The 72,089-nt window shown below is 44.6% G+C and overlaps 2 long non-coding RNA genes across 2 annotated transcripts in view; both read right to left on the reverse strand.

Moving 5' to 3' along the window:
- Positions 1–12,306: 12,306 nt before the first annotated feature.
- Positions 12,307–52,224, reverse strand: LOC119086192. The gene is made up of 4 exons (XR_005089418.1): positions 51,966–52,224; positions 17,411–17,515; positions 12,756–12,972; positions 12,307–12,393 (listed from the first exon to the last, which is right to left on the reverse strand). It is a non-coding gene; the product is annotated as an uncharacterized LOC119086192 (long non-coding RNA).
- Positions 52,225–71,693: 19,469 nt separating this feature from the next.
- The window catches only part of LOC114693332, a 671-nt gene continuing 275 nt past the window's right edge, over positions 71,694–72,089 (reverse strand). The window contains exon 2 of the long non-coding RNA XR_003734534.2: positions 71,694–72,056. This is a non-coding gene — a long non-coding RNA (uncharacterized LOC114693332). The remainder of the gene's footprint in view (positions 72,057–72,089) is intronic.

The raw sequence follows: 72,089 nt of genomic DNA on the forward strand, positions 1-72,089 counted from the left end.
CTCTGTGGAAACTAGAAGACAAGGATCCGGCCTTCTGGCAGAGGACCATCTGGTTAGAGAAATGAGACTTAGTGTATGCGATTGTGAAGAAACAATTCGAGACACTCTCAATAAAATCCAGAATGACCCCAAAGACCTAGATTCCTATTATGGCTCTGCACCACTTACTAATTGAGATAACCGTAGCTCTCGAAGCTCTTCTTCCATCCTCTGTGAAGTGGGGGCATTATTCAATAGTGACCATTCACGTCAGGCTGGTGCCTTCAGCATGGGGTGTGTCTCCTAAGGATCAGCCGTCCCCCACCAATCCCAGCCTCCTCTCAATCTGGGAGAAGAGTGGATTAAACTGAGATGGGGAGAAGAAGGACAGACGTGGAGAGACGGGGAGAGGGCATGCTGGGCAAGGGGCACAGCCTGAGGAAGAGCTTGGTGTCAGGAGGGAGCCTAGCTGTGGAGGAAACTGCAAAGGAGACACACTCAGGATACAGGAAAGATTCCAGGCATTGAATGCATGGAAGAAAAAAAATGAGTTTGTATTTATGAGGTAGACACGGACTCTGCTGGAGGTTTTAAGTTTTTCACTCTGTATCATGACTTTCAAATACAGAAGAATTTCAAGTGTACGGGCCAGCTGAACAAAAGGAGTGAAGCTTCCAGACCAATGAGTAGGGATCTGTCTATTCCTGACCTCGGTGTGTATGTGTGTCCATGAGCACGTGGTATGTATGTTATGGACGGATGTGAGCATGTGTATGTTGAGGCCAGAAGTCAATGTTAAATGTCCCCGCTTTATGTTTTGAGACGGGATCTCCCACTAAACGTGGAGTCCCTCAATTCAGTTAAGCTGACTGACAAATGAGATTCAGGGATCACCCCCACCCCCACCCCCACCCCCACTCCGTCTCCATCCCCCAACGTTGGGCTTACAACACCATGGCATGGTACGTGTGTTCTCATGCTTTCAAAGAAAGTCCTTTGAGAACGGCTCCATCTCCTCGGTCCTCCATCACTGACGTCTTCAAGAAGTCCAAAGAAACGCAGATGCTATGGGGGGTCTTGCTATTTTTTTTTTTAAGATTTGTTTTTATTTTCACCCCATGTTTAAACGTGTGAGTGTGTGTTTGTGCGCGCGTGCTCATGCACACACGCACGCACGCACGCACGCAAGAAAGAATGTGTGTGCGCATGAGTGCAGGTGCCCTTGGAAGCCAGAGGAACATCGGAAGGTACAAGGAGGTTGGGAGCTGACTGACAAGGGCTCTGGGAACTGAACTCGGGTCCTCTGTGGAGGAGGAAATGCCCGTAACCAAGAAACCTTCCCTTTGCTCCCCACCCCCACCCTGTCTAGCGGAAATGTTTTGATTTTTTTTTTAACTCCAACGTCATCTAGTTGATTGCCAATTTCATTAAGTGTATTTAAGTCCCCACTTGAGTTAAAGTCGCATAAATGGATAAATAAATGCACATGTAGGAAGACACTAAGTCCTTCTATTTTACAAAGTCCCCGCAGTTTCATCATAAAAAGAACCCAAAACATCTTAAGATGGCCAGGCGGCCCTTGCTGGAGATGGTGTTAAAGTTGCTTCTCCACCGTTCTCGTTTCTGCCGCTCGTTAGGAAAAGTGCTTTGGCACCCGGCAGAAAAAGAATAATTAGCCAGTCAATTAATTAAGGTCCTATCAACACGTCTTGCCATCCTGGGTCACGTCTTTGTTATAAATAAGCTTCCTTGCCTCCATTCAAGTCATTAGCTCCCCATATGTAAATAATAACGCCCTTGGATTTCAGCTGATTAAATGCCAGGGAACAAGTTTCAGCCCACTCTGATCTAGCCAGGATATTAGCGAATGCTGTCCTAACCAAGTATGTTCAGCACAACCGGACGTAGCTTCAGAACTCATTCATTTCCAGACTCACCTTCCCCTCCTGAGGACAGTGGGCAAACATCTATTTTAGTTATAACACACACACAAGGAAATACTATAGTAATTAAAGAAACCACCCATTTCCTTCCCCTTGCGTTCCAGGAAGCCATGTTATTTCTGTAGACCAATTTCTATTTGCTGACAGTTCGCCTGAGCTTTAAAAGCCAAATAAAAGGTCCTAGACGCTGTCCTCCCAGTGACAGCCACAGAACACATCTCCAAGTCTAGTCCCTCCGCAGGAAAATACGCGCTTATGTGTATCTAAGACACAGGCATTTAGGATCTCACTAGGTTCTGAAAGACGTAAAGCCCCACAGGCTGCTAAAAGGAAGCATCTGAAGGAACTGTCTCTAAAGTTAGCTGGGTCCCTTGCCAAAGTCACCTCTTATTCTGTCTCCTGTGATTACGCTCTCTCTTAAGTTACTGCTGTTTATTCTTGTGCCTCTTACCATCATCCTCAAGCCACACCCTTTACAGCGAATTTTAAAACAAATTGCTTACATTCACATGCATCGGCTCTTCGTTTTAGCTCACACACACACACACACACACACACACACACACACACACAGTCCTTTTGTCTTTTTTTTTTTTTTCTGAGTTTGTTTTTGTTTTTGTTTTCTTCTCCAATCTAAGGAAGAAAGAACAAGCCGGGCGGTGGTGGCGCTCGCCTTTAATCCCAGCACTCGGGAGGCAGAGCCATGTGGATCTCTGTGAGTTTGAGGCCAGCCTGGGCTACAGAGTGAGTTCCAGGAAAGGCACCAAAGCTACACAGACAGACCCTGTCCCGAAAAACCAAAAACAACAAACAAACAAAACGATGGTCCGGCAGAAATGAAGAACATCTAAATCATTGTTTCTCAATCTGTGGGTTGCGGCCCCTTTGGGGGTCACATATCAGACAATTCCATTACGGTTCATAACGGTAACCAAATTACAGTTAAGAAGTGGCAATGAAAATAATTTTATGGCTGGGGGTCAGCACACCATGAGGGACTGTATTAAGGGGTCACAGCGTTACGAAGGTTCAAGAACCACGGCTCTAAAGACACGGTGTCTCTTGATCCATCCACAGACCTTTGAAATAATGGACCCTAAAGAAATGAGAATTTTCCTAGGAATCTCGAGCTGGAAGAAGGAAAAAGCACCAGTCAGAGGGGAACTTGCCTCCCAGGAAGAGATTCCATACAGTTCTAACAGTCCTTCAGCCCACGTTACAGGGTGAGTGTGAAGCCCAGAAGCTGGACCAGGGGCGGGCGGGACCACACCTTGACCAGAACTGCTTAGATATGCACATCCTTGGCCCTCTTCTTAAACCTTGACCTTACTTCAGGCCCCTGAACATGGACTTGGGGGTTCACTGGATCGTTTTTGTCCCTCTTCCCAATGGCACCTCATTGAATAAATGTCTACTTTCTGTTTTCCACTTTTAATCGGCTTATTGAGGATGGGTAGCTGGACCTACCTTGGGGCATGAGGTATAACCCTCAAGTTTAAGTAGCATGGTCAATATCATCAACAACTTCTTAACTATTTACCACTCCTCAACCTTTGGCCCAGTTAAAACATGGTTGATCTCAGCCAGCAGTCAGATAAAGATCGTGAGAGGCCCAGGAAGGAGGGGCAGGGCGAGATGTATTTTCTTCTAATTTAGAAGTATCTTACATCACTGAAAAGAGGCCCCAGGGCAAGCAGAGCTTCATGGCAATTCCCACACCTCAATCTCTGGTCTCTCCATTCCTAACCCTAGAAAATACTTTCCAACCGGCAAACCAGTTTAATAAAGCTACAGGCAGGATGGGAGGCATAGTAACAGACACTCCTCCTGACTCCCTTCCTTCTCCTGAAGGATGCCTGTCACTTCCTGTCCAGGTCAGATCTGTAGCGAGGCCAGTCCAGGCTTCTGGTTCCTGCTGCCCTCTCCAGCACCCCTCATCTGTGGCCTTGACGCCCAGTTTTCCACCATTGCTCCTTGACCACTTCAAACATCACCTAATTTATGAAACCACCTTAGACACAGACGCACACAGGAGGTGGGGCCCGTTTGGACTCTCTATCATCTGGTTTGATTTGCGTAATGGAGACATACCCACCACGTGCTATGGGGTACAACACCTTCTAAAGGCCTGGAACCTTCCATCTAATTTGATATATTTTATATTTAAATGTATGCTGCTTGTCAGCCTCACATCATGCCTTTGTTTTTTTGTTTGTTTGTTTTAGGATGTCTTGGGTTTTTCATACTGAGCAAGACTGTACAAATGCCAGCTGTCCGTTCTGACCAGTAAGTCAAATCCGATTTCCCTTTCTCATAATACTCAGAACCTACTGTGTTTGTGGCTAATGTATCATTTGTCTAATTATTAATTCAGACAATAGTCTTTCCCTCCCCAGCCTATAAACTTTCAAAGAGTAGCTTCCCTTCAAGCTCTCCTCTCTTCACCCTTCGTCACTGCTCTGTCACCAGCACAAAAATAAATAAATAAATAATTTTTTAAAAGGTGCCTGGTGTGTACTAGTTGAACAATAAATATGTACCAAGATAGATGCATCTTAGAATTTTTTAATTAGAAAAATAAGTAAATATGGAATGAATGAACCCTTTCTTCACATCCCTCCCTCTTTTAGTGCCATACCTAATATTCACCCCTCAGCCATGGTGGCAATTGACCCTGGTGGGATCAGAGAAGCACATGTCCTGCCGCGCCCCCCAATGGGCTGTGTGACCAGCATCTTTGGATCCTTCCTGGAACAGAGCCTGAGGGCACAGTGACAGGGCCAGGCTTCCTCTGCAACAGTGTATCTTTCTGTAATATTTCCCATTTAAAAACTATCTCCCTTTATAAATGCTCCTGACATTTGCACATCATAAAACCTGGCATCTCTGGGCCCGCGGTGATGGATTTTTAACACACAGACAGGAAATTCTTCAAACGTGAATGGAAGTCGGCAGAAGAGCGCTTGGCTCTACCCACTTCGCAAAAGCCGCTAATACAAAGTGGGCCGCACAATATAAATTATTCAGATCATAAATCTGAAAACATTAGTTCACCGTGATCAATAACCTCTAAGTGAGCCAGTGTGGGGGGGATCACTTTGGGTAATATAATTAGTTTTGAAATATTCAAATTAAAGGAGACTAAAGCTTCACAAGGAGCAGAGTCTGCTGATCTGAAAGGAAAAGAACACTGCATTCTGGTCTTTATCACAATAAATCCAAATTATCCTCTTTGCCACTTAGATAAAATTTCCTGTAATTTTTTTAATCAAATCTTCCTCTACTGGTAATACTTAAAGCCTTGATTGTTGAAAAACGTTCAGTGAAATATGGGAAATCAGCTGAGGCATTTCCTGATGGACTAAACTGTGTCATTGTGTGAAAAAAAAATAATTAAATCCTAAGTGTCAGCATTGAAAACTGTCCCCTCACACTACAAAGAAGTGAATGAAAACTAACGAATGTTCTAATTAAAAACTCCAGATTGTCATTCTTACTGTGTGTCCAACATAAGCTTTGTCATTTTCTAAAATTTATGTTTTGTGTCCTATTCTTGAAAAGGTAATGTATTGTCTTATTTTCAAATTAATTGCCCAGAAAAGTGATTTTTTTTTAAAATCTGGATCATTAAAAACATAATAGATTAATCCTTGTTTTTATACAATTATTCAACATCCATACTGGTGATATTTGGAACAGCTGGTTCTTTGGGGTGGGGGCTGTTCTGGGCCTTTTCTCTGTTCTCTAGACCCCAATAACCCATCCCCAGTTTCCTTCCATCGGGGATGAGGGAAGGAATACAATTGATCCAATTAAGAACCACTATAGTTGTATTTTCATGTTTATTTTATTTTATTATTACGTGCATTAGTGTTTTGCCTGCACGTATACCTGGGTGAGGGTGTCAGATCCCCCTGGAACTGGAGTTACAGACAGCTGTGAGCTGCCATGTGGGTGCTGGGAATTGAACCCAGGACCTCTGGAAGAGCAGCCAGTGCGCTTAACCACTGAGCAATCTCTCCAGCCCCTGCACGTTTATTTTAATAGGAGCTCACAAAGTGGCCCAGGCTGGCTTTGAACTCATGGTGCTTTGGCACCCTCGGCCTCTGGAATTACAGGTTTGTGTTAGCAGGCCCAGGAGAGAACCATTGTTTTAATCTATGGTTTCCTAGCACATAAAATGGCATTATTACATCATTTTCTTCTTTTATCCATACTCCTGGAAACCACAAAACACACACTACATGTGAATGAAGCATTTCTCTCTTAGTAAGGATCTTCTTTAATCCTTACCTAAAAGCTGAGGGGAGTAACATTTTATCCTCATTTTACAGAAGAGGAAACTGAGGATTGAAAAGGTCAATCATCTGTAGATATAGAATGGAAAGGCAACCCCCAGCTCCAGTGGATACGAGAGCCATTCCACAGCTCAGATTTACAGTCAGGACTCTCTAGTGCAGGTCCCGACAACACTGATTGCATCTTGGGAAGATCATATGACTTTTCTGAGCCATAATTTCCTCGTGTCTAAAGTGATAACCATTGTAATTTATATCTCACAAGGTTAGGAATATTCAATTAAATAGGATGTAAATGTGTGAAGCTAAGCAACTACATAGTACTGTTATTATTATGAGAACAAAAGAATTTTAATGTTATTATATACAGCTCTAAGGAATTATTTTAAATTATGTGTCTATATGTCTACGTGTGGACATATGCACATGTAGGTGCGGATGCCAGTAGAGATGAAAAGAGTGCCGGATCCTCTTGAACTGGAGTTACAGGTGGTTGTGAACTGGCCGGCAAGGGTGCTGGGAATCCAACTTGGGTCCTCTGCAAGAGCAGCATTTGCTCTGAACTGCTCCGACATCCCTTCTGCCCCTGATATGGTTTATATCAGCAATGTAGCTAGGATAGGAATACAGATCACATCATATTCACAGAGGTATCAAACGTTGTCATGTCCACTTAATAAGACCTCCACTTCTTGCTACGCAAGAGTGACAGATCCTAGAAAATCTCTTTATTCGGTCTACAGAGCATTGTACGATAATACTCACTCCCGCTCCCACCTCTTCGAATTTCTCCACTTAGGAAACAGACTCGGCTTATGTGGGCCCCTGCAGCATCGATTGCTGACCACTCATGGCGATCCGTCGTTAGCTCCACAGTGACCAGCAATGGTTTCGCTCGCTCCTGTCAGGTTCCAGAACCAGTGTAGGACACCAAATGTGCATTCTCAAACCAGCTTGCGTTTCACATCAGCCACAAGAGAGCTGTGATGGTTGTCATCCTCCCATAAAGTAGAAGGTAACAGGAGTTCCTGCTTACAGAGTCACCACAAACACCCCTTCAAAGGCTGCAACTAACATGTCACCACTGCCCAGCAAGCTCACACCTAGGCTTTCTCTGATTCTGTCATTTATCCCTCAGGTCCCAACCTGGTAGAAGAGGTCTCTGAGATGAGATGAATGAGATGGCCAATAGCGTTAATGAAACTGAAAAATGGAAAATGTCGATAGCACCTAAGACATCCTCTCTAGAAAGACTTGCTGTGAATATGTGTTGCTCTGATTGGTTGATAAATAAAGCTGCATTGGCCTATGGCAAGGCAGCTTAGAGGCAGGCGGGAAATCCAAGCAGACATAGGGAGAGAAGAAAAGAGGAGGGGGACACCAGCCACCACAGAAGGAGCAGCGGATGCCAGCAGACCAGTAACGCCACGGCCACATGGCAACTTATAGATTAATAGAAATGAGTTATAAGAGCCAGCTAGCAAGAAGCCTGCCATAGGCCATACAATTGGTAATTAATATTAAACCTCTGAATGATTATTTATAAGCAACTGAGGGACAACAGGAGCCAGCCTGGACCAGAGAAACCTGCTGGCTACAAAGACTTTTAAAGACTTTGTTAGTACTAGGATGTCGGAACATAGCCCAAGAATGGAGTTGTGTGAGGGGAATTCTCAGTGCCTGTGAGAAAACTCCAAGGAAACAAGAGTCTTGTAACCTTGATTTCTTCAAAAACACAGAATTGTGCTTGGACTAATGCATTCACGCCCTTCCCAGGTGTAGCAGCTAGGACTGAGTTTATTTCAGAGGATTCATTACAACTGGCTATTGTTGTTTATAGGCCTCTGTGAAAAAATATGTTTTTGCCACATGCAGTAGTCCTTGTGGTTGGACACTTCATTCATGTGATTCTTCTTATCCCTTAGAGTATAAATGGTGATGCTTTGAATAAAGTTGGCTCTAGCGTGAGACTTTAGTCTGTCTCATTTGCAGGCTCTGTTCTCCCAGGTTCCACTGGCTCTAGAGTGGTAAACACTAAGGTGTTCTGATTTCAGAAGGCCCCACCCATATCTCTAGAAAATCTACCACCGTGCACCGATAGCCACGTGAGGTAAATGCGATCTACCTCCACTAGGTGAGGTGTGGTTAACAAATGAAAAGGGTATACATTCTTTAACATTCTATTAAAAACTACTTATTTCAATTTTCAGTACTTCTTCTCTTAGAGCCAATTATTTCTAATCTTTCAACGTTCTTCTAGACTTGACAAAACTCAGACACTGGCAGATAAAACTTGGATTGCTCTGGGTCTTTATCCCCTCTCCCGACATGTGTTTGCAGAAAGCCTCAACCCTCAATCTTTGCCTTTATTAGTTGGCCTTACATTTCCCCAGGTGGTCACCTAGAGCAGGACTCTTTAATTCTTCCAAACTTAGATAACTGAAAATGACTTGTTCAGGCCTTCACCGTTTGGAGCGTTGTAGGGATCCCACTGACTAAATGATGTTACAACATACTGTTATTTGGATCAGTATCTGCCACATCCATCCCATGTACGTCTAGCAATGAAAAGATGGCTGAGACAAGCTCCGTGGTCGGTGGTTGTCAATCTTCCTAATGCCACAACCATTTAATACAGTTCCTCATGTTGTGGTGATCCCCAACCATAAAATTATTTTTGTTGCTATTTCATAACTGTAATTTTGCTACTGTTATGAATCGTAATATAAATATCTGTTTTCCAACGGTCTTAGGTGACCATCCCCAAAAATGAGTCATGACCCACTGGCTAAGAACCACTGTTCATGATGCTCCCCTCTGTATCTCTAGACTTTCTTACCCATTCGTGATCTTGGTTATCAATAAATACTTGGGAATGTCGACCACAGACCCAATGAGGCTGCTCTGTCACACAGCTGTGAGATCACATGAGGAACGACATGAGAGGGTTCTTCTGATTCACAGTTACTGTGACCCAGACAGCTGGCACGTGATGGGAGTGAACAACTTATCATACAGCAGGTGACGTATGGCTTGCAAATGAAACATATCAGTGGCTTTATCTAGCATGCTCGGCTTGGCATTGATAGGGCAATTTGGACAGTCTCCCTTCTCAGTATAAACACCCGCTACAGACGCTAGCATCCAGTCTACCTGTTTCATTCAGGCTAGATACTCCCTCTGGAGTATTGATGTATCCTGTATTGATGGCACCCTATGTGGTCACCTATAATTTCTCACTAGAGGAGGGGGAGGGTTCTGTATTAACCCCCCACATGCCCTGCTCCCAAATTAGTCATCTCAAAATCCATTTTAGTCAAGTTTCTTCAGGAAGCTGATGATACAAAATGAGACGATTATTTACACTCTCCAACCCCAAGCCCCCATCATTACACCCTACTGACACCCCTAATCCCACAACTCAGTGCGTGCCCAGCTTAATCTCTTGGTTTCACCGTTCCCTCATATGGCCTACATTCTTGGTAACAAGATCCTTAGAGGTGTTCTCTTTGTCTCCTTACAGTCTTCCCCTCTGTGGGTGGTTTTGAGGCCAGGGCTTAAACACAAGCTGACCAGAGTCTGTTCAAGGTCTGCCATGGACACTCAGCCTAAAACATACTTTCACTTTGATCTTAGCCATTGACAACTATAATCAGCTAGATGTAGCAAGTCTAGCATTATTTTGTATTTCCTCACCTGTCCATGGGTAGCAGGTCCGTCTGCATCTCCAAATTCTAATTGGTAACTTTGATTAATAGTAACTTGCTGTTGGTTGGGGGTTTTTTTTTGTTTTTGTTTTTGTTTTTTTGTCTCTTTACTCTTTTTAGGGAGGCTCGCCACCCAGCTCCCAGATAAATCGTACATGGAGGCTTATTCTTACTGATAAATGCCTGGCCTTAGCTTGACTTGTTTCTTGCCAGCTTTCCTTAACTTTAAATTATCCCATCTACCTTTTGCCTTTGGACTTTTACCATTCACTTACTTCTGTAAATCTTACTCCATGGCTTGCTGTATAGCTGGGTGGCTGATCCCTGGAGTCCTTTTCCTTCTCTGGCTCCTCGATCCTTCTTCGATTTCTCCTCCTATATATTCTCTCTGCCTGCCAGCCCTACCTACCCTTTCTCCTGCCTCGCCATTGGCCATTCAGCTCTTTATTAGACCATCAGGTGTTTTAGACAGGCACAGTAACACAGCTTCACAGAGTTCAACAAATGCAACATGAACAAAAGTAACGCAGCTCACAATATTCTACAACAATAACTGATCACAGTGAAGACATGTGGGGATCACTGGTCCTCATCTGTTGTCATCATACTACCAAATCCTTGGTTTTGTGACACCCAAAGAGTAGATGTTTTTGTCCTGACACCAAACATGAGTTGTCTTTTCCAACAGTTCGATTCTACCGACTGCTAGAATTAACCTCAGACTGAACAGGTTAAAGATTCATTCCCCTAGACTGTCCCCCACTTCAGAGATCAGTCTCATACAGAGTGCCTACAAACTGAGGGGTTCACAGTCCCCTCCTCTTTGGCCGAATGACTTACTACAACAACCGATAAAATTCAGGAGAGGACTTTACTCACAGTAGCTGCTTTTTATCTAAAAGGCTACCATTCAGGAGCGGCCAGACGGGGGTAGGGAGGGTTCCCATGCCCCCTCCGCACATGCCCCTCTCCCAGCGCCATCCAGCACCTCTCCAAGCATGTAAGTGTGTCCACCAACCCCCAAACGGATTCATGCCTGTGGTGTTTTCACCACTTGGGTGTGATCGTGACCACTGGTGATTCACTCAGCCTCCAGCTCTCTTCCCTCCTTAGAGATTAGGGAACAGATCTGAAAGCACCAAGCTTCTAATGGAGACACGGTTGGTCGGTCTGGCTACCAGCCCCATCCTGAAGCTATTTATGGCCCTGTCAAGAGTCACCTCATTAAAACAAAGATGTTCCCACCACCTTTATTGCTCAGCAGATATTTTAAGGGTTTTAGGAACCCTGTACCAGGAACCAGGAATAAGAGTTAAGTAATGTCATTGTTATCATCATCATCATCATTGTCATCATCAAACAATCCCTTAATAAATGATTATATCTCTCGTGGACACATTTAGATGCAAATCAGAGCATTCCCAATACTGGCTTTAAAGAAAAGTTTGTTTCTTGTTTTGTTTTCCCCAAGCAGGAAGTTGGCACTGGGTTTTTGCTGATGTTGATTCTAAAGTTAAACCAAAGCAGAGCTCTGCTGCAGGGCTTTATTCTCCTAGACTCATTCTTCCTCACATGGTAAGAGTCGCAGCAACTCAAATACCAGGTCCTCGCCCAGCCAGAAAACAAGCTGCAGATGAGAACTGGTAGATTCACTTTCTTCCTCGTACAGAAGGAAGATGCTCCCAGAAGCCCTACCATCCTTTCATTAATTAGTTGATTCTAACAAATAGGTTAACTACAAAGATGTGCTAAAAATTGGCGAGTGCTATGCCAAAGAGAGAGAGAGAAAAAAAAAAAAAAAAAAACAGGCAAATGAGACCATGGTAGTTAAGCCAGGCGGTGGTGGCTCATGTCTTTAATCCCAGCACTTGGGAGGCAGAGGCAGGTGGATCTCTAGGAGTTCGAGACCAACCTGGTCTACAGAGTGATTTCCAGAACAGCCAGAGCTGTTACACAGAGAAACCCTGTCTTGAAAAACACAGAGAGAGAGAAAGAGAGAGAAGGAGGAGGAGGAGGAGGAGGAGGAGGAGGAGGAGGAGGAGGAGGAGGAGGGAGGGAGGGAGGGAGGGAGGGAGGGAGGGAGAAAGGAGAAACAGCAGGATGTAAACTTAATACGGGCACCAGGGAAGTTGCAAGAAGGGAATTCTCGAGCCAAGTCTTAAGAGAAAAGGGGAGTTATTCGAGAGAACTCATTCCAGACACAATAGCCCCACTAAAGGGAACAGCTCCCAGATGTTCCAAGTCTAGCTGGAAGCCAGAAAAGCTGAAAAGGGGACATAGGCAGGTGGTAGAAATCGGCTCTGAGGAGCTCTGGAGGAAACTCAGACAGAAATGAAAGGTACCTCATCTTCGAGGGTCACATAGACAAGGACTTGCCTTTCATCTCCCAGATAGAGCCCATGAGCCATGTGCTTAGCATCCTTGGGAGCAGGGGATCACCTCTTGATGGCTGCACACAAGCTGGACCTGTTAACAAAGAAGAGGGTGAAGCTGAAGGAAGAGAGGTGAGGGAAAAATCACAAGACAGTAACAGAGAGGCTGACTTCAAAACAGAACAAGTGGACAAAACTCTTCCAACATCACCAAGAGAAGTGACTTCGGGGATATCATGGTCATTGAAGCCTCTTTTCAAAACAACATCTTGCCCTCTTTGGTTGAATTTTAATTAGCATAGAAAAGAATGGGTTTCATTACCAGATTGTCATACTTATAGCAAAACAACATTTAAAACTTCGACAATCCAGGTAGCAACCACTAAAATAAATGCAGACCTTGATTTTTCTTCCCTTTTCCTGATTATCTGGTATCTGAATATTTTTGCCTCTTACCTTAATCCCTAAATGCCCCGGTTCATCAGTGGAGATGTGAAATTTGCTGGTACCACAACACACACTTCTGTAAATTGGCCAATCACCTTAAGTCATGTATAGCAATATTCTGTGCTCGAATCCAGCTGCCTGTGTGTGTGCATCCTGGTTTAACAATCCCATGCCTCCATTTCTTCATTTGGGCAGATACCAACAGTAACAGCAGCGGTACCTAATTCTAGAAGGTGGTTGTAGTGATTAAAACATCAAAACCACTGGAGACAACAGTTCCCCCATCATGTATCCTCATTTATTAATCAGCTATATTGAAGTGGTTTGCCATGTTATCTAAATATCCATCATGTTGCCTTGTCTTCCGCAGCCAAAACGTTCATCAACATGTACCAAAGCCTCAGCTCCCTGAACCCCGACTTGTGGGGAATTGTTGGGCCCCGCCTTCCAGCAGCAATCTACAGATGAATTACTCTGCAGCTCTCATAACTCTGGGGACATGCTCGCTGCATTTTTTTTAAGATGATGGGAATTGATTTTTATCTTTAATTTTTGCTTACAAATAATTCATCTGTTGTGAGGAAAAATAACAAGCTCCGAAGGGAAAATGCAGACATCGGTCTCTTCCAGCTCTGCCTTGAGTCAAAGGATAAGAATTATCTGGCACCAGCAAACTTAATGAGAAACAACCTGGGGGTCATAATTTCAAGTTAGACTCTTTCTTATTAAACCGCATTAATTGTCCCTATTCGTGGGGTGGTTCTGCTATTTCCATACATGTATACAGTGTGCACTGATCAAATCCCACCTATTCTCAGCCCTCTCTGCCATGTACATATGTTTCCAATCACTAATAATCACACTCTTCAGGTCAACTGTGTTTGAGCTTTGGGGGGGGGGGGGAACACGTCGTGCTTGTCTTTCTGTGTCCGGTTTGTTATGCTTAATGTGATGTCCTCTCCAGTCCTTTCCATTTTGCTACAAATGGAAGGATTTCTTTTTTTTTTTCTTTTTTTATTATGTGACTAAATAAAACTCCATTGTGTATATCTCCCACATTGTCTATATTTGTTCATCTGTCGATAATCAGATAGACACCTGTGTTGATTCCTGACCTTCACTGTTACGAATAGTGTCATAATAAAGATGGGCATGAAGTCTATCTTTGGAGTTCTGACTTCAGCTCATGTGGATATATACTTAGAAGTGGTGTTGCTGGGGCAATGATTAAACTTCTATTGTCAACTTGACTGGATTTAAGAATCACCTAGAAGACACATGCGGTGATATGTTGTGTACCCTAATGAAATTTGCCTGAAGATCAGAGGACAGAATAAGCCACTAGATTAAACATAGAAGCCAGGCAGTGGTGGCACACACCTTTAATCCTAGCACTAAGGAGGCAGAAACCTGTCTGGATCTCTGTGAGTTCAAGGCCACACTGGACAACATGACTCATTGACTCAGTTTAGAAGAGAAAACAGAGCCCAGGCAGTGGTGGCACACACCTTTAATGCCAGTACTTGGGAATCACACACCTTTAATCCCAGCACTAAGAAGGGAGTGATGGCTGGGTGGAGAAAGCTATCTAAAGTGTGAGAAGACAAGATCTGAGGCTTTTTCAGGCTGAGGAGTCCTAGAGGTAAGACGTGGTAGTGGCTTGTTCCTTTGTCTCTCTGATCTTCAGGCAAATTTTATTAGGGTACATAGTATATCACCACAGACACAGCTCTCTGTGTGTCTCTGTGATGGCATTTCCAGAGGATTGAACTGAGGGAAGGTCATCTTTGAGTGGATAGAATCAGCCCGTGGGCTGGTACCCAAAGGACTGAAAGAAAAGGAAATGGGAAGAAAGCGTCATTTCCAGCATGCCTGTCTCTCCCTCCTGAATGTGGGTGCAATGTGTCCAGCCTTCTCCTGCTCCCGGTGCCACATCTTCCCACCACAATGAACCCTCAAGTCATGAGCCACAATAAGTCCTTGTTCCTTAAGCTGTCTTTGTTCACAGCAATGAGAAAAGTAGATAATATAGCTGGATCATGCGGTGACTCCATTTTCACTTCTTTAAATAGCCTCCCATATTGATCTCCATAATGGCTGTACTAATTTATGCTCACAGCAACAGCACATAAGAGTTCTCTCTTCCTCTATAACCTTTCCACCATTTGAAGGGAAGTATGAGACAGGGGGTTAGCTCTATGCATGCAGTGGGGTGATTCTTCTGTACATTATGAGTATGTATTACTCTCATTTGCTAATACAATGGCGATTGGCCAGTATCTAGACAGGAAGTTAGGCAGGACAGTCAATTGAGGGCTGGGATGAAGAAGGGTAGAGTCAGGGAGTTGCCAGCCAAATGCAGAGGAAGCAAGATGAGAATGCTGTACTGAAAAAAGGTAACAAGCCACCTGGCTAGACATAGATAAGATTGGGTTAGTTTAAGTGTATGAGTTAGCTAGTAACAAGTCTGAGCAAATGACCAAACATTTATAATTAATATAAGCCTCTGTGTGGTGATTTGGGAAGCGGCTGCCGGGTATTTGGGAGTTGCTGGCAGGACAGAAAGTTCCGTTTACATATGCAGCCCAAGTTTGCCTAGAACCAAATCCTGGCAGTCAATTTGCAATGCCTCAGCCCCCCTTCCAATGCCAAGGTTATAGGTGTGTACACTATTCCAACCTTTTTTTTTTTTTTTGTACTTTAGATAATAGCCATTCCAATTGGCATGAGATGGTATCTCTCTCATTTTGATTTTGATTTCTCTAGCTAGAATATGCTCAATATCATTGGCCATCAGCCTGGGGCTGCTCACTGTGGTGTTCATCTTCAGGTCCAAGGTAAGAAAAGTTTCCTACTGTAGCCATTTTTCAGATAGAAGAGACTGAAATGCAACTAAAACTGATAAAAATACAAACAAACTGTAACAAAAGGCAAAGGGATGCATGTGGTAGGTGTAGCTAGAGTTTTCCTGCCTTGCCCACAGTCAGGACAAATCTCTGTCACCTGCCAGTCCCACAGCCGCTCAGACCCAACCAAGTAAACACAGAGACTTATATTGCATACAAACTGTATGGCCGTGGCAGGCTTCTTGCTAACTGTTCTTATAGCTTAAATTAATCCATTTCTATAAATCTATACCTTGCCATGTGGTTCATGGCCTACCGGCATCTTCACATGGTGCTTGTTCTGGCAGCGGCTGGCAGTGACTCCTTCCGCCTTCCTGTTCCCTCAATTCTCCTCTCTGTTAGTCCCGCCTATACTTCCTGCCTGGCCACTGGCCAATCGGTGTTTTATTTATTGGCCAATCAGAGCAATTTAACATACAAACCATCCCACAGCAGGTGGGGAAGGGAGGTTCCGGGCTCCTCCAGATTGGAGGTCTGGCACATCCGCTTTAGATAAGGCTGATCTGGCTCGTCATGTCATTCATCCTCTCTGCAAACTCTGCTTCCTTCTCCTGTACTAGCTTCGTTTGAGAATAACAAGACACGTTGAGGAGCTGAAAGCAACCGATACTGTAAGTCCTGTTTGGTTGCTGATAAACAAATGACGTAGAAACTGAGTCCATCTTTAAGAAATTCCACTGTTCAGAGTCTAGAGAAGTTGCAGCCGCCACCACCATGGAGCTCCCTTGCCGATGACATCGGCCCTGTTGGTCATTCCTTTACCAAACACTGGAGCACTTATCTTCTGCGTGCTTGTCTTTACAAAATGGCATGTATAGCTCTACAGGTTTTCACTTTACACATTAAGGAAGAATGGACTCGAGGTAGATAGGGTAGTGCACACCTACTGTCCCAGCTACCGGGGACGCTAAAGTTGGCATAGCACTCTACCCTGCGAGTTCAAGACTGGCCTGGGAAACCTAGGACACATCAAGAAAATGATCCAACCCGTAAAAACATGAACATGTACATTTCACATCCCCAAATCAATTGTTTTCAAATCACATTTCTTAAATAAATGAGACGCATACGGGGATTCTTCGTGGTTACTCATCACTGTAGCTTTCCCGAAATCTCCACTGCATGTTGCACAGATGAAAGGAATTTTACTTCAGGCAGAAGTGCACAGGACAGAAGAAAAAGAAAAAGCAGCAAAATACTAGAAGACAGAGAGTCAGTAGGAAGGGACTTAACGAAGTCACAAAACAGCTGTGAAGAAGGTCCAGACACTAGATGACCTGGGCCATGGATTCCCCAGAATGACTCACCAGTAAGATGTCCTGGACACCTGTGTGGGTGTGGGGACACCTGTGTGGGTAGGAGGACACCTCTGTGTGTGTGAGGGACACCTGCGTGGGTGAGGGGACACCTGTGTGCATGAGGAGACACCTGTGTGTGTGAGGGACACCTGTGTGGGTGAGGGGACAGGGTTTCAAAAGCAGAAGCCTTCAACGAGTGTCCAGGACAAAGCAGTTTTTTCCCCTAGACAAAACTTCAGTGCGGACTGAAGTAAGGCAGCTCAAACCAGGAGAAAACCAGTTTCTTTCCTGAGAGGGAAAACCCCTAGACATCAAGGTCAAGGCACGCCAACGTGGGGTCAAGGACATGTTGTCCAGTTCAAGGACACCGGGCCCAGCTGGGATGGGGAAGTGTGTAGCGTGTCCTAATCGCACCAGCATTAATGACAATAATGATTCTGACATCACAACTCTTACTTACCAACCGTCATTAGCTCCCAGCCACAGGAGTAAGCATTTTACGTAGTGGTCAGACATCTGATCCTCAAAGGAATCCGACGAGGTCAACAATACTATTTTTTTGTCACTAACAAAAGAAAAAAAAAAAAATCAAGCTTTACATAGTTAAGCAACTGGCCAAAGAACCCCACACCAACCAGTTTGAGCCTAAACCACTGTATTCCATCAGTTTTCACTAATCACTGTTACCACCTGCATGGCTTAGGGCTTGATCTAACTGGGGTGAAGGAAGCGGAACCATCAGACACACGCGAGGAAAAGCTGAGGCTAATCCAATGGTCTGTACACGCGGATGGAGCCTGGGCAGCAGCGGCCGGGAACCTCAGCATGTTTCTCATAGACAGCGTAAGCCAGGAGGAGGCAGGATCTATAGAGGAATAACCTCAGGCTTCAGCCATGCTGGGGGGCGGGGTACCGCGAAGGGGGAGCCGCAGCTAATACTTTCTGCACACACCATCAGTCAACATCTTTACTGGGGGGCAGGGGGCCGCTCTGCCATTCCCATGGGTCTGAGGCACCGGATTCCTTGGCATGGCTGTGCTTCATCTCAGTAACACACATTCACTCAGGACTCCATCGGCTCCCCACACATCATGTGTTCCTTTAGTCATTCAACGAACATTCACTGTAAATCAAATGCTGCCTCACTAAAGATTGTGCTGGTGAGTTTTCTGCCAAGTTGGCACAGAAGGTCGTAAGAGAAGAGAGATCCTCCATCGAGAAAATGCCTCCACAAGATGAGGCCATAGGAGGCCTGTAGGGTTTTGTTTGTTTGTTTGTTTTTTAATGAGTGATTCACGTGGGAAGGACCTAGCCCATTGTGGGTGGTGCCAGCCCTGGGTGCTTAAGGAAGCAGGCTGAACAAACGCACTCCTCCATGGCCTCTGTCTGCATCAGTACCTACCTCCAGGTCCCTACCCGAGTGCTGCCCTGATTTCCCTGCCCGCTCAACTACAAACTATACACTGAAATAAACCTTGCCTCCTCAAGCTGCTTTTGGTCGTGACACTCTACTACAGTAATAGAAACCTTAACCAAAGCAAAGAGGGCTATAATCCATGACCTCTTCCCTCATATGAAGACACAGTAAATTAATAAACAAATTCCAATGACGTGTTGAACAAGTAGATTAAATCTTCTTCTCCTGGTGTTGGTTACTAAGTCCAGGGCCTCACACACACAGGCAAGCACTCTACCACCCACCCATCTACACATATGGCTTGAAAGAGTAGCTGCTCAGCCTGAGGTCTTGTGCTCTCAGCTACTAATCTAATCCCATTGTGTGGGCCTGTGTGAAGAGTGAACGACATCCAAAATCGGGGACAGATTGCCATGATTCTTTTCTGAATACCCTTAGAGCAAAGTGTTTCAGGCTGGTTTTCAGTTCCACGGAGCACTGCAAATGTCACTCAAAGCCCACGCTCCTCAGGTCCCCGTAGGAGGCCACCTCGGTCTACACAGAAGATGGGGGGATGTGGTGAAGGAGTAAGGTTGGCCATTTCTCTCACCTCCCTGCCTCATGTCTTTCCTACACCGCCTGACTTCTCCAGGGCTGGCGCCAAGAAAGATACAGCCAGGTTTCTTACTATCAGTACCTTTGTGAGCCTTGGTGCTTGGGGATTTGGGGGGTGACTATTCCTGGGGGTGCCGGGGAGGGATCCTCAGAGGCACCCTACTGGATCGCCTCTTTGCAATGGCCCTCCTGTGGCTTCTAATTCTCAGCCTTTATCAAACCATCCATCTTGACACCTTCAAACCAGAATCCCAACTCTTGTCTCCTCCAGCTGGAGCAAGGTTCAAAAGCGACTGCAGGCATTCAGCCCCAAGTGGGAAGTCTTTATCAAACCCCTGTCCCCAGGGCTCGGGGATCTGTGTGAAAGAGCAGGCGGAAAGATGGTAAGGGCCGGAGGTGGTGGATGACCCCAAAGGAACAGCGTCTGTCTTCCGGAGACACCAGAGCTGAGGCGCCTGTGAGTTCAGAGACGGTGACTGCACACGCAGTCTGCACAGGCCCAAACCAGACAAAATCCAGCACTGAGAAGGGGAAGTGGACATAAAATCCCACTCTTAACCAGGAAGCTATTTGTAATTAATTCCTGCTGGGGAAGGGAAAAATCAGGTAGATTTCTTCAGTGAAAAGTCACTGAGTGTTTCAATCACACTCCAGGGCGGGTCCCATGCCCAGGAGCAGCTAGCCAAGACAAAATAGACTCCGTGGTTTTCCTATGTGCTGTTTGTTTGGGTATTTTGGTTTTGGTTTTGGTTTTTGGTTTTGTTTTGGGTTTTTTTGTTTTTGTTTTTGTTTTGTCTATTGAGTTTATTTTGACTTTTCATTTGGAGGAGGTTAGTTTTTGGTGTTTTGTTTTCTGAGAGGGAGGGAGCCAGGGAGGAAGAGAACATAAAGCTGGGAAATATGAAGGTGGGAAGGATCTAGGGGGCGTTTGGGGAGGGAAAGAATATGATCAAAATATATTGTATAATCTTTTTCATTAAAAAAAGCCTACAACTGTCTTTAAAAGGCTCTGGGCTATTTTGTTGCACTGATTCTTATACCTGATGCATTCATAACTCTCGCAAGTTGTTACGAAACTAAATACAGCTAATGTCCAGAGAGGAGAGGTTGTCCTCTACTCAGCCAATGGACAGCCAAGTGCCCCAGCTCCTGCCTTTTGCCCTCGGGCGTCTCCAGAGCAAAACCACTGGTTATCAGTCCCTGTGGGACTTCTGGCTTTCTCTCGGATGTCCTTCTTGAAGGTCCTTTTCCTTGACTTGAGGGCAAAGGAAACTTTCTCCTTCCATTCTGTCCTTGTGGGCAGCAGAAGAGAAACGCACAGTACAGGCTGTCAGCACTCTGAGAACATCCGCCCTCTCTGGTTCTTCCAGCTTTTTCTATCCTGAAGTTCTCACGAGCTCACAAAACCACGTTCTTCTTCACAAGCCCAGCGCTTGGCAGTCTGGCATCTGCCTTTGAAATGCGGTTGTACTTGGTACCTGGTTTTCACTCTCAGACACTGGACTCTTAACATCAATTGATACGTGAGATGAATGTGCTCTGTTTCAGCAAATGATGATGACGTATCTTGAGAAGCGTTGCCATAGAAACCCTTTCCACACAGAGACTCCCACTTTCTTAAAGGAATTTTTAAAGGCTAAGAGTGATGTTTGAACTACTACCCAGGTAGGGGTCTTCCTCTGCTCAAAAGGGTGAAGTTACATGCATAGCCCATTCCATGAAGGGCGGTGTGTAATAAGACTACAGGGTGTATGCTGGCTAATGCTGGGAGATGAACCCTGAAAGACACACTATAGAAACCTCAAGTGCCATGCTAAAGAGTTCACCCTTGGGCCGGACATGCAGCTCAGTGGTAGGGCACTTGCCCAGCCTACACTAGACCCTGGGTTCTGCTCCCAACAGCACAAAATAAAGCAAGTTTGGCTTTTACTGAGCTCCATGGGGAGCCACAGAGGAAGGAGGCCTAGCAAAAGAGAAGTCTGTGAAAGCAGGCCTCATGACTAGACAGAGAGGAAGCAGAAGGCAAAAGTAACTCCAGTGCAGGCATGGGCCTCTGCTTCCTTCTGATTAGCTGTATGCGCCTCAGCTTCTGGAGCATCATGGGTACACACAACTCACATGCTTGTTCAGTTTTTCGCTAAGGTCATTTCTTATTTTTAGAACTGTGTTTTTTCATTATAACCTTACACACACACACACACACACACACACACACACACACACACACGCACGCACGCACGCACGCACGCACGCACGCACGCACGCACCACAGGTACGCACAGTTCAGACAAATAATGTCAACACTGGATTTCAAAGCTTTGGGGTCTTGTTTCTCACTGTCCTCTCACACTTACCAAAATGTTACTCGGGAATCACAGTCTAAATCAGAACAGGTGGATAAGCTGGTCCCACAGCAACAACTCTCCAAATGTCCTATCATTGTTAACATCTGAACTGAGCTCCCTAATTCTTTGCTTGCACATTTTGGGGTTTTCTTAAGCAATTATTTGGACGTGCTCCTACTCCTGAAGCTAGTGGTTGGCCCACAAAACTACTATGTGGGCAGATCCACATTATTTCCATGGAAATACATAGATTCCTATCTCCCGGAAAAAGAAAAAAACAACTTCAAAGCTCTGAGAGAAAACAGTAGTGAAACCACATAAATCTGAGTGGGCGTATTCAATCTGGTTCCTCTTTGGAAGATCATTCAACATGATCCACCCTTGGAAACCAAGGAGCTCTTTCCACATTACTGTCTCAGCCTTGTATTTCCTTAACTGGATTCCCTATTACATAAGATGTCAGCTTCAGGGTTGGGGATTTAGCTCAGTGGTAGAGCACTTGCCTAGCAAGCACAAGGTCCTGGGTTCAGTCCTCAGCTCCAGAAAAAAAAAAAGATGTCAGCTTCACCCATCATCATCATCATCATCATCATCATCATCATCATATTCACGTTTGCAATGGGATTATGAGATTTTTCTGAATTAAAAATGAAGTTCCAGCTATCAGATTCCAGTAGGGAACACAGAGAATGTCTTGTATAACTACCTCCAAATGTCCCTCCCTTCCCCAGATCTGTATTGACTACAAAGCCATTCACCACATGACCAAAACCGCCACCACGAAGGTCATCAAATCTGCCACCATCCTAAAGAAAATGCCCATGACTAGTCCTGGGCACTGTTTCCTTGACACCCACACCTCACAGTGCTCCCTAAGGGCCACAAGTCAGATACTTTCTCAGTGTCTCCTGAGCCTCAAGCCTGGCCCACCGGCACACAGTAGGCCTTCAACAAAGTTCATTATCCTGTTGACTTTTGTGCAAGGATAGTCAGGCCGGTTAGAAATCTTGTCACAGATATTCTATTATATATATATATATTCTGTGATATTCTGTCACAAGAGATTCTATTAATTTTTTCTTCCAATCAGCAATTGTTTTATTACTCCTACAACAAAAATTATGTAAGGGAAGATCCATTCCCAGGAAGACTAGAGCAGAAACGCAGCTTTCCAGAGGAGGCTTGCGGATCAGTCTTCTCAATGGGATTGACAGATGCCTGGAAACAGTGAAGGTCTGTGTGTGTGTGGGGTGGGGGGGGTATTTCCAGAGAAAATTTGCATAAGGGACAATAACTGTGGGGGAAACATAACTCAACGGGACGGTGGGGGAGCTGGATGAGACATGCTTCAGACGACGACAAAGCCAGACAGTAGGTGTGCCTATATTGTTGGTGCCACTGCCCACGGCCACCAGACTCTGTCCTCCTCACTCTATGTGTGTGGACTCAAGCAGACCTCCAGGGGTCTCCCAAGGCTTTGGCGTCACACTGGGGCCGCTGTACCTTCCCATCTTGGCACTAACCAACTAAGTCTGTACCTCTCCAGCGTATATATGGCTACGACTGGACTCTCCAAGCCTCTGACCATATAACCAATCCAATCCGATCCACATACGCTCTTGGTTCCATTTCTCTAGAGAATTCTAATCCCAGCTTTTTCTTAAACAATAGATAGGAAACCTTTCTTGAGCCTGCTAATTTGGGTGCAATCAAGGATCAACAGGATTACTTACTAAGCCTCTGCTCTGGGGAGAACAGCCTATATACAGTGTGCAAGGCAATCACTTCCAATGTGCTAGGGGTGATCATTAGTTAAAGGGCCTGAATAATCCTCCAATAACCTATTAGTACCTTACAAACAGAATGCACTACTGTTCGTTAATATGTTGAAAACATTCATCTTAATAGACACATTTGATTTAGGGGAAACTTAGAGCATAGGGTATAATTGTAGTCTTTACATACACGTTTTATAGCATCCCTGATCCTCTTGTATACACAGGGTGTGTTTATGGCTACTTTATATGGAACTTGGTACGGTTTTATGATATTTTTTCTTATGTTTTAGAGGATTATAGTTGTAGCTCACACAAGTTATTGATCAGAACTATACTTTATTGGATACTAAGTTCCTGGTCAGCTTTTCATTTTAACGGCACCATCGTCACAAAGTAGAGAGTGTTTCATTTTATGGAAGACATGATTTCTAAGGGCGCAGTGTAGCCAGGAAAGGGAGAACTGTAAAATCCCAGAACGCACATGGACAGCTGCAGCCCCAGTGCTAACGGGAAGCCTCTTAAGGAGGGGACCGACTAACAGATTGTGCGATGGATAACCAGCCGAAGTTTTCTGGAGAAAATATGCTTCAATCTGTTATTTGACAGGAAAGGAATAGAGTGGAGATGTGAAGACACTGTAGGTGGGGACAGTCACTGTCATTTCGTTTCTGCTGAACAGACGGGGTCTTTGGCCTAGGCCAGTTCACTCTACTTTAGTAGCTCACAGAAAATAGAGCATCTTGGGTAAGAATGTGAACGCTGCTATTGTCCTTTATGATGTAACAAATAATTATGATTGCCATGATCCAGGCACCATCCTGAGGGGACATCTACAGACAACTGTAACTAGGTCTTTGTTCTCAGAAGGTTCATAGTCCAGTGGGGGAGACAGAAAAGCACATGGCGCCACATAATAAATCTTAGAAAATGACACACAAAGAGAAGATATAAGATCTGCATGTATAGGCACAAGAAAAGGACACAGACAAGTATGAAAACGTGAAAGAAAGCCCTGTTGCCTCTTGCCTCAAGCAAGGGTAGCTTCAGCTCATCCTACAAGGTCTCATGTAGCCAAGGCTAGTCTCAAACTCACTGTGTAGCAGAGAATGACTTTGATTTTCTGATTCATATGGTTCCCTTAATTACTGGGCTTATAGGCATGCACCACCACACCACACCACACCCAGCTATCTCTTCAAGTTTAAGTGGTATGCTGGAACACTCCAGGGTTCGGTCCTGTGGTCTGTTTTTTATTCCTAACCTATCTAGGTGATCTCATTTAACACTAGGATATCTAGACTTGGAATGTCTTCGAAGTGTGTAAGCCCATATGAACTCTAACCCTACCTTCTTTCCCAGAAATATTACTCATATCATATATCCAAAAATATAGATGATCAGTAGAGGCCCTAGTTCCCCACCACCATATATGAAAATGTATGTTCATAGTTCACACACAGACACACACACAGACACACACACACACACACACACACACACACACACACCCTTTGACAGTATTTCCTTAACTCAATAATAGGCAACTCCATCCATCCAACGCTTCCAGTTTCTCAAGCTGAAAACCTTGGTTTTAGATGTACTTCTCTCTCCTCCTTGGCCATCTGTAACCAAGATCCGATCCCATTTTCCCCTATCTCTGCCATTACCCAAGTCCATACCTCTACTGGCCCTCTTCTGGATAGCTGCTAACTGGCCTCCCTGCTTCCAGTGCATCCTCCACAGAGTGAACTGTGAACCCCGTGACCATCGGATGGCTCCCTGTTTCACGCTGAATAAAAAACCTAGAGGCAGGACTACGATTTTAAAGTCCGCATATAATCTGCCTGTCCTCAAGCCTGTGTTTTGTTCATTTTTTTGTTGTTTGTTGGTACTGAGGATGAAGCCAGAGCCTCGTGTTAACTGGGCAAACACATCACCTCGGATCTGTATCCCCACCCTGACACTCTGACCTCACCCACCTACCTCATCTGTCCAAAATCCCTCCCCTATGGATATACTGCTGTCCCTATATAGACATACCTCAAAACAGGGCAAGTAGCTGGGCGGTGGTGGCGGCACACACCTTTAATCCCAGCGCTTGGGAGGCAGAGCCAGGCGGATCTCTGTGAGTTCGAGGCCAGCCTGGGCTACCAAGTGAGTTCCAGGAAAGGCGCAAAGCTACACAGAGAAACCCTGTCTCAGAAAAAAAAAAAAAAAAAAAAAAAAAAAAAAAAAACAGGGCAAGTAGCTTCCCAAAAGCCTTTGCTTTTGCCATTCTAGATGCCTGGAGTGGTAATTCTCAATCTGTGGGTTGAGATCCCTTTGTGGGGGTGAACCACCCTTCCACAGGGATCACCTAAAATCATCGGAAAACACAGATTACAATTACAAAACACATGACAATTTATAACAGTAGCAAGATTACAGTTAGGAAGTAGCAACAAAAATAACTTTATGGTTGGGGGTCACCACGCATGAGCAACTGTATTAAAGGGTCGCAGCGTTAGGAAGGTTGAGAAATGCTGGCCTAGAATATTCTTCCCTGAATATTGGTCTCCTTCGCATTCTGCTCAAATGTTACCTTATCAGGAATGTCCTTGGCCACCCTGTATAAAAAGGCATGTCCTCATCTCAGTCTTTTCCCCTCTTTGCCGGACTTGCTTTTTTTTTTTTTCTGCACAGCACTTAGAGCATGAGCTAGCATCCATTTGTGTATGTATCAACTATCTACACGGCATGATCCACACAGCTGGGGACGTGGGTCCTTTGTTCCAAGTTCTCCACAGGAACCAAAACAGAGATTGGCACAGTATTTTAAAATGCTTGTTGAATAAACAAATTGAATAGACTTAAGAGAGGTCAAGACACTATGTTCCCTGAAGGCTGTGACCACATGGCCACTGATCTTAGCTGGAGATTGTTCCAATGGAAATGCCCTACTCCAGCCAAAGAGCTGATGACACCCAGACGTCCTGGTGAGAACTGGCAATGGATCTGGAAACATTATCCTGCCCTGGTACCCGAAACCGAGCACCTGTGCCTGGATTATTACATGCAGACCAACCTCTCATTTTTAAGAAATATCCAAGTTAAAATGGATAGAAAGCAAGCCAGGCGTGATGGTATACACCCGTAATCCTAGCACTCAGGAGACAGAGCCTGGAGGGTTTAACACAACTTCAGGGACAGCCTGGTCCACAAAGTGAGTTCCAGAACAGCCAGGGCTACATTGTGTTTTGTTGTTGTTGTTGTTGTTGTTTGTTTTTTGTTTTTTTAAGTTGCAAGAATTCAGGAAATGAAGGGACCTATGGGAAAATGGAACAGGGAATGTCCGCGTCCAAAGTAACTGAACCTACAAAATCAAAACATTGTCATCAAGGTGAAGGTGAATTTATATGCCAAATCCAAAGTTCAAAAGTGGGGTGGGGGTGGGGATTAACGGCTGAGAGGTATTATGGTTGATTGGGAATTCAGGAGCCATGAGATAGCCCCACCTGGGGTTAAACCTATGCTCTGGTGCAGGGCTTTGAATTATATGCAAACCACTGTGAACTACTCCTTGGCTAGAAAATGAAGATAAAGGGCTGAACCTGAAGGCAAGAATGGGAGCAGACCACAGAGGAATGCCACTTACTGGCTTGCTCCTCATGGCTTGCTCAGCTTGTTTTCTTATACAATCCAGGACACCTCTTACCGGGGGATGGCACCGCCCAGAGTGGGCTGGACTCTCCCATGTCAATCAAGAAAATGCCGCACAGACCTGCCAGGCCACAGGCCAATCTCATGGAGGCGGTTTCTGGGTTGAGGCTCCCTCTCTGCAGGTGTGTCCAGTCGACAACCAAAATTAGCCATCGTACATGGGCTCAGTGTTTAAACCGTGGTTTGAGTAGATGCAGGAGCTGCAGAGCTGAGTGTAAACATTGCAGGTTTCTCACTTATCTTCCAGCTCCTGTATTTTCTACTGTATCCGTGTAAGTTAAGGCCTTCCCCAATGAGTTCACTGTATCCTCTGGGTTTTCTATGTATCCAGTTTTCAAGATATGATTTAGTTTAAAAATCATTTATTATAGGGGCTAGACAGATGACTCAGCAGTCAGACACACCGACTGCTCTTCCAGAGGCCCCGGGCTAGATTCCCAGAACCCACACAGTGGCTGACAACCCTCTAACTCCAGTCCCAGGGGATCTCACACTCTCCCGGCCTCCTTAGGCACTGCAGGCAAGTAGTGAACAAACACAGGGAAAAACACCCGTACGCTTAAAATAAAATGAAAACAAATAAAAATAGAAAATAATTTCCTATAAAATTTGTTTGCAGCCGGGCGGTGGTGGCGCACGCCTTTAATCCCAGCACTCGGGAGACAGACCCAGGCAGATCTCTGTGAGTTCGAGGCCAGCCTGGGCTACCAAGTGAGTTCCAGGAAAGGCGAAAAGCTACACAGAGAAACCCTGTCTCGAAAAAAAAAAATTGTTTGCATATTAAACTGCACAAATATCCAACATCTCAAAAGGCCATGATTTGTGTGGTAACTTAATATGTCCAGAGCCCTGTTTATCAATGAAAATCTCTGGTATGATAATTAAATTCATTAATATGCATCTTGAGTATCTGGACCGTTACTTTTACACATTATTTTTCTTTGTACTGTTAACCTCAGATGTCCTTAAATTCAGTCACCAGCTCTCTGGTTTTTATCCTTCGTAGAGCCACAGAGAACAAACTTGAGAAGTTTGTGTAAGCCTATGTTGAAAAGAAAGTTGAAGCTTCTGTATTCAGTTTGTGCCCTTCTGAGTATGTGCTCTGGCTAGTTTCTTGAAACGTGATACAAGTTTGGGTGATCTGTGAAGGGGAACCTCCTTTGGCAAAGTGCCTCCATCAGATTTGCCTGTAGGTAAGTCTGCAGGGGCATTTCCTTGGTTGTCGATTGATGTAGAAGAGAGTCCAGCCCACTGTGAGTGAGGCCATCCCTGGGCGGGTGGTCCTGGGTTGTATAAGAGAGCAAGTTGAGCGTACTTCAGAGAGCAAGCCAGTAAGCAGCCTTCCGTATCATACCGTATTCTTCTCATATCAGCATTTTTCAAACGTGCCTTTCATAAGTTTTATCATTTAAAACAGTTTTATGCTCAGAATGCAGGTACGGTGATACGAAAGGACTTCTTAAGGAGTATGGGGAAAGCAAATGACTCATGTAATAACCCCAGTAAATACCTCTGCAAATGTTGAGGGTCAGTGTGGTCTAACAGGGGATATAAATACGACTGGCATTTCCTAATAGCCTAGACTATTTGCTGTAAAGAACAAAATGTAGTGACAACTGTGTGTTCCCGTTTGGTTGTCTGGGAGGGCTTCCTTCTATTAAAATTCAGAAATGACTCAAGCACCTATTACCAAACCCTCGTCGTCGCCATTTGTCCCCTGTCATGAGCCGAATCTCTTTTCTAAGTGATTCATCCATGTATTTTAGTGCTGCATTTAATTTTCATCCCTCCTCTCGGGGGCAGGAGGGAGATAAAAGAGAGCGGGAGGGAAAGTGAACAGGATGCGCTCTAGACGTATCTGCAATCGTCCAAGAACAAGTCGAATCCACGGAAGAAGAAATAAAGAGAAACGTAATGAGAACGATTTTCCAGATGAGGAACCTGAACATGGGCATGACTGCCCAGTTCGGTGACGTCCCCACAGCTCATCAGGGGCTCTTCATAGACTTTAAAGTATGTCTCAGGAAATCTTGGTCATTTAGGAGAGAGGACGGATGAAAGCAAAGATGTCTAAGGAGTCGGGAACCACAGATTTTCTCAGCACACCTCTTAAGCTGCTGTGGAAATATTCGACAGGTGGATATTATCTGATTCTGATTCTCTGGAGCAAATCGCTCCGTCTGCTGCTCGCCGTCCTTAACTGGGCATGAGCGCAGCCCATCAGTGAGGCGTGCCCCTGGAGGTTTTCTTCCTGCCTCTGACTTTGGAGGGCACATTGCCCTGCATTCCCAAGGGAGGGGAAGGAGGGCAGACTTGGGAAGCTTGGGTCTTCGGTCACAGCATACCCAGCGACCAGAAACAGCTAAATCAAATTTACAACGTATGTCTCTACAGCCTCAAATAACCAGTGGTCCCATGACCTTGTGTCTTTAAACAAATACCAAACAAGGAGATTCAATTATTCCGTCGGTCTAATAAGGAATCAGTTTAGGCTGAAACCCAGAGCTTGGTTTACGTAATCTTATACTATGGGCACACTGAAAGCTTCCACAAGCTCATAGCTACACTCAAGGATGATTCCCTACCCTTCTTTACAGTTAAACTGGCATCTGGATAAAATCATAAGTAAAAGGGAGAAAGTCTTATGGAGGGGGGGAAAAAGCCAATCACAGCCTCAAGGAGAAAAAGCCAATCACATCCAAGAAACAATGTCCATCCATTCAGTAGCTCTGGAGCTCTTCTGAGGTTGTAGGTACACCATGTAAGGCACTGGGAGTAGAAAATGGGATGGTCCTTGGTCTCTAGAATTCAGAGTTCTGTGTTCACATTGAACATGCAACACAGTGTGATCAACACTTTGATGGAAAGAGTTGCAAGGTCCAGTGTGACCCTAAGCTGTCTAAATCTGAAGACAGCATCCCAGCCATTTGGGTCACGATTTGTCTGAGTCTTTCTTGGTAGTCTAGACTCGGAAACGCACGAGTCTCAAGCAAACTAAGATAATTGGTCACAGTATTTGCAATGCAAACTGCCCCTTTCCTCCTAAAATAAAGTGGCATGGCTCTCTGCAGGGGTTGTTGAAAAAAGCCAAGTTCCTTTCAATAATCTCCTGCAAACAGAATATTAGAATGAGGCCTCGGTAGTGGGTGAAAACACACATGCCTTTCAAGTTCTGCCAGACATAAATAAAAGAGTCAGGCTCATGTCTTCGAAGTCATGCATGGGTTCTCTAGCCCTCCACTAGTCCTGAGCCGACTATTTAATATGGATGTGTTTGTCTGCCCACCAAGTCACTAGTATACTAGATAGTACCTTAGGATAGAGTAAATCCTGCTGTTACCTCTTACTGGTTTATAAGAACAAGAGTGTATTTGCACTGAAGGTCAACTGGGACTGTGCCGGCCACCTCACGCTGGGATGCCATCATGCCACACATTGTCCCCTAGGTAAGCGAGAAAGAAGAACGTTCTCCCTCCCGTGGTAACGGTTTTGTCGCTGTCTACCAGCACATCTGGAGTCAAGGACAGGTACTAGCCTTTTTGCTGTCACAGCAGCAGAACCTGGCCTATGCTGACTGATGGGGAAACCTCCTGAGACAGAAGTAGAAGTTGGAGGACTTGAGTGACAGGCGAAGGGTGCTTGCTACTACTCCCAGAGAGAGTGAGACGAAGATATAAAAACACAGCCCTGGACACACCCATCCCTCTCCTTAGATTGCTTAATAAACCACCTTAATTAAAAATCAAAGTCACAAAGGTGGTGAAGGTTAAGATCCAGGTTCTTCAGAGAAGTCAGTGCTCCTGGTTCAACCTTTGTTCAAACAAGGGAGATTTTCACAGAGAAATACTTCCTGCAAGCAGACCGGAGCCCTGGTCCCACCCAGATACCCTATCGGGGACAGAAAGTGAGGTTGGCATGAGACAGACAGCCTCCCTGCTACCGAGAAAACAAGTCTGTGTTGCAACACTCGCGGTTTTCCAGGGCCCCTTTTAAAGGCACTGGATCATTTGGAACATATTTCCCTTGAGTTTTATAACATTTTTGACTCAATCCCCTCATCCATTTCATCATAGGCTTCCTGTTCGTGCTAAAGATAGTCATAAACAAACTCTGCGGTCGGTATCTCAAAAAGGAAACATATGCAAAGTCCGACGACGGTGACTTCTTTTCCTGAGAGGAGAACTCCATTTCCTGTAATGAACTGTCCAATTGCAGGGCACCCTGTGACAGCTGAACATGGCGCATTTGAAGAACAAATGCCCTCTCTTGGAGAAATCACTTCGAAGAATTGGGTGGGTGGATGGACCTGAAACCTGACTGCAGACTGGTAATGACAAGATGGATTTCTAGGAGGTATCACTGAGCAAGTGTTTCAATATGGCTGCACTTTTTTTTTTTTAAATTACTAAAGTCATCATCGAGCTGTGGTGAGCATGTGCATCACATATTTCTTGTATAATTGAGACATCAAAAAAGTTCTGAGCGCTTAATTAAGCAAGATAAAATTTTTCTTTTAGTCTGGTGGGTAAATGGGACCTTTCCGAAAAGTCTATAAAAGTTAAATTAGGAGACTGTCATCGTGGTCCTGCTTGAAGATGAGTGTCCTACATGGGTTTTATAGTGAATGAGACCTTCCTCTTACCAACACAGCAATTGCTCAGCAGTTCTCATACATCTTAAAGCGAGTCCTCTACAGCTCAGTTTGGTTACTCTTGCTCCTTATGACCTGAGGAATGAAATTTCAGCAGAAACTCCTGAGGCTCCTGGACAGAAAATTGTCCAATGATAAAACTCCAGGGGGGGCACCAAAGGAGCAGATCACACCTGAAGTTATGCGTGTGGGATGCTGGGGGCTGGAAATAAACATGGAGGGAAGGATCCTGGGGATACGCTATGCTCAGGAAATTATTACCTTTCCCTGACGGAACACCTTAGAGGTTCATTAACACACTCTTCTGTAGGAGGACAGACGTCTTGACAGAATCATGCAGTCGCTGTAGAGAATTTTATGGCCAGTGTTCCCAGCTGCAGCAGAAGTATGGAGGACTACAGAGCACACGCCCATCTCTTACAAGCCTGTGTGGTCCCCAAAGCAACTAGGAAGGAACTTCTATTTCCCAATCTGGGAGCCACAGGTTCCTATGGTTTCATAGGAGGGCTTGAAGGCACCGGAAACGATGCTCAAACTTCTAAAAACTGCACCATTGGTTACTTTGACAGGCATTTGGCAATTAACTAGCCCATGACTAAACAGAGTTCAACATCTCAAAATCATATGACTAATTTCAGAAATAATTATGGCAAATGTTGTGAAAGAAAAACATAACACAATAGAAAAACATCTACTAGTGGTCTTGACCTGGTCTTCCAAATTGATCTATAGATTCAGAAAATTTTCAATGTTCAGCTATCCACTTTCTTTTCTCCCCTTAACCCTGCCTCCTCCCAGTGATAAGGATCAAATACAGGGCCAATATAAACACCAAACTACACCCCCACATCCCCAGACACCTCCACTTCACAGCTTTGGTCTTTTAGACAGCATCTCACTCTACAGCCCTGACTGGCCTTGAACTCACTATGTAAACCAGGTTGGCCTTGAACTTGTACCAACCCTTCTTCCTTCATTTCCCGGGGGCTGATATATCATAGGTGTACACCACCATGCTCAATGTCAGCAGCATACTGAATAGAGAAATTAACAAGCCAGTTCTGAAATTATGTGAGAGATCTGAGGAGATGGCTCCACTGAGGGCCTGAGTTTGGATCCTCAGCATCCATATAAAAAGCAAGGCATTGTGCACCCATAATCTCAGAGATGGTGGGGTGGAGCCAGAAAGATCCCCGAAACTCTAGCTCAAAAAGTAAGGGAAAAAGGGATAGGGGAAGACACCAGATGTTGGCCTCTGGCCTCCACATACACACACACACACACACACACACACACACACACACACACACACACCAAACAAATACACACATCATGCACATACCTGAGCAAACACAAGAACAAATACACATATGCACATGCAATTAATTAATATTAATTCATTTATTAAGATATGTAAGAAAGAAAAAGACCACAATCATTCAAAACACCATTGAACAAGGTGAGAAATTCTCTCCCACCAGATTTCAAGGCAGAGTGGCATCGACATATGATGGCAAATTAACCAAAGAACAGGACCCGACTGACGGTAATTCTGTTAGGATTGCAGAGCAGGGAACAAAGTACAACCCTACCAGCAACTTGGATGGAGTTGGTTCTTTCCCTCCGCCTTTATATGGGCCCCGGGAATTGATCTCAGATTGCCAGGTTTGCGCAGTAAAACGTCTTTACCCACTGCGTCACTCTCCAGCCCAGGAAAGGGGGTGACAGCTATTAACACTGGGTATTAGGTATGAGCGCCTTAACGAACAGGACCACAGCATTAACACTTTGGTAATCTATCATATTTCCAAGTTTAAAAAAAAAACATAAAAAAATGGACTAGCAGGTGGAGAAGTGGTTTGTTGATTTATGAATTAGGGTTTGTTAGGTTTTACAATGTTAAGACTCTGCATTATGTGTAAATTACTTCTTCACCAAATTCATGTGTCGACGCCTTAATCCCTATATGAGACTATGTGGCTCAAAGTTTCTTAAATAGACTCAAAACCACCACTCATGAAAGAAGAAAAGATATAATAGATTTTATTGCATGAAAACTTAGAATTTCTGTACATCAAATGACATCACAGAAAAGCAAGAGCTAGGCATATGTCTTTAAGCCCAGCACTTGGCAGGCAGAGAGAGGCAGAGCTGAGGTCATCCTGGTCTACATAGTGAGTTCTCCAGGGATATGTAGAGAGACTCTATCTAAAAAAAGAAAAAGAAAGAAAGAAAGAAAGAAAGAAAGAAAGAAAGAAAGAAAGAAAGAAAGAGAGAGAGAGAGAGAGGGAGGGAGGGAGGGAGGGAGGGAGGGAGGGAGGGAGGGAGGGAGAGAGAGAGAGAGAGAGAGAGAGAGAAAGAGAGAGAGAGAGAGAGAGAGAGAGAGAAAGAGAAAGAGAGAGACATGAAAAGCCAAACCATGAACTGGGAGAAGGACTTGTAATTCTCACACAAGCAATCAATCATATCTAGAAAAGACTCCTGCAACATGAAAGAGATTGCTAATCCATTTCCTAAAAGGTGGGAAATGAGCCTCAGATAACAACCCAAATGGCCAAAAGGCATTTGAGAAAACATTTTATGTCAACTGAAAAATGCAAAATAAATCCACAATGAAATAAAACTACCCACCCAACAGAACTGCCAATATTCACAAGACCGGTATGTCAAGTGTTGATGAGGACATGATGAGGAGCTGCTGACAGTCTCCCGTGCCCCTCTCTGGTAGGGATACAAACAGACTCTTTGGTATTGTCTACTGAAGTTTAACACCCTGTCAAATTTCCATTCCCAGGTACACAGCCAACGGAAATCCAAACTCACCTTGAAAGACATGCATGAGACTGCAGCGTCATGACTTAAACATACAACAATAAGTTGGACAGTAACAAACAACTATAAACAGAACCTGTCTACATCTCACTGTGTTGTTTAGGGGGGAAAAAAGCCAGAAAGCGGGGAGGGGAGCAGTGAGATGCATGGTAGAAGGGGAGAACGCCACAAAGTTGGCTTCTGACTCCCACACACTGGTGTGGAATGCATTTACATACACATACACACACACACACACACACACACACACACATCATCCTACACACAAACACACACAACGATGCTTCACTTTTAAATCATAAAATCAGAAGCAAACCACAAAAATCTAAATTCTGGCAAAAGTCATCTACAGCATTAACATCCTCTCCCTTGAGAAAACGGGAGAGGTTGGTTGTTAGCGGGACAAGGGATCTTTAAGGGTCTCGGCGACAGCTAGGACAGAAGTAAAATCACTGTAGGGTTATCTGTGTACAACCAAAAGATAACAGATGAAGGAGGGCCACAAGTACTCGCACACCAGCAAAACACCAGGGAAAACCAAAACCAAAACACATCTGTTGGGCAACACCAGTAACTGAGAACGTATACTCAACTTGGTAAGTAGTATGCATCTGACTCTGGGCCGAGTGTGCTAAACACATCACTTTATCTCATATTTGATACGTAGGTTACCTGAGAGTTTTACCCGTGTTTTGCAAAGAAGCTAAATCTTAGAGGTGTGTTACAACTTTCCTGAGAGGACCCAGAGAAACTTGGTAGAGATGATGATACATCTCCAAGCCAACGACGAGCCTCAGGCTCACAATTAAGCTCATGGATTAAGCTTTCCGCAGAGACATCGAGTGTGTGTTCATGGATCTGGATGCTCTTCCCTCACCTCTCAGTCATGTTTCAGAAAATTTTATAATAGTGACTCACACGTTTCTAAGCTTGTATTTTGTCATTTTTGGTGCTATCGCCAGTAAGAGTTTGCCCTCCCACTCCGTGTTCTAACCAGTTACCGTGGGTGATCAGACGACCCAGTGATGTGTCTACGACTTGGCACTGACTCCTGAGCTGAGCTGTCTCATTAGCTTTCTAGCGGATTCCCTTGGTTGTTGCAGTCCAGGTGAGCACGGAAATGCTGACAGCTTCTGTCTCCCCCGCACCCCCACCCCATTCCTTTGCCAATACTGGTGCGTTTTATGGCACGGGGGAAGGTCCATAATGTGTGTGTGTGTGTGTGTGTGTGTGTGTGTCTGTGTGTCTGTGTGTCTGTGTGTCTGTGTGTGTCTGTGTCTGTGTGTCTGTGTGTCTGTGTGTCTGTGTGTGTCTTTAATCCATTCCTGGCAGTGGGAACTCTGTGTTGTGAGCACAAGGCTACGAAAACTCTTGACAGATTCCAGAAATCAGGAGCGGTCTGACGCTGCTGTAAAGCAGAGCACAAATGAGGGAGTCCAAAGACGACGAGGACATGAAAGGGAAGCTGGGCCCCCGGAAGAATGACAGGCCATTAAAAGACTTCAAGCAGGGATGCACTTACAAAATTTCCATATCAGATAAAACCCCAGTGTCAGCCTTGGGAAGGACTGTTGGAGGGACGTAAATGACAGAGGAAAAAAATGTTTGGGACTTCCGAAGCCATCTATGGAATAAGAAAAAAAAAAAGGACGTGAATCCGCAAAGAAGGAATCCCGCCCCATCCTCACCCCCAACCCCGTTCCTTCAGCTTCCTTCTGGCTGTGCTTTGGGACCAGTCACTTGGTCTCTCTGACTTTCGATTCCTCTCATCTGTAACAGAGTAAAACCACCAACTGGGCAGAACTGTGAGGCTTAGTAAGTGAATGTGTGTACAGCGCATGCAAGGAAAACAAAACAAAAGTCACTCTGGGACTGAAATGCAGCCCAGTGGTAGAGTGCTTGCCTAGCGCGCACCAGGCCTTCAGGTTCCATCCCCAGCTCTGGGGCAGGACAAGGTGTTCCTTATGAGCTTGACATGGGCAGTAAACATGAACAGGAAGTGGAGGCCACAGATCCCCGGAATGCATAGACATCGGACTTCTCTGAATGACGAGAGAGAAGACAAATCTCGGCATTTCACACTTCCATGGCATCCCCCAAGCTCCCTGATCCTCTGCTTTCTACTTATTCTTCCTGCTCACCCCTCATGGATACACCCGCCTCTAAGAGGGGTGTGGATGATGTTCAATATGCAACACAGCGTAACCAAACTACATGCTTTAAACAGTTTTATAACAACTCAACAATAAGAAGGGGGTGGCGCTCAATTCTAAAGACGGCCCAAGGACTTGAATAGATAAGCTTCTACAGGTGATATAGAAATGGTCTACAAGCCCATCGTTGGTGCTAGAAAAATAAGTCAAAGCTACAATGGAGTACCACTTCAAACACACTAGGATGCTGCCATTAAAGATAGGAAATAAAAAGCCCCCCCCCCAAAAAAAAAGAGGAAAACAAAAAGAAAAAAAAGGAAATAAAAAGCCCTGGAAAGATGTGGAGAAATTGCAGGCCCCCCGCCCCCCCCCCACATTGTGGGTGAAAGTGTCAAATTCGATGTTTACAATAGAAAATAGTTTAATGTTTCTCAAAACTCTACACGTATTACCTTATGACTTAGCAATTCTGGATTTACTCCCAGAAGAGTTTTTTTAAAAAAAAAAAGTACATGCACACATGTTAAAAAGCACAATGCTAAAAGGATTGAAATTGTCCAGATGTCACCAGGATGGCTACATCAACACACTGTGGTATACAATATGGAAGAGAATGGAGTTCTAATGTTTGATACAGCATGAAGGACCTCAAAAGTATCACGCTAAGTCAAAGAAGCCGGGCCCAGCGGGTTACAATAATGCACAATCCCATTTACATAATTCCATTTCAATATCCTTCATAATTAATTCCATAAAAACAGAACAGATCTGTCCTTACAAGAGGCCAAGGGAAGGGAGACTGGGAAACAATTTGGTAAGTATTCAGTTTCCTTTTGGAGTGAGGGACATGCTGAACCAATTATCTAATTAGTGATCACTGCACATTATGAATGTGCTCAATGCGACTGAAATGTTCGGGTTTTTTTTTTTTCAATAGCTAATTTCATGTTACTTCAATTGATCAAAATCAGCCTCTTCCCAGAAAGTAGATGTGATTGACCTGCTAGAGTTCACAGACACCCGCTTTGAGTCACCGATGAATAACAAATGGCTGGCAGTCAACCACTATCTATGATTATGGTTAGAACTTTTAATACCAACTCAACAGTAGTCCCAACAAGGAGAGTGCCGTCTCCCACTGGTGAACATCAGTGATGCCCTTAACTAGGTAAATCATACTGGAGTCAGGTTTTCCTTCGTCTGTCTTCCGACAGTCCCGCACCCTCTCAGCCCTGCGCATGCTCCAGAAGACTTCTCAAAGCAGTTTTCTTCTTCTGAGTGGCTTCATTTCCTTAGGCCGAGGTATCTCTTTAAAAGTCCTCCTGAGGAGAGGCCAGCAAGGTGGCTCAGTTGATGCCAAGTCTAACAACCCCATTTCAATCCATCCCCAGGACCCACATGGTAGAAAGAGCAAACTGACTCCCTTTAAATTGTCCTCTGACCTCCACTTACATGCCACGGCACACATGTACACACACATAAGTAACAACAAAACTAATGTTTTTAAGAAGTTAAGTCTTCCCAGATGGTCCCGTGAAAAATATCACCCTTCTATGTTTTTAGCTATGAACTCCAGTCGGGAATTACACCTCTTTTGTTCACCCCTACACTAGACATATCATATGCTGAAGAAACTCAGGACTTGAGCTCCCAGCAGACTAGATTTCTTTCTTATTCTTTTTTTTTTTTTTCTGTTTTGATTGCTGAGGAGTACAGCAACATTTGCATAAAATGCCAGGTAGGTAAATTATCTTAATGTTAACTGCATAATTACCCTGTGAGTAGAGGAGAGGAGACTGCCTGGGAATGAGCTAATGTGTCTCTTTCCATTGCCATCCTCCTCCCCAGACAACCTCTCCCCTCCTACATCCACAGAGCACAGAGCGTGCATCTCAAGCTCTTCCACCTGCCGCTCCTCTGCGACTGCCTAGAGGGGAAAATTCTAGATTGTTCTATAATCATGCACCATAGCTTGAAAGGCAAAATAACATTGTCATTTATGTCTTTCAGCTCAGAATCCAAATGGCTTAGTTACGTGAAGAGAAGGCAAGAGTCCAAATCCCACCCTAAGAGCTGTCGTCCGGCTGTGGATAAGACACAGCTCTTTGGGCCTCTCTGCTGGTTAGTTTGATACCAACTTGATCAAGCTAGAGTCACTGGAGAGGAGGCAAGCCGGTGGGCCATTTTCTTAATTAGTGATTGACACCGGAGGGCCCAGCCCATGGTGGGTGGGGCCACCCCTGGGCAGGTGGTCCTGAGATCTATAACAAAGCAGGCTGAGCAAGCCATGAGGAATAAGCCCGTAAGCAGCATACCTCTGAGGCCTCTGCATCAGCTCTTGCCTCCAGGTGCCAGCCCTGCTTGATTTCCTGTCCTGACTTCCTTCAGTGATGAACAGTGATTTGGAAGCATAACCCAAATAAACCCTTTCCTCCCCAAGTTGCTTTGGTCATAATGTTTCAGCACAGCAATAGTGACCCTCACTAAGACAGCCTCCTAGGCAGATGCAGAGATCCACGGCCAGGTGACAGGCTAAGCTCTGGGAATCCAATCAACGAGAGAGAGGAGGCGGGAGACGTCGGGATCATGATGGGAAGATGTACAGAGATGACTTGGCCACACAGTGGAAGCCCATGAACTGTAGACTAGTGGCTGTGGAGCCCCCATGGGACTGGACTAGGCCCCCTGGATATGGAAGACGGTTGTTTGGCTTGAACTGTTTGGGGAGCACCCAGGCAGGGGGATCGGGATCCGTCCCTGGTGCATGGGCAGGCTTTTGGGAGCCCGGTGCTTGTGGTGTGACACCTTGCACAGCCTTGGTGCAGTGGGAAGGGGCTTGGACCTGCCTAGGCTCAGTGTGCTGGGCTCTGCTGACTCCCCAGGGGAGACCTTGATTTGGGGGATGTGGGGATGCGGGGTGGCTTGGGAGAGAGGGCTAGGGGATGGGAGGAGGGGGGATCTGGGAGTGGTATGTAGAGTGAATAGAAAATTTCTTAATAAAGAAAAATGAAAGAAAAAAAAAAAGACAGCCTCCTAAGTTATTGATTAGATTTGGCAGCGTGAGACAGGAACCCCACGTGACAGCAGGTGAACCGTATGGAGATTTGTACCTTGACGTTACAGAAGTGTGCAGGCTCGTGACTGGGACTTGTATGGCGCAGTCACAAAGCCACCAACCTCCTTTCTACTTTTCTCCATCTCCCCCGGGGTGGGTCCTGTCTTCGTAGCCCATGCATGATGGCTCCGGAATCTCCATCCACCTCACCGAGATCCCAGGTCCTAGGCCAATGGAAAAGCCTGGGGTGCTGCTCTCTGACCCCTTCTGGTGGCCAACAACGTATACTAAATACCACCCTCTCTTTGGTTGTCTTCTGGTTTCGTGTGGCTCATTACACGGTACTGAGAGCTTATCCCACAGTTAAATCAGGATGTGCCAGCCTCCCGGCTTTTACTCCATCTTTTCTATGAAATTGGTACACTGGAACAGAGAAGGTAGAGTCTTCCTCTTCCCTCCATTTGGTCAAAATATAAACAAATCCAACTTTAAGGAGAAGTGGGGGGGCAGCGAGAGGGGCGTGGCAGCGAGAGGGGCGTGGCAGAGAGGGGCGGGGAGAATAGGGGCGTGGCAGGGAGGGGCGGGGCGGGGAGAGGGAAAGGAGAATTACCCACTCGAGTTTCAGTTTTTCCTCAGTTCAAGTAATTCCATGTTACCCAGTCTGACTTCCCACGGAATGTTGCCAGTACTAGAAACGGAGGTGGGATCATTTGATTGTTCTATGTAAGCCAACACCCCAATCTAGCCTGAAGACTCAAGAAAGCTTCTACAGGTAATAATTACAGACAAGAGAGATCCCCGAAAGGGAACGACGTTTTGACACCACCAAGACTCACCGTGTGTAGGCGCCGGTGGGGTGTCAAAGTCAGTTCGTTCAAGGGAAGAACACAAATTTGCCACTTGCCGGGTGAACTGCAGCAAGGTTGGCGGCATCTCCGAACATGAGTGTCTTAATCTTCATTTTCAACCAATTACCATTTACTTAGTGTGTATGTGGGGGTTGGGGGGACACACGTACCACAGCACAGGTGTCAGAGGACAATTTGAGGGAGTTGGTTCTCTCCTTCTACCGTGTGGGTGCCTGGCTTCTAATGCAGGTCCTCAGCTGACAGCAGGCGCCTTTACCTATTGGGACATCTCATTGGCCAGTTTGTTTGTTTGTTTTGAGACAGGGTTTCTTTGTGTAGCCCTGACTGTCCTGGGACTCACTCTGTAGACCAGGCTAGCCTCGAGCTCAGAGATCCCCTGCCTCTGCCTCCCGAGTGCTGGGATTAAAGGTGTGTACCACCCTCTCCAGCATAGTTTATTATTCTTAAAAGGCAAAAAAGACAATTATATCAAAGGGTTATGGAGCACTTTAAACTGTGGATGTATATTTCAAGACTGCCTGTGGCTCACACCTATAATCCCAGCACTTCAAAGACTGAAGCAGAGAATCAAGAGCTTGAGGCTAGCCTGGGCTACATGGGATCAAGAGCTTGAGGCCAGCCTAAGCTACATGGGATCAAGAGCTTAAGGCCAGCCTGAGCTATAAAGGATCAAGAACTTGAGGTGAGCCTAGGCTACATGGGATTAAGAGAGCTTGAGGCCAGCCTAGGCTACATGGGATCAAGAGCTTGAGGCCAGCCTAGGCTACATGGGATCAAGAGCTTGAGGCCAGCCTAGGCTACATGGGATCAAGAGCTTGAGGCTAGCCTAGACTACATGGGATCAAGAGAACTTGAGGCCAGGCTAGACTACATGGGATCAAGAGAGCTTGAGGCCAGGCTAGACTACATGGGATCAAGAGAGCTTGAGGCCAGGCTAGGCTACATGGAATCAACAGCTTGAGGCCAGCCTGGGCTATATGGTTAGACTCTGGGAAGAGAATAGAGAATGAACAGGCTTTTCCTGCTCACTCAATGACAAAACTGTCTCAAGAACAAAGCCAAGCCATGGAATATATAATAACCCTCCAAATAGTTTTCAAAACTCTTGATTACTAAGTGAAATGAGTTGATAAATGAGCCTCATTAATTTGGCTCATATTTAACAAATGTTACCAAGTTCTGTTGTTTTTCTTATCTATAGTTTTTTTTACCACAAACTTCCCCCGTGATTCAATAGCATACATGGGTCCTCATGGAAAACTAAACCAGCTCCAGTGATAATCATCGAAGAATATGTCTTCCAAGTACTGTCTGGGTCCTGGGGGGGGGGGGCTGGAAATTATTTCCACAGCAAAACAAATGTTAAGACATTGGACAAATTTTCAGAGAAGGCCTACTATGCAGAAGACACTGGGACGATTCGAAGGCAAACAGGCCCTATTCTGATCTGGAAGGGCGATCCTCTGCTTACCAGGCGAGCACAGTCAATCCCTTCCCCGTCCGGCCTGTCCTGTGGGTCTCGAATAGATCAGACAAAATACTATGGGAAGAGTACAAGTTGTTTTTTTTAAATTCCGTAGACAAAATGCTTGCTCTAAGAGATAACAGAACAAAATAAAGGTTTTTCTGCACCTCCTCTTATGGCTGCCTGTTGTTCGAATTCAGCAGGAAATGACTCAATTACCCTTTTCTAAATAGACGCCATAACTACTTACACAGAAGACCAAGGCGCAGAGGCCCTGGCAAGATTGTTTACAGAATGAGGTACTTCATATTTTATACCAAGCATGATGACATTTAAGCAACTCCAGGGAAATACATTTTTTTTTTCACCGTACTAGACAGGCTGCGTTAAGAATTTTTATGTCGTGCACTGGGTAAATTCCATGCAAAATTATTTCCCCTGCGAAACAGAAGTTTGACCGTGCCCTGGTCCACTGTTTTATTTTTCATCCCAAAAGGCTAATCTAAAATTTGACCCTATAAACAATACCAGCGGACAATGAGCCCAACACTTGTGCTACTCTCTGGTATCCCAAGTCCCCAGGGACGAAGGAAGCCACATCACTTCCTTTCATCCCTAGGGAGCTATTTATAGCCCGGCATGCTAATGAAAACCCTAGTGACCCGGGAAAGTTACTGTGCCTTTCAGAGTGGATAATAATTCAGGATCAACTTCAAGATGTGCACGTGTGTGTTTTCAGACACATTCACTCAGCTCACGACTGTGTCTCATTCAGTGTGAAAGAATTCCATGCTCTATATTCATTCTGGTTTTCACATTACCGGACACTGCCGAATAACTGAAGTTCTAAGAATACCTTCAGGGAAATTCTGGACCAAATGTAGGTAATTGCAGTCTAAAAAGTAAAAAAAAAAAAAAAAAAAAAAAAAAAAAAAGGCACAGAATTCTTCCTGAAAACTTAATGAGATTCAAAGGTTATATAAGAAAGTGAAACCAATAAAATTGGGGGTGGGGGGATCTGAGATCAGTTTAAATGTCAGCTATGTGTACCTGATTAAAATGATGATGTAGTTGTCTTTATCATAGGTCTGCATCACAGTTGCAAGGCTTTGTGGGGTTTTGTTTTAGGGATCCAGTTGATCTTCCCACCCTTCCAGGTGACTCTGACCCCTGGGCCGGGTGGACGAGACCTTTCCTGAAATCCTTCTCCAAGAACAGTCAGTGGGCCGTGTGGTGGTGGCACACGCCTTTAATGCCAGCACTCGGAACACAGAGGGAGGCCATCTCCAAGCTTGAGGCTAGCCTGGTCTACAGAGCAAGTTCCAGGATAGCCAGGGCTACACGGAAACCCTCTCTCGGAAAAAACAGAAAACAGTCAAGTGGATGCAGCCAGAATTCTGAAGTCAGGCAAAGCTGATTGTGATTATACAGATACAGAAACTGAGCCCAGGCAAAGTGAAAAAACGTGTCTTCAGGTAACGGGAAGAAGTCACTCAGTGGACTTCTCTGCTTTATGGTTGCATCAACTAAATATTAAGAAGGAGATGAGCAATTACCTCTGACTCTAGGTAGTCGATGCACAGTCCAAGAGCAATCGTGATGAGGTGTGCTGAGCGACACCCTGTGAGACACAAATGCTGTTTGTGACCTACAAGAGGAGGATTAAGAAAACTATCAAGGCACGGTGGATGGTGCCCGCCTACAACCCCAACGCTCCAGTTGAGGAGGCAAGAGAATGGTAGATTTCAGGTCAGCCTCGGGGCTACATGGCAAGTTCCAGGACAGCCTGATTTGTATAGCAGGACCCTTATTCTAAACCAAGAAAAGGTAAATAATGAATAAATAATTTACACACGCCCGAAGTCACAAAACTAAGAGAGCCAGCCTCTGTAACCTGATTGTCTTGACCCCTGAGTCTACTTGCTTAAAACCACCAAACTGCCTAATCAAGCCTCTTTCCCACCACTCGAGGTGACCCTTTTCCGTAGACAGGCAGGCATTTAAGAAGGGATGGGGCCCGGATGCTCCAGGAAAAGGGCCGCCCCCCACGTGTTAGCCCCATAGTCTCCCTTTGTTCTTAACTGTACTGGTTCTTATCCATCGGTCAGAAACTAGATTCCTCTGGGAAGCAGGAACCTCAGAGTTAAGGAATTGCCTCCATCAGATTGGCCTGTGGGCAAGTCGGGGGGGGGGGGCATTTTCTAGATCAATGATTGTAGTGGGAGAATCCGGCAACTGTGTGGGCCTTGTCACCCTGGGCAGGTGGGCCTAGGTGTTAACATTCTGTTCCCCGCCCCTTGGGACCGCCCTGAGTCCTGACATAGAAGCCTCTTAAGGAAAAACTCCGCCCATTCCCCCCCTTCCTTTCCCCTCCCACCCTCCCCCTCCCCCATTGTAATAAACTCTCCATGCAGATGCATGGTCCCAGTTGTGTATCACTGGCCGCCACCGCTGCATGCATCTGCCCAGCCCGCTGCATCTTGCCAGCAGGGTTCCCTGCACACCAGGATACCCTCGAGAGGCTCCCAGCATAATAAATCGTAAGACTAGATCGTGTAAGAAAGCCAGCTGAGCAAGCCATGAGGAGCAAGCCACTGAGCAGCACTCCCCCGTGGTCTCTGTCTCAGTTCCTGCTCCTGGGTTCTGCCCTTGAGCTCCTGCCTGCCCGAATGTCATGGATGATGAAATGCAGGTGTAAGCCACATAAACCCTTTCCTCCCCAGGTTGCTCCGGGGTGTCTGTCACAAGCGACAGAAAAGCAAACTGGAACGCTCATAATGCTAACGCATACAGAAGAGCAGAGAAGTATTTTGAAGCCCGGGCTGGAATTCGGGTTCATTTTACTAGGTGACTCTGCTCCCAGATCTGAACTTCACCAGAGCCTTGTTTCCCCCCATTTTACAAAAGAAACAGGCAGGATCTAACATCGGGAGGTCGCCCCTGGAGTGAAATCTATGAAATGGAAAGTTCCAAGCACAAATCAAACCCTGCCCTCTCCTTCCCTCTGACTTTCCGCTCTGAATATAGTATAAATCAACACCCACTAAACAGAAAAAAAAAAACACTGGTTCTCAGCAAAATGCTGACCTTTCTTCTTCTTTTCTTCCTTTTTCTTTGTTTATATTTGTTTACTCGTCTCATTTTTTGTAGCCCAGGCTGGCCGCAAACTCAAGGGGTGGCACGCACCTGTGATCCCAGTACTCAAAGAGGTGGCGGCAAGAAGATCATGAGTTCAAGCCCAGCCTGGACTTCAAAGCAAGGTGAGAGAGAAGAAGAGAGTTTCAGTTCTACAGCTGGATGACAACGTTTCTTTGAACATCTTTTCTGTTGATTTGTACAAGTGTACAAATACATCCCCCCTTTTGAGCATGGCACCAACTAAAGACAAGTATACTTCCTAATTCCATGACCTCTAAGTGCTGTCTCAGATGACCATCTCTACCTGCAAGGAGTTAATGGGGGCACCACGTTTCTCTTTCCAACTGGCTCTCAAATCAGGACACAGAAACTTATTAGTTTTGAATGCTCTGTCTAGCTCTTTTAACTTAAACTGTTTATTTACCTTTTGCCTTGGGACTTTTTACCTTTTTTTTTTTTCCCTTTTCCTTTCTTGCCTTCTCTGTCTGTCTGTCTGGGGCTGCCTGGCTTCTTGCCCTGGGCATGTCCCACATTCTCTCCTTTCTTCTTCTTCTTCTTCTTCTTCTTCTTCTTCTTCTTCTTCTTCTTCTTCTTCTTCTTCTTCTTCTCCTCCTCCTCCTCCTCCTCCTCCTCCTCCTCCTCCTCCTCCCCCTCCTCCTCCTCCTTCTCCTCCTCCTCCTCCTTCTCCTTCTTCTTCTCTCATTCTTCTTGAGCCCAATTTCTCCTCCTATTTATTCTCTGACTGCCAACCCTATCTATCCTTCCCCTGCCTAGCTATTAGCTGTTCAACTCTTTATCAGACCAATCAGGTGCCCTAGACAGGCAAGGTGAAACAAATGCAACACATCTTTGCATCATTAAACACACATCCTTACATCAACAAATGCAGCATAAACAAAAGTAGCACACCTTTACACAGTTAAAGGAATAATTCTGCAGCATAAACAAATGTAACACATTTTTACATAATTAAACAAAATGCAGCATAAACAAAAGCAACACACATGTAAAGTAATACACCGGTAAAGTAATACTCTGCAGCATAAAGAAATGTAACACATCTTTGCCTAGTTAAAATACTATTCCACAAACACATGAATAGCTAAGATACTGTGAGATAACGTACTGATCAATTTCCATGGGAGCAAACAATCTTGCTTGAGGTGTTAGGGACTAGTTCACAGAGGCAGTGACATTTGAGTTCAGCCACAAAGGATGAGTTAGTTTCTCCAAGAACTGATGAGCATTCCAACATCAGGGTCAAACTACGAGGAGAATAGCATGATATGTCTGTGACCATAAGAATGTCACATCAGGCTGGGCGGCAGCACACGCCTTTAATCCCAGCACTCGGGAGGCAGAGCCGGTGGATCTCTGTGAGTTGGAGGCCAGCCAGGTCTACAGTCTCTAAAGCTACACAGGGAAACCCTGTCTCACAAAAAAAAAAAAAAAAAAAAAAAAAAAAAAAAAAAAAAAAAAAAAAAAAAAAAAAAAAAAAAAAAGAGTCACATTAGAGAAGCCTCTCTCCTTTGCCTTGGTCCAGATAATTAAAAACAGATAATTGCTTTCAGGGTTACTCTACTAAAGGCATTCAGTGATAGTTTTACAAAGCCAACGTGTGGTATTTAACTATCCCAAAGCCACCATTGTGAAACACTTACGATTCCGAACAATCCAAGTGCCTCCTTTGTGGGCTCATCTATAATGAATGAGCCGCTACATTAAAGATTATTGAAGAGTGTAAGCCTGTTTTGCATGTATAAGATCGGTAGCTTTTAAAATATTGATGCATCTGTGTGAGTCAGGTGACTTGAATTTGTACAGCGAACTAGGGAAAGAAAATGTCAAAGTTGAGCAAATGTTAAATGAACTCTCTTTAAAAAGAATTTTTTTTTTAACAGATAACACTCAAGATGAACTAATCTACAGATTCATCCTGAATTTCAACATGCATAGAGCTGAGAGGATGGGAACAAAATGGCAGGAAAGACTTGAGGAAAAAAATCCCGAGTTAACTCCTTAGGACTTGTTGTGTGACCCACATTTCCCTACTTCTTGTCCCCACCAATCACTTTTTACAAACAGGCAGAAATATGATCACCACACATGGCACCTGTTTTGGGTTGTTTTTTTTTTTTTCTCTCTCTCTCTCTCTCTTCTTAAGTGGCATCTGTCCTTTGCTGTCCATGACATCAAGCAGACACTAGCATCTTTACCATAGCCGGTGCTGTGGAGTCCTTAGAGACCAGGGCAGACATCAGCATCTTTACCATTGCTGATGCTGTGGAGTCCTTAGGGACCAGGGCAGACACCAGTATCTTCACCATAGCCGGTGCTGTGGAGTCCTTAGGGACCAGGGCAGACACCAGCATCTTTACCATAGCCGATGCTGTGGAGTCCTTAGGGACCAGGGCAGACACCAGCATCTTCACCATAGCCGATGCTGTGGAGTCCTTAGGGACCAGGGCAGACACCAGCATCTTTACCATAGCCGGTGCTGTGGAGTCCTTAGAGACCAGGGCTTCCCCGGACTGTGTTGTACAGTTGGGCAGTCTGTCTGTCTTGCCTTCTTTCTTGGCTTACCTCCTCCTGGAGAGAGAGGACAGAGGCAGAGGTCATTGGGCCCTGAGGCTGGCCAGTGGGGTCACTGTCAGTGGAAGCCTCACTGGTCGCTCACCACCTCGACTTCCCACAGGACTCACATGCCAATTCTTGAGCAGAGATTTTGAGAGGCACAAGTCCCTCCTCTACCAAAGACTTGCTCCTGGGTCCACCTGCCTGCCTTCTTGTTGCCTGACATCTCTGGACCAGAACTCATCTGAGAAGCCTTGGGTCCATCACACAGAGGTGGCTTGGCAAGCTGTTTCTCTAGGGAAGGCTACACTAGTCTAGACTTCAGAAACACACCCGAGACTGATGGGTCAGACTCTTTCATGCCACAGTGTACACATAAAGGTCAGAGGACAATGCGCAGGAATCAGTTCTCTCCTTCTACTATGTGGGTTCAGGGGATCGAACTCAGGTCTTCAGGCTTGACAGCAAGCGCCTTTACAAGCTGACCTATCTCACCCAACCCAAATTATAAGGTTCTTGATTTTATTCCTATTTGGAGTGTGTGTGTGTGTGTGTGTGTGTGTGTGTGTGTGTGTGTGTGACCAAAAAAAACAAAACACTGACAAGTCCTAATGTCGATTTTTTATTTTTAAAAATGAAAGTTTTAATAGCCCATCTCAGGTGACACTATGCCCAGTTCCATCTTTTTATTTCGCGTATTCTATTTTTCTCTGGAATAGTAATGGCTAGCATCGCATCATGTGTCTTCTATGTACGTGCCTTCATTTTGTTTCCAAATACACTGTAAAATACCTATTCTTGTGATATCCATTTTCCAGAAGAGAAAATGAATTCCTCCCACCCACCCTCACCCATGACTTTCACTACTAAATGTTACTAATTCTTCAGGCTACACTCAAATCCTCATCTGCTTCAGAAAGATTTGATTGGCACCACTGACCTAGACAGGCAGGTCCTATTCTCTGTTCCAATGCAGCCAGAACATCCATTCCCCCAGGAAGGAGGCTAGCAGGAGCCTCCCTGGGCTCTCCCCTCAAGCCTTGAGTTATTCCGTCCACTCTCCTTCCTAGATGCTGCATATGAGATACGTCATTTTCCATGTGTACAAGGATGCAAGAAAGACAGAGAAATGCCACCCTGGGGGAACGGCTAAGTGCACGGGTTCCAAGGTCACGAGTCAGTCGTGGGACCTTTGGCAGCGTAGACCTCATTCAAATAGGTTACAAGTGTGGTTTTCACAACAGTGCGAGGTAGGTGGCTCTGAATCCTGTTATCAAACAGAGGGGAAATGGCAAAGGTGACAAGTGGCCCTGTTTGATCTTCACATCAACAGTCTAAGAGCCATGATCGAACCCAGAGTCCACACTTGTCACCAAGACACCGCACGCCTGAGCCTTTCTCAAGGCTTTTTTGAGGGTTCTGTTGGATGTGGTAGATCAAACTGTGTATATTTGTTTTTCATATGTGTGTGAGTGTGTGTGTGTGTGTGTGTGTGTGTGTGTGTGTGTGTGTGTAAAGATGTTTTTATCCTCTCAGAAGCTCAAAACCACCACCGTGACCACTACTGTGTTTACTCAGTGGTACCAGTCTAAGAAACCGTGTTTCTGCACTCACCACACCACCCCCAGCATGTAAAGGGACTCGCGCCGGCCTCTACTGAACCAGAACCAGGGAAAGAGAGTCGTTGCCATCCTGAGGTAGGGGAATCAGCTGTCTGGCGGCCTCTCCTAAAGGGTGGATTCTACAATTGGATATTCCAACGGATCGGCTCCCATGGCATGGTGACCCAAGAGGCATTTGTAATCAAACTATTGTGGCTTGCCGCCACTGCAGGGACACAAGAGACCAGCTAGAGACACAAGAGACCAGCTAGAGACACAAGAGACCGGCTAGAGACACAAGAGACCGGCTAGAGACATAAGAGACTCGCTAGAGACACAAGAGACCAGCTAGAGACACAAGAGACCGGCTACATCTTGCAAGGGTCACCAGGGCTGAAGGCACCTGCACCAACCGGCATGAATCCCTCACTAAACAAGCATGTTGGGAGCCATTCTTAATCTGTGAAATGCTTGGATCAGGAGGCTCCCTGATCACGGGGTTGTCAGGCGAACTAAATGGGGTAACCTGCAAAGTGAGTCCACTGTTCATGTTGCCGCCTCCCTCGCCACGCTCGCTACTCGGAGCTTAAGGGTTGGGTAAATACCTTGTAGGAAGAGAACAGTAGCATTTCATAATGTCACACAGACTCAGCCTGAAAGGAAAATTCAGTGTTTGCAGAGCTCTATCCCCCTGGATTACCTAGCAAACCTGAAATTTATTAACCTTTTTAGTCGGTTTTTAGTACCAGTGTAAGGCGACTTTTTTTTTTTTGCATAATCAAGAAACCTCCTCCCGGCAGCCAAATAAAAGGAGGCCAGGTGTTCGGGATTAAATATGCATTATCCCACCGCTGGCTTTCTGGAGATGGCGTCAGGCATCTGCTCTTTCATAATGCATGCCGTTTCTAGAAAAGAGAAGGCAGAGACCGAAAGGAGCGGACGATAAAGGAACGGCAGGAAAATAAGGAGCTACTGGGAGCTAGGGACGATGACTGGTCGATGAAGATAAAGGCCGGTTCTATCTATGGCCAGTTTCTGGGCTTCTTTTCCCCTTTCCTCAAAAATAGTCCTTCTTCCTGCCCACAGTGAATCGAATAGACCATATCTGAGGTCCCACAGCAACATCCATATGTCTATTTGGAGGCACTAACTTATTTATCTCTGTGGCAAGGCTGGACTGGCCCTTAATCATGCGATACACAACCACCAAATTCTCCAGAACCATCTTTAAAAAAAAAAAAAAAAAGCAGCCCCATCCACAATATCGGGTTGTTGTTGTTTTTTTATTACCATTTTTTTTTACAATGACAAGATGAAGAAGTAATTTACAACACATGTATAACACAGAAAAAAAGGTTGTTTCCTTAAAGTAAAACGGAATCATTTCTGTTAACAATACTAATAGGTTATATTTCAGCGGGTGCCCTGGGTGCTGGGACCAGGGTGAGCGCTTAACACTCATAGAACCTGAGGTAATGAGGCTTAAGAGATTGAATAAGTGGACTGATGGTCCACACCTGATGGTAAAAATTAGACATCAAAGGCAAGTCTATCTCCAAACCCTGAACTCGGAACCTCTGCCCTATATCACTGCTGTAAGAACTGTGAGTAGCTTCACGGCCCAGGCCGAGCTCTTCCAGGGAGTACAGGAAGAAAAACAGCCCATGGGAAAGGCCAAAGCCATCGCACCAAGTATCCCACACGGAAGAATCAGGTTGCAAACAAGCCCTTTAGACTCTGGAGGCGGCCGTCTCAGGGTGCCCCAGGAAGCCGTTCTCAGACTCGAGTATTACTGTGGAGAGCCTGCTGTAATTTCAGAGTTTAATAATATGAAATTGGACCTAGGATCCAAAAACCAACCCATTTCAAAACTACAATAGCCCTGGAAATGAGCGGTTCCATTAGAAGCGAGACCATTACATAGCCGTCTCTGTGTGGGGGAAACAGACGCTTTTACTTTGGAACAAATACAAAAATACCTGTATATTTTCAGCCAGTATAATCTCCTGAACTCCTTTTATCCAATTTCCCAATTTTGTCAGATATCTGAAACTGAAATAAAGCTTCCCTCAGCCCACTTTCTCATTTACCTTAACTCTGCAACAAAATTATTCTTAGCCTTTATCATCGACCTATTTCTTAGGCAGGATTTCAACAAGAGGTCAAAAAACACAAGGAAATGTTCCAGAAACAAAAAGACTTTTGTCTTCTTTTTTCCCCTCTGCCATTTTTGCACAAAATACATATTATAAGGGAGATGATTTAAAAGTTACAAGTTTACAGGGACTAGCGGCTGATAGTCAGCAAGTATTCGAAACAACTGAAGATAGCATGCATCAGAATCATGTCAATAGCGATTGCATATACCACAATTTGGGAAAGTCGCATGGTATTTGGCACAGGGAATGTTTTCTCTCCCTGGGCCAGTATAAACACATTCTCAGCTAAAAATATTTATTATATGCTCATGCATTTTCGGTGTAGAGATACTCTCTAAGATGCCACTGGGGTCCTAGAATAAATAAGGAACACAGAGATCTCTGCCTTCAAGAAACCTTTGGTCTTTTGCTCTGTGTGCTGTTTCTAGTCTTTCGGTTTTTTGTCTTACTGAAGGTTAAAATAAAGTTCAAACTGCTCCATCCCCGCCCCCCCCCCAGTGATGGTTAATCTTCATTATCAATTTGGCAAGATCTGGGCATGCCTGGTCACCTGCGAGGGTGGTTCCAGATAGGTTTAACAAGTAGGGAAGACCCAACTCATACGTGGCTGCCGCCATCCTGTGGGCTGGGGTCCCAGAGAGAGCAATAAGGAGACAGTAGATTAAACACCGGCATTCACACTCACCTCTCTGCATCCTGAGTAAGGATACAATGTAACCAACCGCCTGGGTTCCTGCCTCCACACGCCCTCTGCCATGAGGGACCTTTCTTTATCTTGGACTAGGAGCCAAAATAAACAAACAGTTCCTTCCATAAACTGCTTGGGTTGGGTATTTATCAGGACAGCAAGAAAGTTAACACATACACTCCTTAAATAGCATTGCCATCCCAATTCATCACTGCACCAAAAACAGCCAACTCTTTCACTAGCAAGGGAGACGTCCTTCCTCAGTACTAGAGGAGCGACAGGAACTTCTCTACTAGACGCTTAAATTAGCTCTTCTGTGCCTTTGGTTTCTAGTTTGTGTGAGAGCTCACACGTGTATGCACGTTTGTGTGTTCATGTGTGTATCTGTGTGTCTGTGTGTTCGTACACGTGTGTGTGACCACTTTCTATCAGCAAGTTAAGACACAAATGGCAAAAAAAAAGTACAAATAATGTTCCAAAATCTTACAACAGTGGTTCTCAATCTTGCTAACACTATGATCCTTTAATACGGTTCCTAACATTGCGGTGAACCCCCCCACCATAAAATTATTTTGTTGCTACTTTATAACTATAATTTTGCTACTGTTAGAAATCATAATGTAAATACCCATGTTTTTTGATGGTCTTAGGTGATCCCTGTGAAAGGGTCCTTTGATAGCCCCACTCCCAGGGGTGGTGACCCACAGGTTGACCATTGCCAAGGTTTCAGTAATACGGTATTTTCAGACCAAGGATGAAGACTAAGAAAAAAAATCCCAGAACCTGCTAAGGAGATTCCGAATTTTGAGGCTAGGTTCTGGAAAATCATGGCAGAGGGAAATGTGTAGAGACCCACAGAGGTTTCCTAGTGAGAACTTACTCAGGGTCCCAGAATCGGAGCTTGCTTTCCTCAGCAGGGCTGCATAAGGGGATGATCTGACCACAGGCGTGGTTACCAGGTGTTTGGAAGGGTCTACACTTGGCTGTGCGGTGTGCTTTGATCTAGCAAGGGGGAGGTCTTTTGCCCCGCCCCTTGGCACTGTTCTAAAAAACCCTTTTGAAGAGACAGAAAGGTGAATTTTGATCCAAGTCTTCCCAAATCTATCTATCCTATGTTTCTGTCTCCTCTTCGCTATCTTTCTATCTAAAAGTTTCTTATCCCTCTCTCCTCCTCGTCAGAACCCTTTAAAGGTGGGAGCTGGCCTTCCAAATGAAGAGTGGGAAGAGTTTGGGGGAGAGAAGTATCACTTCTACAGTGGTAGAAGTTTAGTCATCGTGGGGGCGGGAGGAAGATGGCAGTGTTCTGAGCCTACCTACTGTAGACAGAGCAAAAGGGGAGTCAATGGAAACGGAGCAGAGGCTGGCCCAAGGAGCCTGCTGAGGCGGCGAGAACAGAGGACCCAGGGGGAGACAGGTTCCTTGGCTTCTCACGGCTAGTCTGCTCCCTGAAATCCAGCTAAGTATGGGCTCTGGGAGCCAACGGATGATCAGACTGAGTTGATGTAATCACTGCTACAAGGCCCTAAATAATGGATAAACCTTATTTCTTTTGTGCCTTTTTTAATAGCCCTGTATAAAAGGACCTCTGGAAAGAGACCAATGTGCCTTTCCAAGGCTTAGTTTTAAAATGCATAATGAATACAGAAAAGTATCACTGTATGGTAAAAACCAATACATCTCATTCTCCTACCAAAGTATGACTTGAAAAAAAAAAGAGGCCGGGCGGTGGTGGCACACGCCTTTAATCCCAGCCCTCGGGAGGCAGAGCCAGGCAGATCTCTGTGAGTTCGAGGCCAGCCTGGTCTACAGAGCGAGATCCAGGACAGGCATCAAAACTACACAGAGAAATTTTATCTTGAAAAAAACAAAAAAAGGGGGGTATATTGGGCCCCCAAATCCTGTGAAATTACCTAGACCTACATTAGAGAGAGTTTAAATAGAATAATAATAGCTAAGATTTAATAAGAACTTATTATGTTTGTCTCTGCTAAGCATTTCTAATATATATATATATATATATATATCTCGTGTTGAATCCCTGTAGCACCCTCTGTGACAGACGTCATTAATTTCATTTCATGGGAAGGAAGCTGAGACTGAAGAAAGTTATCACCTCCAAGATCCTTCAAATGCACAGTTCTATAGCAGTTTTCAAAATGTATATATTTTATATATACATATGTACATATACTTACATATATATACACTCTGAGGTTGGCACTGTTCCAGGAAGAGGCAGGCATCTCCTCGTCTCGTGGCAGCCATAAGAAGTGCTTATTTTTATTACCCCTGTTACATTTTCAGATACACAGAAAATCGGTCACAGCATGCCAGTAGTAGGTCTCAACCTTCGTGATGCTGTCGACCCTTTAATACAGTCCTTCAAGCCGTGCTGACCCCCAACCACAAAATTATGTTCATTGCCACTTCCTAACTGTCATTTTGCTGCTGTTACGAATCGTGATGTAAAGATCTGACATGTAAGATGTCTGATATGCAATCCCTGTGAAAAGGTCATTTGCGCCCCCAAAGGGGGTCACGACCCACAGATTGAGAACCACTGTGCTAGAGTCGAGCTTTTTTTTTTTTTTTTTTTCAACCCATGTGTTCAGGTGCCTGTGAAGATCAGAAAATAAAGTCAAGGGAACGCTCTTTAATTTAAAAATGGCTTAGCGGATCATGTGGCCTATCCAGCAACTATGAGCTAAATCCCCAGGTGCCCTGAAAGGAATAAACTATAGTATAAATTTCCAAGGAGGAACACATTGCCTCTAGCATATAAGCTTGGTATATGAAGCTAAAAATCCCCTGGGTCGAAACTGAATGCCATTTATGAGATGTTAAAGTAGGATATGTTTAGTCATTTCCCCTTTTTGGAAAGAGGCATAGTTGGCGTTCTGAAGTAAAGAATGTGTCTGCTCCGTGGCGCAATTCACTACCAGCTTCCACGAGCACACTGATGTAGACCTTTAAAGGACCCCAGCTCCTCGGTTTGCTAAAGCCACAGGCAATAACTAGCATAATAGGATACGGCTCTGTTTAGTAGAGAGGAGACGCGCCACAGAAAACCCTCTCTAGAGGCTCACGATGCAGCTCGGTGGGACAGAGCCATAAGCAAGGGCTTGGCTTCCGTCTCCAGCGCCACACACAGACGCACACTCCATCCTGTGGTCACACTGGCCTGGTATGGCTGGCACGTATCCGTATGATTTGTGGTGTGTTTCTTTTTCTTTTTTAAACATCTAGTCATCTGTTAACTTATGTGTATGTGTGTGCCTGTGTGAGTTTATGTGCACCACCTGTGCTGGTGTCCTTGAAGGCCTTGGAGCCGATTTGGAGCTGGAGTTACAGGTGGTTGTGAGCCACCCGATGTGGATGCTGGGAACTGAGCTCAGGTCTTTTGCGAGAGCCAGAGCCATAAGCACTCTTAACTGCTAAGCCTCCTCTCCAGATTCTGCCCACCCCACCCAAATGTCATCAAGTTGGCTTAGAACTTACTATACGACATAGGCTAGCCTCAAACTCAAGATTGCCCTATCTCAGGCTCCCACGGGCTGGAATTACACGTGTGTGCTACCGTACCCAGCTCTGCTTTCTGTGTCTGGTACCCCCCAACTGTAGAACAGGACTGTAGTGCCTCAGAGAAGGGCAGCCATGCTCAGTAGCACGATGTAAATGTAAATGCTGGCCATTGTCCGACACACATTGGTTGCTGATAGTGTTCTTAGCTAGCTCTTGCCTGGCTCCATAAGAACCCTAACACTTTCTCCCTGGCATGTTCTTAGCACTGAAAACATTCTTCTTCATCTTTGTGAAATTATTTACAGTTGCTCTCTAAGCTCAAATCTTGAAATCCAGATGTGGGGACAAGGTCCTGTGTCCGTGAACTCCTGATGCAGTCTCTCAGAGAGCATCGTCCCTAGGAGACGTCTTCCAGCTGTCCAGCCATCTAGATCCCATTCATCGTTTGCAGGGCCCAGTGACAAATGGAATTGTAAGAGTCCTTGTCAAAAAAAATTATTAAACGCCAGTGAGACGAGTCAGCAGATAAAACTCCTCGAAGGACAAGCCTGTCAGCTTGTTCAATCCCCAGACCATTTCATGGAAGGAAAGAATCAACCCTCAAAAACTGTCCTCCGACCTCCACCCATGTGCTGTGGCAAGCACACATCCTCACACAAACACAACAATAACAACAATAAGCAACTTTTCATTAGAGGATTGAGGCCATAGCTCAATGGCAGAGCACTTGACTACTAGTGCGTATGAGATCCTATATTCCATCCACAGCATTGTAGAGAAAAAAACAAAACAAAACAAAAAACGAAAACTTGAAGATGGCTGATCTTTGAGCTAGGCTCCCCTTTCAGGGAGAAGCTAATATTCAGGATGAAAGCTGCCTGGCCTGGTTACATTGCCGGGAGATGGCCTGTGGATCCAGGCAGAGTCGTGATCACCCGGGGAACCCAGGACTAGAACAGATAGTAAGAGAGTTAATGACCTGGCACTGCTCAGGAGTGAGGTCGGGCCAGGAACCGAACTTGATTGACACTGATGCTCTGGCACCAACTCAGACCTTCAATTCGATTGTTAGAATTTAAGGAGTTTTGAAAGACAGCACTGTTTCTAAAATCTATCCTATAAAATTATAACCAACAGGGTATTGTTTTAAAAAGTAACACGGAGACCATGACAGACAACACCGGTCACTCAAAATGCAGAGTCGTGGAGCCCAAGTCACAACTGACCCATCTAGCGCCCAACTGCTGCACCTCGGGGTCAGGGACCATTGCTGGAGGGGACCAGGGAGAGTGGAAGAGCCAAAGGACAAGGAGTTTGCTGTGAGACGACACACTCAAGTCTCACCGACGTGGCCGTGCCAACGTGAGCTGAACAAGGACGACACCCACAGGCCACGCTACCATGGCAGGCAGAGAGCTCAGGAAGCCTCCCCTACATAAAGAACCACAGGCGCGCTGGAGAACTATGGCGGCGTGCTCCATAGTGAGAGCCGGAGAAATAGTCTTCCCAAGGGACGAGCCCACCAGTCCCAAATGTTCAGCCCTGAACACACACATACACATAATGTTATACAGACCGAGCAGGATGACTTCATACATTTAAAAATACATGTGCACGTATGTGTGCGTGTATAATAATAATTAAAGAAAAGGGGGCCATGAATTTGAAAGAGAGCGAGGAGGACTAGATGGGAGGGCCTGGGGGAGGAAAGAAAAGTGGGGAATGATATCTCAAAAAAAAAAAAAAAGGACAAAATGTGTTTTTTAATAAACACTCTGAGTATTTTTTTTTTAGAATGATATAACCTAAAATAATAGGCAAGTGAGAATTTGTCACCTATGCCAAAGGGCACAAGGGTGTTGTTTGTGTCATTTTCTGTAACTACCACACCCTACTGCTGAAACCCAAGACTCATCTGAGACTCCTTCCTTCCCCCCACCCCTTAGTCACTTCATAATCACCCAGCGTCAGAAACAGCATTTCAGTCAACTGCAGTGACATGAATTTATACTTCCTATTCCCGCCACTAACACAAGAAAGATCAGCGGCTAGAAAAGCGAAATGGAAAGCAAGGGCTTCAGAACTCAGGCCCGTTTCTCCCATTAGTATGTTTAACAAACTATAAAATTACGACTTGAACTTGTTACCCAGGTTTGGAAAGGCTTACAAGTTTTGTGTCTGTCTCACAAACAGCTGCCAGGCTGTGCCAGGCTGCCCGCCGTACTCTGAGAGACGTGTCTGGTAAAGCCACCGTAAATTGAAAATAGCGGAAGTCCAAAGTGCATTGATAACCCTAGCCCACCAAGTGTGGTGGGTAGCTCAGCCATACACTGCATTGCAGCTGTGTCTGCCATCCCTCAGGATCACGTGACCTACTCTCGGCTGCATATGACATCACTGTACAGCCTTACTAGCCTGGGAAAGATCTGCCTTCAAAATTCTCCTGACTGGGTATTATTTTCCTATCATTGTAAAGTTAAAAAAAAAATGAGTCATCGTAAGCCAGGGAATGTTTGTACCTTTAACATCTCTAGGACACCCCGGTTCTTTCTTTAGTCTAACTCCTGCAGGCCTTCATCAATTCTCCTATAAACAACAACCTCCAAAATAGCCTCCCTGCCTTCCCAGTCTTACACCCGTCCAGTCTACCTCCGAGATAGAGCCAACTAGATCTTTGAATCTCGAATTGAGTTGTGTTATCCAATGTCTGAAACCTATCAGTGATTGTCTATTGCTTTCAGGGAAGAATCTAGAACTGTGCAGTCTGGTGCTTGTCTCTTTGTTCCCACGACCACATCCGCATCCTCACGCACTGCCCCACCACACAGCCCCTCCCACACACTCACCATGCACATACAGCGTGGGTGGTGCCCCCGCTCCTGCGTAGGTGGTCCTGGATGGTATAAGAAAGGAGGCTGAGCAAGCCATAGAGAGCGAGCCAGGAAAGAGTGTTCCTCCAGGGTCTCGTTTGATTCCTGTTTCCAGGTTCCTGCCTTGAGTTCCTGCCCTGGTTTCCTTCAAGAATGACCATAAGCTGTAAGCTGAAACAAACCCTTTTGGCCATGGTGTTTATCACAGCAATAGAAAAGCTAACTAAGTCTACAGCAAACCAAGAAGCAGAACAGGTAGGACCAGAAAAAGGGATTACAAACAACCTTCAAAAGCCTGTCCCCCACACCAGGTAGACCATCCTTCTTCAGCTTTCCACAGTTTCCCAAAATGCAACCAGATGGGAAACAAGCATTCAGAACACGAGCCTGGGGACTGGAGAGGTGGTTCAGTGGTTAAGAGCACTGTCTGCTCTTCCAGAGGACCCAAGCCTGATTCCCAGCACCCACATGGCAGCTCACAGTCATCTATAACTCCAGTTCCAGGGGCCTGAACACCCTCTTCTGGCCTCCAAGAGCATTTCACACACATAGTGTACAAACACACGTGCGGGCAAAACATCTAGACACGCAAAAAACAAATCTCAAAAAAAAGAGCCTGTGAGAAGCACTGCACATTCATAGCATAACACACGGGTCTTGCACACCCTTTTTTTTTTTTTCCACATGCCCATGCACACTCCTTCCTGTGACAAAGCTGCACACTTTTGCTCCTATTAAGCTCTCTAAATGAAGCATCTTTCTCCATCTTTTCTCCCAAAACAGGAGACTGGGAGAAAAGGAGGAGGAAGAGAAAGAAAAAAAAAATGACCTACATCCTTTTTCAAGATTCAGTTCAAGGGTCATGTCCTCTGTGAACTTTATCTGACTCCATCTCTCTACCCAATCCCTGCCAGAAAAAAAACTCTTATTTACCGCTCTGTGCAGTCACTGTGCCCTGTACATAAGTCAAAAACTGTAATGCTCATTGTGCGGATGCCCAGGTCTCTCACTACATCTCTAAGTTTCTCTGTACAGAAGGAATGTATATGTTTCTTTGTGTTCTTTCCTCCAGCATCTCCACAGTTGCCAGCATGCTGTAAGCATTTGCAGAGGGAAGGAAGGTAAGAAGGTGGAAGGAGCCAGGCGGTGGTGGCGCATCCCTTTAATCCCAGCACTCAGGAGACAGAGCCAGGCAGATCTCTGTGAGTTCGAGGCCAGCCTGGTCTACAGAGCGAGATCCAGGACAGGAACCAAAACTACACAGAGAAACCCTGTCTCGAAAAATGAAAAATAATAACAATAATAAAGTTGAAAAATCAGATGAAAATGTGACAGTATATATACCCTGCAGAGGAATTTGGTTTATACTGGTTGTAATCAATCATTTAAATGGTGTCATAACAAAACCCCTAATTAGATTTGGGGAGATGGACCAGGCAGGAGTATGAAGAGCAGTTTTAACAATCCTTCATCTACACAGACTAGGAGGTAGAGAAGAGATACGAAGAAGTGACTGACTATAAAATACTTCAGGGGTGAATTAGCAAGCCTTTCTTGATTAATAAAAAATGTGGATGGCTTCAAGGTATCTGTCTTATTAACCTTAGTGTACACAAATAATTATTTGATACATGAAAACTGCTATAAAATTAGTGCAGAAGTCAGATCTTGGGAGAGGTAAGGTATCTGGGCCTCAGCTTCCTTGACAGGAAGTAATGACATTTATCTTCCGGGATGTGATCGGGATTCAGTAAGCTCGTGCGGGAGAGGTGTTTAGCATGGGCTAACACAGTAAGTTCTTGCTAACGCTCACTACTAGTATTCTACTTAAAATGTCTTGAATCACTGGTGCCAACTGTCGGTGAGAGTCGTAAGAATGAGGGGCAGAGTTTGGAGGGAGACGGGCACCACAAAATCTTGCTTTCTGTACGTGTCTACTTCAGAGCTTTTCCTGGGCCTCAGGGAAACTCAGCTGTCACCACCAGCGAAGACCGCAGTCACACAGGGATTTGACCGCCTCCTCGGTCTCCACTCACCAGCCCGTCTGCTTCTCCTACCCCAGGCCCTAATGGGCAGAGCCCTCTCCTTGGGTCTCCCAGTGTCTGCTCTCCAACACCTCAGGCCCGAAGGAGAGCCTCATCCTGCACAGGCTTCTGCTTCCTCTTTCTCAAACGTCCCTCAGCCTAAGAACCGTTTACCTGTTCCTTACTCTTGTTTTTCTAGAACAGACAGGTTTCTTAAAAAAATACATGATGAACAGAAATAGTTCTTGCTGATATCTTGGTATATATGTATTATGCTGATGGGCTGGGGAAAAGGCTCAGTGGTTAAGAGCATGCACTGCTCTTTCAGAGGACCAGAGTTTGATCCCCAGTGCCCACATCTGGAAGTTCATAACTGCCTGTAACCCCAGTTCTTCTGGAGTCCTGGGGCACCTGTATGCACACGGTACGCATGCAGTCCAGCAGACATACACAGGAATAAAATAAATAAATCTTTTAAAGAGATAAATAAATAAAATGTATGCATACCATCCTGAGCCAAGTATGGTGGCTCATACCTGTAATCCCCGCAGTCAACAGGCTTGCCAAAAATTTGGGGCCAGCCTGGATAGCATGAGTTCATGAGTTCTAGGCTAGCCTGAGCTGCACAGTGAGACTGAGGGGGGAAAAGTACATAAACACACTGTCAACTCACAGTCCTATTTGCATATAATCATTGTTAACAGTATGAAATTTTTTCAATCAGAAATAGTTCTTGCTGACATATTGGTAAAAACTCTTTCTAGTAACCTTTCTCCATATCTACCCATGTGGATGAATGTCTATTTTTACAAAAGCCTTTTCACTTCAAATTCCATCCTGAATATCTTCGCCGTGTTATATTTTTAATCCCTGTAACACAATGTTAAAGGAAGTCTAAACAGCCTATTATCTGGATGACTCATGATTCAACTTATCGAGCCATCCCTTAGCACCGGATCGCTTTGCCACGGTTTTGGTAGGACGAACAGCATGGAGGAAAAGCTCCCCTCCTCCCATTTCAGACTGTGAGCTTGCCTAGGTAAGTCGCTGGGCGTGGGACTCTTGCATCGAAGAGTGCCATCGGCTTGCAAGCCTGTAATGCACACTGGCAACCTGCTTTCCAGAGAGTTGCACGAGAATGCTTTCCTACTCGACGTCTTAGCAGCTTGGTTCTCATTATATTAAGAGGACATTTTTTTTTTTCATCTAGGAATCAGACATGGTGCTTCATCGCTTTGCTCTACATTTCTGTGATTAAAGGTGAAGCTGGAAAGGACAGGGCTGTGGCTCAGTGACAGAGGATGGCATTGCCTAGCACATGTGAGGAACATGTTCCATCCCCAGAAACATGGGAGGGGGTGTGGGGGGAATTTTCACAACACACACACACACACACACACACACACACACACACACACACATATTTCTGCTTTTCCTGGTGATACCTTTATTCATGTTCTTCGTCCATTTAGTCTTTAGACGGTTTACATTTTTCTCACTGGTTTTTATGAGTTCTTTGCATGTGAAAGGTATTAGATCTCTTGAGGTAAAAAGTTAATTGGAAATATTTCCCCCCTTGTTTCTAAGCATCAATGTTTGTGGGGTGGTGGGAACTGTGGGGCATTTTCTTATTTTCACCTGCTTATATCATGGAGTCATCTCCTCTGGGATTTCTTCCATTGCTAGTGGACTCAGAATGCCCTTTTCCACCCACATGTCCAGTTTCGTCCTCAAGATCTTGCTGGAAAGCAGAAATTAAAAGCCTTTTTCTTGTCAGGCAGTGGTGGGGCACGCCTTTAGTCCCCACACTCCAGAGGCAAAGGCAGACTGATCTGAGTTTGAGGCCAGCCTGGTCTACAGAGTGAGTTCTGGGGCAGCCAGGGCTACACAGAGAAACCCTGTCTCAAACAAACAATACAAAAAAAAATCTCCTTCTCCAGAACTCTATCAACCAGGAAGTAATACAGACATACACAGAGATAAACAGCTTAAAGGAAGACTGCTTGACCTAGCTAAGAGAAGGCCAAGATGATGTCAGGGGCTACATTTAAATAAAACAGCTCATCACTTGGCTTTATCGTCAGTTTTTTAATTGTGAGCCATTTAAAACATGCACAGAATTGTGCTGTTTCTAGAAACACTTGAAATAGGAATGTGATGGCTCAACCTAGCTCATCAAGCGCTTCTTCCTGACTCTGAAAGTCACAAAGCAACTACTAGGAAAATGTTCCCCAAGCGAGCATCCATTCGGTCTTCTCACACGTCAGTCCGACGCTGTCTCGGTTTCATCTGAGGAATTCTCAGACCAGTGAAATGTCTCAGCGGGTAAAAGGCCCTTGTGGCCAAGCCCCAGAACTTGAGTTCAAGTCCCAGAACCACATGGGTGGAAGGAGAGAGCTCTGACTCTGGCAAGCTGTCCTTCATACGCACACCTCAGCGCGCGCGCGCGCGCGCGCGCGCGCACACACACACACACACACACACACACACACACACACAACCAATGAATCAAGCGATTTGGGGGGGGGGAGTTTAAGGGAATTCTCTGTAGTTTTGGTCTTATTGCCATGTTTACTGGGTTTTAGAAAACACCTCACAAAGAAATAACTGAATTGTAAGAAGAGAACAAGAGACCAACAACCTGGGGACAACAGCCACAACTGCTAGTTAGTGACACTGAGCAGAGGTTTCCAAATATCCATCAACTCGGTTGACAGGGCCATCACTTGTAAAAGAAGCCTCCGAACTGGTTATCAATCTGAGGGTCGCGACCCCTATGTGGGGCCACATATCAGATATATTTACATTACAATTCATAACAGTAGCAAAATTACGAAAATAATGTTATGATTGGGAGGTCGCCACACCATGAGGAACTGTATTCATGGGTCGCAGCGTTAGGAAGCTTGAGAACCGCTGCTCCGCAGAAATGCTTTGTTTTGAGGGCGCTGGAAATGCTGGGTACAGACACTCTCCAAAGCCTGAGGATTTGAATTTAATCTCCAGGACGCACATGCTAGAAAGGGAGAAACCTACTCCAGAAAGCTGTGCTCCGACCTCAACGCAAGAGCCATGGCATGCACACACACACTACACACACACACATGCTAGATACATACACACACACATGCTAGCTATAAAATTGGTATAGCCTTTCCACAAGAATACTTTTTCAGTGTGAGATGTCTATACTTTTTGAAACAGTAATTCTGTTTCTAAAAATCTATTTTAGAGAAATCGTGAGAGATACATGTGCACAGATGATCTACTCCAATGACATTTATTACAATGAACATTCCAAACAACCTCAAAAACAGGAACATCAGTACATGAATTATTGACAGGATCTATAATTACATTCCAGGATATATAAATATATTCCAGGATATTATTTACCCATTAAAATCATGCTTAAAATTATTCTCATGTCTAATGGTTAAGAATATGCTTCCAGGGTTGGGGATTTAGCTCAGTGGTAGAGTGCTTGCCTAGCAAGGGCAAGAAGGCCCTGGGTTCGAGCCTCAGCTCCAAAAAAAGAAAAAAAGAATATGCTCCCTACATTAAGCATGGTAATACATGCCTGTGATATCCCAGCTCTCAGGACGCTAAATTCTAGTCTAGCCTAGACTATGTAGTGAGCTCCTGTTACAAAACCAAAAAAAAAAATGGACTGGAGAGATGGATCAGTGGGTAGAAATTCCTACTCTGTAATCATGAGGACCCAGGTTTGAACACCGAGCACTCCAGTAAAAAAGCTGGATGTTAGCCAGGCGGTGGTGGCGCACACCTTTAATCCCAGCACTCGGGAGGCAGAGCCAGGAGGATCTCTGTGAGTTCAAGGCCAGCCTGGGCTACCAAGTGAGCTCCAGGAAAGGCGCAAAGCTACACAGAGAAACCCTGTCTCGAAAAACCAAAAAAAAAAAAAAAAAGCTGGATGTTGCTATGGCATGCCCGTAACCCCAGGATTGGGAGCAGGGAGAGGTAGGGGCAGCAGGAGACAAACACTTCTGAAAACTGCCTGGACAGCCAGCCTAACCCAAAACCAGGAGCTTCTTCCTGGTTCAAGGAGAAACTCTGTGTCAAGGCCATAGAGGAAGGCACTCAGCATCCTGTTTTGACCTCTGCATGCGTGCACAAAGGCATACACACAATACATAACAAAAAAGAGAAAATTATGCTTCCTTTATAGTGTTGTTTTTTAAGAAAAAAAAACCATCTTACAAAAGAATCATACATACATAAAGCTGAGACAAGTTCTTTAGGTAAGTGTAAGGAAATACACAAATATATAGTATGACCACATCCTGGATTTTCAAATTTTTCTACAATCCACATGTTCTGTAGAAGGTGAACTGTTTCTTACAGATGTTTGCTCTGTACAATAAAGAACAATCCTTGCAGCTGGCTACAAGTTCACCTCCTGTTCTCAGATACTTTTCCAAAAGGCTAGGTGACAGGCACAGGCACGAAGCCTACTGTGTGCTTCATGGGAAGGATACAAAGACATGCCTTGCCTTTTCTTAAGAACTAAACCAAGAGCTTAAGTTGTAGCTCAGTTGGTAGGATGCTTGCTTACCACACACAAAGTCCTGGGTTCATCCCCAACGCTTCATAAAGCTGGGCGTGGTGAGAAACCTGCCCCAGCAAGTGGGAGGTCGAGGAAGGAAGAGCCAGAAGTCCAAGCCATCTTCAGCTATATAGCAAGTTCAAGGCCAACCTGGGATATGTAAGACCCTTAACTCAGCCAAGACAGGTAGGAAGGTAAGTAGGTAGGTAGATAGATAGATAGATAGATAGATAGATAGATAGATAGATAGATAGATAGACAGACAGATGGTAGAGTAAATAGAAGTGAACCAAGCTAAACATGGTTGTGCATGCCTATAATCCCAGCACTTGGGAGGCTGAAACAGGAGGGTATCCAGTTCAAGGCCAGTCTGGCCTACACAGTTAAAAATACTTCATGTTTTTAAAAGTTGAAGCCACAGGCTGTGCATTTAAACTTATCTTCCCAGGTTCACCTCTTTAAATCCAAGTCACCCAAGTCACCCAAAATAAACGTTTGCCTCCAAACTGGCAGCTCATTCCTTCACCAGCCCTCTGCCATGCCAAAAAAGCCAGTCCCACCCATCTTAGCTGAAATGGATCTCAAATCCTGGTTCAACCTTTGCCAGATGAAGACAGATGTATAGGCCAGTACCTGCTACTCTTGGCACCTTTTCTGATTTTATTACTGATGATTTAAAATGATTTCACACGACCGATCTGTTGTTTCGCGATGCTTTCCGACAGAGTTATGTCTGAGGAATTGTGGCCATGCCATTTTGTCTTCCTCTACCACCCAGGGTGTATTGAAAGCATTACATACATTTCTTTATCCTTTATTCATTTTATATAAATAGTAAACATTCCGTGTTTGTTAATTGTCCCCAGCCTTGCGTACTCACCCACAAACCCAGATTCCCAGGGAAACCAGCACAACAGAATATGAGGAAGTAAATAAACAGACACCATACTTTAAATTAGATTATAAACCTCATTTGGTTTTTGTGATTTGTTTTGTTTCTTACTCTTGTAGAGTATTTTGGCGGGGAGGTGGTGAGGTTTGGGATTGTTTGTTTTTATGAAGTTTTGTTGTTTGGGAAAAGGGTCATTTTTCTAGGAACAGAAGACTCCATGGCCAATTTCAGAGCACCACCAGAGATTGCCATTGTGTTCAGTCTTGTTGGAAATATGGAAGTTCAAATCACATCTGTTTAGTCCTTATGTGAAAAGAGTTAGAGATATTCAAAACTGCCATCATTTATTAATTTTTCTCTGCAGTGGCTGAGTGTGGCATAGTTTTACATTTCAATCTAATATAAACTATTTTAAGTATGAGAATTTCTACTAACAAATGTATCATCTCACTTGTCACTTAACCATTTTAATTACAGTTTCTTCAGCAGCACATAAAGGATAATGATATACTATTCACCTGGATTATTGTTGGGATCCTATGAGAAAATACAAAATAAATTCTGATTTTACACTCCTCCAGGAATACATCCCAAGGCTGCCAATGGATGCCTTCACCGTGATTAGGACCAAAACCGAAATACATAGTATTGCCACATAATACCAGAGTTAATCCCATGTTTTCATCCTGGTGGCTCCTCCGCATAACTGTAGGAGAAGATTTTGTCGGGACCGCTGGCTCCCAAACAACTACTTAATTAATATTAAGTCTCTGTGTGGTTATTTGGGAGCCGGCCAAAGGTCCCGACAAAGAACTCCACCTACAACTAACATGCAGGTGGTATACACAGCCTGGATCCACTGGACAGCAGGACAGTCAGAGTCCTGAGTGAAATAGAGGAAGAAAGTGAATGATTTCATTTTGCCCCTCGTGACTTGCACAATTCTAAACTTAGAAACTGTCATTATCTGGAATTTTCCGTTTAGCATTTTTTATACTATGACTACATGCAGCTGTAACCCAGGAAAATGAAACTACACAAGGGAAGAGGGGTTGCTGCATGCATGCACTCACTGTTTAAAAATGCAAAGCTCAGGCCAGCAAGATGCCTCAGAGGGTACAGCACTTAACCGCAGCCTAATGACCTGAGGCATCACACACACACACACACACACACACACACGCACACGCACACGCACACGCACACGCACACGCACACGCACACGCACACACACGCATGCACACGCACTAGAAGAATGCAGACTTTTTCTCTAAAAATGCAAAGCTCTTCATACACTGACCTAATTATGTGACATTTTTTTATCGGGGTTTCCATGTGTGCATGTGTGGGGGTGGTCTCTATCCACATGCACTTTGTACACATTCGTGTGGGGATCAGAATTTAAAAAACGTTGAAAATTGCTCTTCCACACGGTCTCCCAATTATTTTAATTAATGTGTTTTTTTTGGTTTTTTTTTTTTTGGTTTTTTTTTTTGTTTTGTTTTTTTCGAGACAGGGTTTCTCTGTGTAGCTTTGCGCCTTTCCTGGAGCTCACTTGGTAACCCAGGCTGGCCTCGAACTCACAGAGATCCGCCTGACTCTGCCTCCCGAGTGCTGGGATTAAAGGTGTGCGCCACCACTGCCCGGCTTAATGTGTTTATTTTTGTTTATTTATTTTTGAGGTAACAGTCTCTCTTCATAGCTCCACTTTCTCCTGGATCTCACTCTGTAGCTCAGGCTGGCCTCAAACTCACAGAGATCCACCTGCCTCTGCCTCCCAAGTGCTGGGATTAAAGGCGTGTGCCACCATGCCTAGCTAATTTTATACATATATCCTTGACACTTATGTCTTTATTGGAAATGCATTCTTGTAAATTGGGTAAAATAGAACAACTTTGTCCTTTGCCTGATGTGTAACCAATTTCAATGCCCCCTCTTTTCTTCATTCATTTGAAGCACTCAAAACATTGAAATGGCATCAGTTTTCCACGTCATCTTGAAGAGGGTTGATGGCTCTCACCTGAGTTATCCTACCTTAGAATATAATAGTTCCCAAAGTTGTTCGGATATCAAATTGCAGCTTTCATTATTTTTTCTTTCTATCAGTCATGCCTACTTCTCATTATATTCTTAAACATTTTCCCTCAATTTACTCATTCAGTTTACTAAAGTGATGAATTAGAATATCCCCTGGTGTTGAACCTCCTCATTGGTCAGAAGGTTCTAATTCTATGATTTTTTTCTGAGGTATATCAAGCATATAAATATATTTCCGGTTTATATTTCAATGTGCATGTATATTTAATATCCTATAAGTCAGACACCCAGGTATTCACCACTGACTGCCCTCAAATATTGAAACTTGGGGTTGCAGTGAGGACGCAGTAGTTCAAAGCTCTTTCAGTCTTGGAGAATCAAAAGGACTCCAGTGTGATTCCCGGCACCTATGGCTTACAAACATTTGTGACTCCAGCTCCAGGAGACTCAGTGCCCTCTTCTGGTTCCCTCAGGTGCTGGACACACATAGTGAACATACATGCAGGCAAAATACTCATAAACATAAAATAAATAAAGCTTAAAATGTTAATGGTTTACTATATTTATATAATTGTAGAATACATGGAAATTTATTCATACAGATACAGTCCTTTATACTCCTTTCTCTTTTTTAAGTTATTTTTAATAATAAGATAAAGCAAAAACATCGCCGGGCGGTGGTGGCGCACGCCTGTAATCCCAGCACTCACGAGGCAGAGCCAGGCGGATCTCTGTGAGTTCGAGGCCTGTCTGGTCTACCAAGTGAGTTCCAGGAAAGGCGCAAAGCTACACAAAGAAACCCTGTCTCGAAAAACCAAAAAAATAAAAAAAATAAAGCAAAAACTAACACATTGGAATTGAACAAAACAAGCAAACAGAAGAAAGAGAGCCCAAGAGCAGGCACAAGAAACTCACATTTTGGATGCTCAGGAGTCCCATAAAAACACTAAACTGGAAGCCATAACATATATGCAAAGGACTTCGTACAGACCTGTGCAGGCCTCTGCATGCTGCCTCAGTGTCTGTGAGTTTATATGATACTCCGCTCTTTAAAAGGATAGAGCCAGGCGGTGGTGGCGCACGCCTTTAATCCCAGCACTCGGGAGGCAGAGGCAGGTGGATCTCTGTGAGTTCGAGACCAGCCTGGTCTACAAACCTACCAGCTGAATGATGAGAGGCACCGGTCACAAAATACAGTCTAAAGCAGTGGTTCTCAACCCGTAGGTTGTGACCCTTTGAGGTCAAATGACCCTTTTTTGACGTTTGCCTAAGACAATAGCAAATACCAGATATATTTACATTACAATTCGTAACAGTAGCAAAATTACAGTTATGAAGCAGCAATGAAATAATTTCATGGTTGGGGTCACCACAACATGAGGAACTGTATTAAAGGGTCGCAGTGTTAGGAAAGTTGAGAACCTCTACTCTAAAGAATCTCAAGCAAAGTGAATTTTGAATTTCATTTTTGTTATAACTTATTTGAAAAACAAATTGACTTAAGTAGTTTTTTTCTTTCCTTTTTTTTTCATGACCAAATAAGGAAATGAGTCCAGAGAAATGACCCAAGAATGGTACCTACTGGGGAGGTTGCTTTGGTTATATTTATGTTTTATAAGTTAACTTATGCTTCCGGCAGTACACTCAAAGCGTGCTGCAAAATGGCCTCGTTTTACTCAGTAGCCCTAAATGTGAAAAATGCTAGTCCAAGGCTCTCTGAAAATGTAGGTCAAGATTACAAAAAGCACAGATTATGTAACGGTCTCGTGTAGAAATGGTGAGACGCCGTGAGAGTGTAACCGAGACCCTGCTTTCGGTCTCCAGAACTCAAAGAAATAAAATCTTGTCCTAGTAGCAATACTGGCAAAGACACAGGCAGCCGAGGACTTTTTTCACCAAAACTGGTTTCCAACCACAGACACAGGGCTTGAAGAGGGGAGCCTGAAACGCAGTAAATCTTGAATCAGGAATTAAATTCAAAATGAACTGCACTAATCTACAGAAACACAAGAGGAACCCAATCCAAATATGGTAATAACCTCTCACGCAGCCAACATTTCTCAGAAAGTCACTGGCTTGCGAGTCTGTGTTTTGTCTTTGTGATAAGTTATATTTTCCCAATACTTGAGAAAACTTTTATACGGGGGGACCCAAAAAAGAGCAAGCTGGATCACAAAACAGCCATTCAACAATGCTTCCCAGAAAGTCATCCACTCAACTGAGCCACAAGCTGAAGTCAGGATTCTGAGAACCAGTCATTAAGGGGAAATTCCAGAGAGGCTAGAACACAGTAAGAACGTAAGAATGAGGCAGCCAGCCCCAGCCTATTCTAGGGAAGCGATGCCCAAAAACTACATGGAGAAAAAAAAAAAGAAATTAATCTGTTTGCTTTTTTTTTTGTTTGTTTAACAAACAAACAACTCATATCATGGCCTTTCTCCTTTAGTCTCTCTTGTGTTAGGAAGGACCACCTTCCTACATTTTCTGTGCCTATCATGCGCATATCTTCTGTGTATTTTCTTCTATCATACCTCCCATATGGGTCTGTTTTGTTTTATATTGCTTTGTATTGGCTCCTGCTAGGCATGTAGCTCACACCTATAATCCTTGGGATCAGAAGCAGAAGAATCGGGAGTTAAAGGTCATCCCAGGCCACACAGAATATTCAAGGCTAACCTGAGCTATATATAAAAAAAATCAATTAGTTAGTTAAATCAAGGCTTTTATGACAAAGTATAAGATCATCCAAATAGCATCATAAAAAAGGCAATAAGATATAAAATAGAAAATAAACCCCACTGTACCAAAACAACTCATTTGTATTCATCCTAAAATACCTTCTTCTAATTATCCAAAATCTGGCACTAAAGAACATCCCTATCTGTTCTCGTTTTAAATACATTACACTTTCAAATAACTGAAATTTTGCTAAATCATATCAATAGATCTTACTACATAACTTCCACCACTGAATTTTCTTTCTCAAGTTGAGATGTGATGTCATCCTCTTAATAATCCATTAATACAAGCTAATAATGCTATTAACCTAAAAGAAACACTGAACATCAAAACATTCCCCCATATTAGGACTGAGCTCTTGGGTGATATCATTTAATTGAATCTCCAGATTCACTCTGAGTTCGGATAAGCTATAACGGTAAATCTTTTATTGCAAAGTGTCTTGACGGATATAGTGTGATCATCATTTACATGATCCAAGATTAGGCTGATAATAAAAAGGAATTAGATCAAAATACCAGCCTAGAATCCTTCAGCTTGGGTCTCCCTTATAAAAGGAGCACACTACTAGATTCCCCCTGGCCTATGAGGATTTGGGTAATCTCTACAGATCAGATGTGGAATGAAATTCATTAACTGATTCAACAAATATTTGTTGAACTCTGATTAGGTGGTAGGCGGTATGGGAGAGCAAGGGAAGCCGCAGTGAGCAATGGCGGACTGCTTCACTGGCCGGGTAGGGCAATGGCTGGCAGGCAGAGTACAAACCGATTGTTTGTTTGCTTGTTTTTATTTTTAATCCTGAATAGGACCTCTTCATCGTTTCAAATGGCAGTAACTTTTGGAAAGAAAAAACAAAAGGGGATGCACAGGGAAGAATTTATAACTGATGGTAATAAAAGGCTAGCAGGAGAGGCAGGAGCTAACACTTCATAGAGTTCCAGCTCACATCACATCGAGTCTTTCCTGTAGATGATGTCTTCTTCTTCTTCTTCTTCTTTTTCAATGCCCCAAATCTGAGACACAGTGAATGCACAGTCTGACATATCTCCACCCTTGGTCCATTAGTTCACATTGTGGTCCACCAGATTTGGTCCTAGCACAGGTATGAATACTTTTTCGCAAAATCTAGTATGCAGATTCACCCTCTCTTTCGCCCAAACCTCCCAGATCATCACGCATCCTTTGGGAAATGTCAAGTGTCGTTTGGGTTCGGAAGTTTTATCTCCTTCTCAAAGATTTTCAACTTTGAAAAACTGATGTCACTGGGCATTCGCGAGATGTAAATTTAGAACCTTAAAGTTCCTTCGTTATCCCGCTGAAGATTCATTTTTCTACCAATCACCCTCTTGCATGAAAATACTGGAGTCTGACCAATTCGAAGATTGCAAAAGCAGCTCTGACGCCTGCTGTTTATGGAGCCCTGTTTCCACGTCCCTGTCAGTAAAGCAACATGTGACACTATGCCAG

This window comes from Peromyscus leucopus, chromosome 18, assembly GCF_004664715.2.
Source record: "Peromyscus leucopus breed LL Stock chromosome 18, UCI_PerLeu_2.1, whole genome shotgun sequence".
NCBI classification, from domain to species: Eukaryota; Metazoa; Chordata; class Mammalia; order Rodentia; family Cricetidae; genus Peromyscus; species Peromyscus leucopus.